Genomic DNA, 72,089 nt, shown 5'->3' with positions numbered 1-72,089 from the left:
ATAGTTCCTCTACCCTCATGAATGTTCATCTACTCTATGATTGTTAAATCCAACTATCGACACTTGAACTTCCACTTGACAAGACGTTACATTACAATGCACATGTGCGCATGTGAGACAAAATGGCTTGAGCAAGCCATGAAAGGCATCATTGACACTTGGTCCATTGTGGTGAGACCAAATCTTTGACATGCTTGTGATGGTGAAGGTGGTGAGATGATGCCAATATTGGTCATCCATGATGGTGTGCATGTGCTCCATGGTTACATCTTGTTGAAGAGAACTTTTTCCTCCATTGCATCCGGGTGCATTGGTATGGCTCCTCTATCCAATTCGTATGCTAGCATGCGCATCGTTTTCTTTGGTGTGGTTGAACCAACAACACAATGATGCATATTGTCTATGCTAATCTTCAAGTGTGTGTTGGTCGTCATACACATCAGCTGTCAACTGCATGTTCAGCTCCAGTCAGACTTTCTTCTTGTCTTTGCCTTGGTGAGTGTGCCAAATGGGTTAGATCACATGCATGCATACGGTGACATTCATGCTGTTGAATTCCCTTCATGTGATCAACAACACTGCTCACCATGTTTGCTCTGTGCCAGTTGCTGGGATGGATCTATGACTTGTACAGGCATAGTTTCATCCTTGAGTGCATGTTTCACTCGCTGATGTACCTGTTCCTATTGAAACTCATTCTCTCGTCTATGCAGCTCCTGTTCTTCCTTGAGATGATGCTTCCGCACGTGCAAATCCTTCTCGATTCCTTTCTCTACCCTCGTGCGACTTTCTTGTCGCGTCATCACCTCATAGCCTCAATCTCCAAAGAAACTTTCGTCATGAGTGGATCTGCTTTGGACTTGCAGCTTTGCTTCGCCTCTACGCTATCAAAAACCTTCCTCTTGCATCCATTAAGTGCAAGTGTGTTGCCTTCTACTACTGCTGATGGTACTGCTCACTATGATGTTGCTGCCCTTGATGTCCTTGTCTATGAACAACTTTATTTCTTCACGAGTGGGAAAGTTCATAGACACTTGATCGATTGTATCCCCAAGTTTCTTCGAACAGTGTCTTCGACTCTGCTTTCCTGGAAACCATTGTACCCATGCTACTGAGAGGCAGATGAACACCTACAATACCTGGAGACATGGCAACACTCATGGAAATTTGTTTTTCGAAAACCAAAATGAACTTGAGAACTAACTTGCAACATAATTGTGTGATTGATAATGAAGGTTGTGCAATTTCCATTGAGAGGTTGAGAAAGTAACTGCCAAAACTGCGCAAGGCATATTCCGGGCTGTCAGGAGGCTGACTGACTACTGGAACTGCGCAATGCATAGTATAACCTAGCCTTCTGAGGACTAAAACTGCTCAATGTACAATTTCAGTCAGCAGTGACATGAAACCAGCAAACTATATTATGCAGTTTATGCGGCCAGCAGGACACCGCCTCCAAGAATTGCACAACGCAAGCCTGGAGTTCAGTGCCTAGCTAGACTTGCGTAACTTCTGGAGGGAAGGTAGAGCCTTCACTTTTGGAAATGAACAGTGCTAGCCAAGCAAGGCATGGTCCAGGCCAAGGCAGCCCAGTCCAGCTGATGGCTGACTGAAAACATGAGAATTCGAAATGCATGGTGAGATTAGTGCAAACGAGAGTGAATGATCATTCATGCAAACAAAAAGTGCAGGATTCGGAAAACCGGAAAGCATGCATGTGTGTGAAGTGAGTTGCTACAACGACGACCCTCCATGCAAAACAATGTCATGCATGCAACAACAGAGAGATGCAAACGAAAACTGAAATGGTGCTAGTACAAGCTAGTATGCATGCAAACGACAGCAAGTGCTCACTGAAATCAAGGAGACAACTTTGATACGAAGAGAAACACAAAAAGTGCCAAAAACATGACACAAGTCATGAGTAGCAAGCTTACCCCAAGACAACTGAGTTGAATGTGTTGATGACTCCTAGATGTAATGTGGGATGCTAGAGCTGCAAGGTCGATGTGAGGAATGAGCTATGTAGCATCCAGTTGATGAGTCTTGATAAGGTTAGATCTAAGACTTTTGTGATCCATAATGTAGAGAACAGTCTTTCAGATTAATCACATTGTAAGGATTGGGTCGACGTTTCGAACCAATTAATGTGGTTCATCCTCAGGACAAGGTGAGAAACCAAATGATATGAGAGAATAAATAGTAGGGATGCATCATGGTTCAGGGTAAGCCGTTCAAAACTAATCGTTGGTAAAATAAAATTATTTAGGAATATGTGATGAAAAGATGTTTATTAAGTTAGAAAATAATTGTTATGTAATAATTAATTATTTAATAAATTGTTTATCAATTTAAATAATAATATAATCTAAGAATAACTAATTTACATGATATTATTAGTTAGGGTTGATTTATTCAAGGTGAGTTAGGTAGAAGACTAGCCATTATCATTAATAAATTAGTTAATAATAATCTTAAAAACAATTAATATCTTTATCAATTAAAATAATAATATTATCTAACAATAATTTATTTATATAATATTAATAGTTAGGGTTGACCTATTCAATGCGAATAAGGTGGAAAACCAATTGTTATAATAAATTAGTTAATAAAATAATAAGATCAAGGTTGTGACGCACATGCCACAAATCTAGGAAAAGCGACACTTGGCAGGAGGTTTCTCAGATGATCCTTGCATGTAACCTCCAGCTGCTAAAAATAGATCCTTGAATCAAGGGATGCCTTTGCATGTTGCTTTCGGAGGAGCAACCCATGCATGCAAATCAGCTTTTCTCGATCCCGGAGGGAACCGATCAACTCAACTGCACATGCAACAGTCTACTCAGCTAGGAGGAAAAAATGTGCATTTCTGGGAGGGAGCTGGGCTAGCTTCCCAGAGGGATTGCACAATTTCTGGGTAGAGAAGCTGGCTGTTTCCCAGGATTGTGCAATTTTTGGGCTGAGGAGTCCTGCTGGGAGGAATTACACAATTTTTCCAGTGAACAGTGACAAGCATATTTGCGCAATTTTGGAGTCCAGTAGGCTGCCAGACAGAATTGTGCAATTTCTGGAGGGAAGGCTGGTTTCCCTCCAGAATTGCGCAATTTCTTAAGGGAGCTGCTCAGCTTGTAGCTGGACCAAGTCCGGTGAAATAGCCTGTGAGGGAGATGCAACAAGATTTGATGGACAGATCGTCATTCTGCAAGAAAATCACTAAAGCTTGTGTACTTGAAAAGACAAGACATGTTGCTATGAAAGGTTGGTAGGAAGGCTCCAAAACTAAGTTAAGGAAAAATTTTGGAGGGTGTTTGTAGCCGCTACAACACTTGGCAACAAACTGGTAGAACTCCAGCTCTCTAAATGGACCTTGTTTGTGAAAAGAAAGTCTAACACCTCCGGGAGTATTGTTCAATTCTCAATTTGTCTTGGTTTCCACATTGCTTGATTGTAAGATGTATCATCTGCCAAGCCCTTGGTCGGTTGACACACATTCCAAGCCAAGCCAACACATTTTTTTCGATTGGGGTTGAGGATTATATGATGCACAAGCAGTATAGTCGTCAAAGTCTTAGTTTCATCTCTAGTGTTTCTCTACTGCCAGCAGGCCTGGACAGTACCCCGGTGGAGTCACGTATGAACACAAGCATGGCTCCGCTACCAGTGAGCCTGGTCAGTACCCTGGTGGTGATACTTGCATCACCTCTCTACCCAAGAAGCCTTCCTCTTCTTTCGCCTTATTCATTTTTCACTTTTTTCAAACCTTTTTCAGTTTTTCATTTTTCATCTTCATAACTGTGCATAACACTTATTCATTTCAGAGGCAGAAGAGGGATCCTAACTTATTGAGAGCAGAAGAGGTTGTTCCTTCAGAGAAGTAGTTTATGTATACCTCTGACATGTTTTTTAAGGTTTTCCCCCTCACCTTATTCTACTTGATAGAGCTAACAAGGATTAACCCAAAAATAACTGACTAGAGTAGGTGATACTAGTTAGCGCGCAAGAGTTGTGTTTTCACCAAGATTCACTTTGAATAGTACATATTTTCCATCGACGTATCATGGACTGAAGACAACAAGTTCTTATATAAAAGAGCAAACAATATATAACCAAATGTTGATAGTTGTACAAGTCCTCTTGTACTTTACCCAGCTTGTTTCAAGAGTCGCACACGTTCCATGCGAGACTAACCTACAGACAATAACAAGCAAACAAACCAACAAGAAAAGAAAGAAGCATAAGCAAATGCGGAAGAAAAGTGAGTAAGAAAACAAGAAAGTAAGCAAATAAACACACAAAGAAAGAAGCAAACATGCATGCAAGAAAACAACTCAAAAGCAAACACTACTCCTACTCGTAAGCTAATATTGCATGGGTCATCTCACGTGAAGTGATACTTCCAATGGATCTATCGGTGCATTGGTTGACCCATGTTTGTGAAGGCACGGTCTGCGAACATCGTAGTTGCACAAACCAACAAGCATGAAAGATATAACGATGAAGACGGACACACTCCGAGCATACAAGCAACCATCAAACAAAGCTGAGTGAAAGCACATGACATGCACTCTGTGGAGTTACCATTGTGTTGTGCTACACTGTGTGCAAATGTCGAGTGTGTGCATTCTCTTGACTATGACATGCACGCAAATGTGAGAAAGGTAGACCACTTACATTGTGCATGTGTGCTTGCTTTGTAATATTCCTTCAATGCATGAGCGATGGGATCGTGTAGTTTGAGTGGAGTAAGCGAAAAATGGGTGTTTGGTTGATCTTCATTGCAAAGTAGAGAATGATGAGGAGCCTTGAGTGTTTCAATAATTTCCTCATCAGAAGTAAAACCAACCTCAGGATAGCGAGGGCCTGACATAACCATCAACTTGGGCTGAAGTGCCTCAACATTCTGCGGGGTTTCGACTTCATTGGTAGATGGATCATCGTATACCAATGTCTTAGACATATTAACAATGATTGAATCAAAACCGTGATCAAATGAGGAAGTGGAGAGATCACGATAACCAAGATCAGAAAATTCAGGATGTTTGTCGGCATCCTCATGATTTGATGAATCGTGCAGAAGGGTAGATGAGAAGCAAAGTTGTTTACCCTCTGTGTTTTCTGAAATGACAGATCACATATTGTACGGATTTTCAGAGGAAGATGTGTCCTCTCCGCATTGTAATGAAAAATTGACATCCAACGTGTCTTGTGAATAATTGGAAGTAGAAACATCTAGAAATGAGTTTTCGCAGAGGAAATCAGTAGTGGCAGAATCACAACGGATTGTTGATGTTAGGATAAAGTGGATGAGGTGTGGCTGGAATGGAATCATCCTTCACTATGGGTTCTTCTTTAGATTCTTGCACACACTCATCATGAATGATGGCGTAGGTTGGTTGCATAACACCAACTCTGTTGACAACTTGATCCTTGTTCACAGAAGGTGAGGAGTTCGGAATGGAAGAACACAAGAAAATACAATCTGGAGGATCAATAGAACGTGGGGATGGAGGTTGAGGGAACGAGTCCAAGTGACAACCAACATGCTTGCAAGCCAAATATGTGCAAATATCAATAGAGGGTGGGGTGGGAGGATGTAACAATTCAACGGATGTGTGTGCATGATCTCCCACATCACTCTGCGGTGGTGGAGCTATTTGATGAGGTGAAGGCGGAGAGTCACTTGTGACAGCAACTATGCTTGCCTTGATTGTGGAACTCCATCACCGAAGTGTGACAGGGGTTTGGATATGCGAAGAAGATACTCAAATCTTCCATAAATAAATTCCAAATTAATTTCGTCTTCAGGAAATCTGTATGCAAGATTACAAAAGCATGTGTAAAACTGATCAACGGATTCATCGGGTGCTTTTCGTAATTTCAAAATTTCTTGATCGAGTGCTTTATGGTTAAAGTGATTGAAAGCATGGTCTATCTCTACAACCAGATGAGTAAGAGAATGAGTAGATTTTTCAGGCATCGTGGCACACCAATCCATTGGTTGCCCTCGAAGTGTGTAGACGAACAACGCGCATGTCATGTATTCTTCAAAGATTCCATGTCTTTCGCATGAGCCTACAATGCTGACCGCATGCCTAACCAAGGCTATGTGGCCTCCACCATCATATGTTTTATGAGACAAGTTATCCGAGAGCTTTTCCAAGATAATGAAGTCGTTTCCATAAGACATACACTCTGGAAGAGAAACTCTGTAGTTAGTCATGATAGATATGTAGAGATTCAAAATAGATGCGAGGACTCAGCTTGTCATCTAGCCCTCCTTCTAGCACCAAAATGTTGACGGTGCTGAACTCGCCAACATGTAAGGGGATCTTCCTGATAATAAATCCCAATTAGACCCCAAACCGTTTGGTGTAGGAGTCCCAGCAGTGGGTCGTACAGTAATGCCTTGACCATGATTTCGCACAAAGGCAAGTAATATGTCTCTGTTGGTAGCAAGGGTGTGATAGCCGCAGTAAGCCAAGGAAGGTGTATGAGAGGTTCTAACACACGGGGGTTGAGATGAGTGCGCCCCTTGGAAACCTATGATAGTGCAGAGTTAATAAGGGAACACATGAGCAAAGATGCATCACAACATGGAAGGCAAGTTACCTAGAAATCCAAAGTGATGGTTAAACCAACAACGCGTTTCAGAAAGATTCATACATACATACACAGAAAAGTCCATACATGCATGCATGAGCAATCAAATGCATATATCATTTAGAATAAACTAGATAACATAGAATACAATACAACATATGCATGAAACGTGTTGGCTCTGTTATATTAAGAAGTGTAAGTTCCAGTCATACAATACATCCATGTCTAACCACTAGTTCCGATAGCGGAACATTACAGCCACAAGCACCTGCTCCTCCAAAGAGATATACAAGCTCTACGCAGTGGAGAATCCAAAGCTCGTTACAGTATTGTCCAAGCTCTCTCCAAGATAGTCTTATCAGAAGCTTGGCTGACCAAAAGCCTTTACAATGAGTTGTGAGGTTCTATTTATAACAAAGGGTGGGATGACCCTTGGCATTCCCCTTTGTGATAGTTCGTCTACCCTCATGACTCTTCATCTAATCTATGACTGTTACATCCAACTATCGATACCTGGAGGCATGGCCACACTCATGGAAAGAAATCTATCAGTGAAAAACCAAAATGAACTTGAGAACTAACTTGCAACATACCTATGTGACTGATCATGAAGGTTATGCAATTTCTGTCAGGAGGTCAGTAGACTGACTGCCAAAACTATGCAAGGCACAATTCGGGGTGTCAGGAGGCTGACTTACTATTGGAACTACATAATGCATAGTCCAGCCTAGCCTGCTGAGGAGTGAAACTGCGCAATGCGCAATTTCAATCAGCAGTGACATGCAACCAGCAAACTGCATTGCGCAGTTTCTAAGGCCAACAGGACACTGCCTCCAAGAATTGTGTAATGCAAGCCTGGAGGTCAGTGCCTAGATAGACCTGCGCAATTTATGGAGGGAAGGCAGAGCCTTCGCTTCCGGAAATTCACAATGCTAGCCGGGCAAGGCACGGTCCAAGCCAAGGTAACCCAGTCCGATCGATGGGTGACTAAAAACATGAGAAGTCTAAATGCATGGTGAGATGATTGCAAATGAGAGTGAATGATCATTCATGCAAAAAACAAGTGCAGGATTCGGAAAATGGGAAAGCATGCAAGTGTGTGAAGTGAGTTGCTGCAACGATGACCCACCATGCAAAACAGTGTCATGCATGCGACAATAGAGAGATGCAAACGAAAACTGAAACGGTGCTAGTACAAGCTAGTATGCATGAAAACGACAACAAGCGCTCACTAAAATCAAGCAGACAACATTCATAAGAAGAAAAACATGAAAAGCACCAGAAACGCAGTGCAAGTCATGAGCAGCGGGCTTACCCCAAGACAGTTGAGTTGAATGTGCTGACGAAACTTATTTGCAATGTGGGATGCCAGAACTGCAAGGTCAATGTGAGGAATGAGCTCTGCAATGTCCAGTTGATGAGTCTTGATATGATCGAGGTTGTGATGTGCATGCCACAAATCTAAGAAAAGCGACACTTGGCGGGAGGTTTATGAGATGATCCTTGCATGTAACCTCCAGTTGCTAAAAATAGATCCATGAATCAAGGGATTCCTTTGCATGATGCCTTGGGAGGAGAAACCCATGCATGAAAATTAGTTTTTCTCAGTCCTGGAGGGAACCGGTCAACTCAACTGCACATGCAACAGTCTGCTCAACTAGGACAAAAAAATGTGCATTTCTGGGACGGAGCTGGGCTAGATTCCCAGAGGGATTACAGAATTTCTGGGTAGAGAAGCCGACTGTTTCCTAGGATTGCGCAATTTTTGGGCTGACGAGTCCTGCTGAGAGGAATTACGCAATTTTTCCAGTGAACAGTGACAGGAAGGTTTGTGCAATTATGGAGCCCAACAGGCTATTAGACAGAATTGCGCAATTTCTGGAGGGAAGGCTGGTTTCCCTCCAAAATTGTGCAATTTCTTGAGGGAGCTACTCAGCCTGCATCTGGATAAAGTCCAGTGAAATAGCCTGTGAGGGGGATGCAACAAGCTTTGATGGACAGGCTATCATTCTGCAAGAAAACCACTGAAGCTTGTGTACTTGAAAAGACAAGACATGCTGCTGTGAAAGGTTGGTAGGGAGGCTCCAAAACGAAGTTAAGGAAAAATTTTGGAGGGTGGTTGTAGCCGCTACAACATATCCAAAGATGATAAACACCCATCAAGCTCTAGATTAATCATATCAAGCACAACACTTAATCCACAACTTATGAGATACAAAATTAAGTCTATACAAAACAAATTTTTTTTTCACTAGTGTTGATGGAGGTCTCTATAGGTGTTAAATTAATAAACATGAATCTTCAAAAGACCATATCCATTTATTAAAGCCGTGCTAGTAGAAGAAAAACAAATAAATAAAAAGTATCTATTTATGGAGCAAACAGATCTGTCCTTAGAACTAGATCGATCCAAAGAGAAAGATACTTTGTCGAGCCTCCATTTTGAGGTAGTTTTGTACACCATTTTACCCTATGATCACTCATGTTTTACCTAATTCCTATCATTATCATCATTATTTGGCACATTTTTGGGTTGATGACTTAATTATGAGCATGAAAGGGTAATTTGCTGATTATTTAATATATGTCCTTTGATTTCAATGATTTAGGAGGATTTACGTTAGATTGTTACTAATAATGGTCCAGTTGTGCCTAAGTACTAAGGAGATGTATGTGTCACTTTTTGGTACAAATATTGCCATGTGGGCCCTAAACAAGTGGATTATCGATGGGATTTGATAAAAAATGCACCTTATTAAGACTCTTAGTTAGTTCATAACTAATATTGGCGGAGTTGATCTTCTAATTCTCCTATCACATGTCCACAGTTCTCCATGTTTTGATCATGGCGCAACTAGATCTATCTTCTTCCATGATTGTTATGATCTATGCTTGTTATGTATCATAACCACATTGACTAATTTTAGCCTATTATTTAACTGTAAATAACTATAAAAACCTAGCCAACGTTATCGCTTAAAGGAGCGATTCCAACTAAAAGCTCTAATATTGTAATAAAGCTCTGAATTGTTATTGAAAGTCACTGCAATTTGACCTCCCTCTTTATGATGTGATACTGAGAATTATTTTAATACAATACTATTCTAGGTTTTATTATGTGTTGTCTTTCATTTGTGTAAGTTGATGACTTAGGTTGTGTCAACACAATGAGTTGGCTGGGAGGGCCCACAAATCCAACCTATTGTCATTTCTTTTGTCTAATAATGTTCTAATGCTGGTGTAGAGTTGAAGTGCTTGATCAATGACTTATAGGCATGGAATGATTTTTTATGCTATAGATACAAGTGTGTGTTGTAGAGATATATAATTTCAATCCATCTTGATATGGTTTTGATGTGTTAAGAGCATGGGTATATTTCAGTTGCAATGCAACTTTTCTACTATTTATTGTGCATATGATCCCAATATTTGCATAAGGAATAGCCTAAGACTCTTTTCAATCTCATATTTCACAGTGTAAATACTATTTTTTCTTTTAGACAGAGCTATTTACAAATTGTATGTTTTTACAAAGTTTTTAGAACACAATCTAGACCTTATGGTTGATTTTGAGACACATAGACCGATCTCCACTAGATCCAAGTTTGTGCTTTCGTTTGGAGACAAAAAGGATTCGATTTGTGTTAGATTTGCATCCCTAAAGACAGTATTGTGAAAGCTTTTGTAAAGATTTCATCATCATACTGTCACAAGGGATCTCTAGGGAATTGGAAACGTGATGTTTTCTTTGGAAATCATAATTTATAAATGATATTTATTTATTCATGGGTATAATGTCTGTGGCATTATTTTTATTTATCATTTGAATCAACGTCATTAAGGTGTTTTTATCCTTGAATTGGTAGTTTGATATCTATAACCACAAGGATTGAATCTATAAAATGTTATACAATAGAATGAAACTATCAAACTGGTACTAAAATTTTTGTTGCCAGAAGAGATTATCTTTATATTCTTTCTCTCTTTGTGACAGTAAATGATTGACACGTTTATCTTGAGATCGATCCTTTTAATACAAGGTTTGAGTTTGTAATCGTAACATACACATTTATTTTATCTTTGTCGATAATAGTCTCATACTTGATCTAGAAACCTTATCTCTCCTTTGGATACTCTATTTTGTTTCATGTATTATCACACTGATCAAAATTGGCATTGATTCCAACATTCCATTGCACTGTGGAGAGGTTTAGGAGTATTGATGTCAAAGGAGCATTTACTTTCTCTTTATTTTGACTGATTTGTGACCTTGTATTTTTTATCATACTAGTCATATAGAGCATAATAGCATAAAATAACTATTATGAACAAGATAATTGAGAATACATAAAAATTGAAATTTAAAAGGTATGAACATCAAAGAAACACATATAAACAAGATGTACTAGCATATGCAAGTTGAACAACAAATGAAATGGAGTGCACAGGCTAGGTTGCGGGGCCCCTTCACGCCCTAACAAGCACACCAATAGACTACCAGTAGTTGGAAATCAAAGGATATGAATATATAATGTGACAAAAATTGAAGCAATCAAACCTGAAGTCTAATTTCACAGAATATTTCATCAATGTCATTCAATCACAAACTTAGTTTACCAAGCACCATTTTCTTGATTTTATAAGAAAAAATAAAACTAAAAACCTAAAAATCCTTCTTGTTGATTACTAAGGGCTATCTTGGGACCAAAAATAGATTAAATCAACCTTGTGCAAAGCTCAGATCATGGAGAGAATCAATAAAAATTAGATCTGAGCGAAAATAGCAAAAGTTCCTTGCATTTTTACTGCTAGACTAAGTGTATTGATTGCGCATTGGTTGGGCATATCGAGGTCGATTTTGGTTGAGAGCATAGGTGTTTGTTCATCTAGGGTCACTGGGAAACAAAATCCATGTCTCAGATTTAACCCAGGTAGACCTTCTTATAGGAGAACGAATGATTAATTACGAGAGGTATTGTTGATGTAATTGCATTTTACAATATCATTATTTCATAAATTTCTAAAAATTACCAACAAAATGCCTTAAGGAATGTATTGATTAGGAAAAGTATGGAAAAAAGGTATCATAAGCATCTTGAAATGGATTTCCTAAGGCTAAATGGAGTAATAAACCATAGAAATATTAAGTCATAATGAAGGATTGATAGTTGCCCCCATTTTTCTACAAATCCAAACATTATTTGATGATTATTGGTGTGCTTTGAGGCAGGAGCATCCAGCTAGGGTGAACAAAGAAGAAGTCTTTGTCTCACGGGTTGACAGGTTGATAGGTTATTGTTTCTGAGTTTTTAAAATTTTCTTAGTTAATAGCATTTAGGACATAGTAGTAAGTTTTGTTTTATTTTCACTATGATGTTTTTTCTAAATTTACGGTTTTAAGTTAATTTCAGAATTTAGACAAATGGAAATAAACAGTTGCCATGAGTAACTACATGTAACTGTTGATAGTTTTAGAAACTATTCAACAAATCATACAAAGAGAAAAAAATGAAACATTGTAAGATTGATTTCCATCATAGCAGAAGAAGAATAGAATTACACAATTTTTCTCTGAAAGAATTTGTATCCATTTGCAGCAAGAAGTTACATTTATTCCCGATTAAAACATATTGAGTGTGTTCCTAAACAATAATATAGCACTGGAAGATTAATTTCTTATAGACATCGAAATCCCAGAACTAGCAGGGTGACAGAGGACTTATGAAAGTATAAAGGACGGATTAACCAGTAATAAAGTCGAATGAATAGAGCAACTAATTAATACAGTTTCCAAAGCATACAAGGAGTCGGCCGCATTACATCTAAATGACAACAAAGAGATAATTTGCAAGAAAAACAACACAATAACGAAAAGTCCATATAGTTCTAGGTACCATATAACTCAAACATTCTCATTTTCCTTTCACAAAGTCTGTATATCATTTATATTCAAAATATCGAGAAATTTATAGTCCCTATCAAAATACAAAACTGTAATGGAAGAATCCAAATCATGAAACCTGGGTTCAAAACCCCCAATCTACAACCAAACTGAGTGAGCGACTGTGTATCGAAACTTTACAACCGGAGAGACCGGGGTTTGAAACCCATGATTGTTAAACCGACAAACAAATAGAGATTGTACACAAACATTCAACTACGTGGAGGCCCGAGGGCATTTCTACATAATGCCAATGATGGAGGAAACGACACAAGGTAATTGACAGAGAGGCCAAGGCCCTCGACTAAAGACTAGAAACCAGACAACAGACAAATTTTATGGAAAGACCCTACCCAGTCTAGCAAGCCACAATAGGAACAAAGGCCTGCAACTGAAGCACCGACATCCCCCTGCAATCACAATATAGAGGAGTAAAAAAACTGGAAGGATAAGACCCTAATCGAAAAGAAGGAATAGAGCAAGGGTTTGCCGGTTCATACTTACTAGAGGAGGAGACAAATCGCAGAAGACCTCAATAGGCCACGAACCACCTAGGACCCCCTGCTCAGAAGGAGCAAGATCTTTTAGCAAAGATAGTAAATAAAAGCACGGAGCTGAATCAAGGAGAGAAGGCCTAACTTGCCAAATTGACGAGCTATGGACGAGGATCGGGTCACCATGTGGCCGCAACCTGAGACAGTTGAAAAAAAAACAATTAACCAGAGAAATGACCGTATAGAGAACTGAAGATTCAAAACAGTAAACACACTCAGAGAAACCTTAATCAACACCAGCAGAAACAATGCCCTTGAGAGGGTAATCAACACCATTTGTGGAATAGAGGAAACCCTCCACATGAGCCAATGAAATAGCAACCACAGCGTCGAGGTTCGAAATCAACGGGAGAACTTGCAAGAAGGTAATCGCAAACAAAGTTGCCATACTACCAGGTAGAGTAGAGCCCGTGGCCAAGTGCAGATAGAGCACCATTAAACCACTATCAGAACCAAAAATGAACAAAGTAACAACCCTCATAGTAACATCAAACAAATTTTGCAAATGCCAAATGAAACGAGGGTTTAGGGTGTAAGAGCAACAGGCAGGTGAACGAAGTTCAAGGCTGGGACAAGTGTCCCCCTCACACCAACCACCTGTACCATTTAATTAATTACACAATCAAACGAATCAACCACCAAATATCCAAAGCATTTGTGAATGTAATTATCGGGTTAATCAATATATTAATTATTGACAGATTACGAGGGTTACGAGGGCTGGACCCATCATTTTAGGTATCAGATCGGGATTGAATTTTTTTTTTTACATAAATGGTAGTTGGAAGGTGAGGTCGTGGGAGAGCTATTTGAAGAATAGCAGATGAAGGATTGAGATAGGAGATTAGTATCCTAAATGCCCGTTTGGCGGCAGTAGAAGCATGAAGGAGAAGTGGATGAAGGAGATGACAGTGAGGGGGAAGCTGCAGCGACAATAGATGGATCAAATGAGGAAGGACCTGAAATCAGGTTATTGAAGTCAGTTTTGTTGGCTAACAGTAAGCCAAAGCCAGAGATTTCGAACTATGATGGAAGTTTGTCAGCAGAAATACTATTGGACTGGCTCAGTGAGCTAAATAAGTATTTTGAGTACGAGGAGATCAGCGAAGATAAAAGAGTTAAATTCACTGCCACCAAGTTGAAAGGGAACGCAACCTTATGGTGGGATAGTGTACAAGCAGAGAGGAAGAGGTTGAACAAGCAACCTATCAAGAAATGGACCAGGATGGAAGCCAAGCTGAAGGGTAAGTTTTTGCCCAAAGATTATCAGATTGCTATGTACAGGCAGGTACAGAATTTGAAGCAGAAGGGAATGACCATAAAGGAGTACACTGAAGAATTCTATCGGGTGAACCTGAGAGCAGGTTACGTGGAGGACACCCTAGAAAAACAACGAGATTTTTAAATGGCTTAAGGCTGGAGATATTGGACGAGATAAGTATTCTTTCACCCAGAACCATAGATGAAGCCTATCAGAGTGCCTTGAAGGCAGAGGAGAAGATTAATAGGAAACAGAATGCCAGAAGAGGACGAGGATCTGGCAGAGGGAAAGGACAATCCTTTGGTAGAGGTAGAACTACCGACCAAAGCGAAGAAGGCAGCAGTTCGAAGACTTCAGGAACAACAGAGAAGGATAGTAGCACTAGGGGAGGAAGGCCATACCAGCGCGGGAGAGGTAGTGGGAGAGGCAGAGGAGCTGCCATCTAGTGTTACATGTGCCACAAGTGGGGGCACAAGTCCTATGAGTGTTCTGAAGGTGAATAGGCTGGAGCAAGAGGATCATATGTTGCTCAAATAGGGGAAGCAGAGGCACTACCCCAGGAGGTAGAGAATGTGCCGGAGACAGGGGAGGCCTTATTTTTTAATAAGGTACTGCTGAAACTAGCATAGGAGACAGCTAACCAAACCCAAAGAAAGGCATTATTCCGGACTATTTGTAAGTCACACGGAAAATGCTGCAAGCTGATTATCGACAATGGAAGCACTGATAATCTAGTTGCCATAGAGATAGTGGAGAAGTTGGGTTTGAAAAAGCTGAAGCATCAACTGTTAGTTGATGAACAGTGTGAGGTTGAGTTTCATATTGGCAAATATAGGGACAAGGTTATTTGTGATATTATGCCTATGGACGTGTGTCATATACTGCTAGGAAGACCATGGCAGTATGACAGAAAGGTAGTTCATGATGGAAAGAAAAACTATTATAATTTTGTTAAGGATGGGATTAAGCACACGCTTGTACCCATCAAGGAAGAAGAGACCACAGGAGCTAGTGGAGTCAAAGTATTGCTGGTGGGAGAAAAGGAATTTTTAAAACAGATCAAAGATAGCGAGATAAAATATGTTGTTGTAAGGGGGCCGAAAACAGTGTTGTTACACATTGAAATTGCAGATTTTCCTGAAGAAATTCAGGATATGTTGCAGGAGTTCAGCGACATTGTGGTGGATGATTTGCCGGATAAGCTGCCTCCTAAGAGAAGTATCAATCATCACATAGATTTTATACCTGGAGCTAGTTTGCCAAATAAGGTTGCGTACCAAATGAGTCCTAAGGACAACGAAGAGATCAGAAAACAGGTACAGGAATTGCTGGACAAGGGGTTGATAAGGGAGATCTTAAGTCCCTGCGCAGTTCCGACAGTCTTAGTTCCCAAGAAAGGAGGAGAGTGGCGAATGTGAAAAGATTCGAGGGCCATCAATAAGATTACCATCATGTACAGATTCCCATTGCCACGAATGGATGACATGATGGACTGCTTAAGTGGAGCAGCATATTTTTCGAAAATCGATCTGAAGAGTGGATACCACCAGATCAGAATCAGAGAAGGGGATGAATGGAAAATAGCTTTCAAAACCAATGAAGGTTTGTATGAGTGGCTGGTGATGCCCTTCATCTTGAAAGAGTTCATTGGGAAGTTCGTGATTGTATATATTGATGATATATTGATTTTCAATAAGACCAAAGAAGAACATTTTTGACACGTTAGGTGTGTGCTAGAGAAATTACAACAAAAAAAGTTGTTGATAAATTTGAAAAAATGTTCTTTTTTTCAGAGGGAATTAGTTTATTTGGGTTTTTTGATTTCAGAAAATGAGCTGAAAATGGACCCAAAGAAAGTTGCAGCTATGATCAGCTGGCCATCCCCCAAGAGTCTGTTTGAGGTTCATAGTTTTCATGGGTTAGCAATTTTCTATCGTAAGTTTATAAAGAATTTTAGTGGGATCTGCACACCTATGTTGGACACTATTAAAAAGGCAAGTCAACCTTTCCGTTGGATTGAAGCAGCAGAGAAGAGCTTCCAGATATTGAAGAAGAAGATCACTGAAAGGCCAATCTTGAGATTGTCTGATTTTAATAAGCTTTTCCAAGTTCTTTGTGATGCCAGTGGTACAGCCATTGGGGCCGTACTCAGCCAGGAAGAAAAACAAGTAGCTTACTTCAGTGAAAAATTGAAAGAAAGCAGGCAGAAATACTCGTCTTATGACAAGGAGTTCTATGATGTCATCCAAGCATTGAAGCATTGGAGACACTATTTGTTGGGTAACGAGTTTGTTTTGTTTTTTGATAATTCTGCATTGCAGTATGTTATGCAGCAACATAAGCTAAACCACAAGCATGCAAAGTGGGTTGAGTACTTACAGAGTTTCACGTTTGTATTGAAGCATATTAGTGGACAGGCCAACAAGGTAGCAGATGCATTGAGCAGGAGAGTTTTGCTCTCACAGGAGAGCATGATATAAGTGCTAGGTTTTGAACACCTAAAATACTTGTATCAGACAAATGCGGATTTCAAGGAGGTTTATGAGCCTGCCAAAACCCTTTGTTGAGTAATAATAGTCCATCGCAGGACTATAACTTACAAGAGAAGCTGCTATTTAAAGGAGGACAACTATGTATTCCCGACTGTTCGATGAGGGAGAACATCATCCGAGAGAAGCATAGAGGAGGTCTAGCCTGACATTTCGGCATTGATAAGACCTTATATCAGCTCAGTCTCTTTTATTACTGGCCGAAGATGTGAAGGGATGTGCAGCGATATGTAACCAGATGTAAAGTGTGTCAGTTGGCGAAAGGACACAGTCAAAATACGGGACTCTACACACCACTGCCTATTCCACATAGACCATGGGACTGAGTCAGCTTGGACTTTGTCTTGGGTCTGCCAAGAACACAATGAGTTTATGGCTCCGTTATGGTGGTAGTGGATCGATTCTCAAAAATGGCACATTTCATTACTTGTAGGAAAACCAGTGATGCCACTCACGTAGCACACTCGTTTTTCACGGAGATTGTCAGACTGCACTGCCTACCTAAGTCCATTGTTTCCGACAGGGATGTGAAATTCACAGGACATTTCTAGCGCAACCTATGGAAGAAGCTGGACACACAGTTGAACTTCAGCTCCGCTTATCACCCACAGACCGATGGGCAGATGGAGGTGGTGAACAGGAGCTTGGGAAACCTGCTACGGAGCTTAATTGGAGAAAATTCACGGATGTGGGATCATGTACTTGCCCAAGCGGAATTTTCTTACAACGATTGACTGAATCGAAGCACGGGATACAATCCTTTTCAGATCTTGTATGGCATGCATCCTTGAGGAGTGCACAAGTTACGAGATATAGGACAGTTAGAGAGAAGGAGTGTTGACGGGGAAGGTTTTGCCAAAGCAATGAATGACCTACATGAGAAGGTAAAGTTGAAGTTGCAGGACAACAGTTACAGGTATAAACAGTAGGGAGATCTGAAACAGTGAGAGGTACAATTTAATGTGGGGGATGAATTCCTCGCACATTTACGCAGATAAAGGTTCCCTAAAGTCCTAAAGATGACAGTCTGACACGGCTAGATCGGGACACCCAGACAGAAAGTAGTTCTTGGATGAGGCAAATGCCTTCGGCTCAGCCCTTGAGATCAAAAGAATCCTCGATACACAGGTGGTCAAGAGAACTCGCAGAAAAGAGTACCTATAGTACCTAGTCAAGTGGAAGAACCATCCCATTGAGGACAGTTCATGGCTTGACACAGGACAGATACAGCGTGCAGGGTATTCTGTCGAGGAGCTCATGGACTGAAGCCATGAAATTTTGTTACCCCAGGAGCTTGATGCAGGAGCATCCAGCTAGGGGTGAACAAAGAAGAAGTCTTTGTCTCACAGGTTGACAGGTTACTGTTTCTGATTTTTTAAAATTTTCTTAGTTAATAGCATTTAGGACGTAGTAGTAAGTTCTATTTTATTTTCATTATGATGTCTTTTCTAAATTTATGGTTTTAAGTTAATTTTATAATTTAGACAAATGGAAATAAACAGTTGCCATGAGTCATGTAACTGTTGACAATTTTAGAATCTGTTCAACAAATCATACAAAAAGAAAAAAATGAAACATTGTAAGATTGATTTTCATCATAGCAGAAGAAGAATAGAATTACACAATTGTTCTCTGAAAGAATCTATATCCATTTGCAACAAGAAGTTACATTTATTCCTGATTAAAACATATTAACTGTGTTCCTAAACAGTAATATAGCACTAGTAGATTAATTTCTTACAGACATCGAAAATCCCAGAACCAGCAGGGCGACAGAGGCCTTGTGAAAGTATAAAGGATGGATTAACCAGTAAAAAAGTCGAATAAATAGAGCAACTAATTAATACAGTTTCCAAAGCATACAAGGAGTCAGCCGCATTACAGTTGAATAACAGCAGAGAGATAATTTGCAAGAAAAACAACACAGTCACGAAAAGTCCATATAGTTCTAGGTACTATATAACTCAAACATTCTCATTTTCCTTTCACAAAGTCTGTATATCATTTATATCAAAATATCGAGAAATTTATAGTCCCTATCAAAATAAAAAATTGTAACAGAAGAATCCGAATAATGAAAATTAGGTTCAAAACCCCCAATCTACAACCAAACCGAGTGAGTAACTGTGTATCGAAACTTTACAACTGGAGGGACCAGGGTTCGAAACCCTTGACTGTTAAATCGACAAACAAACAGAGACTGTACACAAAAATTCAACTACGTGGAGGCCCGAGGGCATTTCTACATAATGCCAATGATGGAGGAAACGACACAAGGTAATTAACAGAGAGGCCGAGGCCCTCAACTAAAGACTGGAAACCAGACAACAAACAAATTTTATGGAAAGACCCTACCTGGTCTAGCAAGCCGCAACAGGAACAGAGGCCCACAACTGAAGCGCCGACATCCACCTGCAATCACAGTATAGAGGAGTAAAAAAATTGGAAGGATAAGACCCTAATCGAAAAGAAGGAAAAAAGCAAGGGTTTGTTGGCTCATAGTTACCAAAGGAGGAGTCGAATTGCAGATGACCTCGACAGGCCACGAATCACCTAGGACCCCTTGCTCAGAAGGAGAAAAATCTTTTAGCAAAGATAGTAAATAAAAACAAGGAACTGAATCAAGGAGAGAAGGCCTACCTTACCAAATTGACGAGTTGTGGACGAGGAGTGGGTCACCTTGTGGCCACAATCTGAGACAACAGAAAAACAACCAGTTAAATAGAGAAACGACTGTAAAGAGAACTGAAGATTCAAAACAGTAAACACACTCAGAGAAACCTGAATCAACACCAGCAGAAACAGTGCCCTCGAGAGGGTAATCAACACCATTTGTGGGACGGAGGAAACCCTCCACAGGAGCCAACGAAATAGCAACCATAGCACCGAGGTTCGAAATCGATGGGAGAACCAGCAAGAAGGCAATCACAAACAGAGTTGCCATACTACCAGGCAAAGCAGAGCCCATGGCCGAGCGCAGACAGAATGCCATTAAACCAATATCAGCACCACATACGAACAATGTAACAACAAAAAAATGTCGCAAATGCCAAATGAAATGAGGGTTTAGGGCGTAAGAGCAACAAGCGAGTGAATGAAGTTCGAGGCTGGGACAAGTGTCCCCCTCACACCAACCACCTGTACCATTTAATTAATTACACAATCAAACGAATCAACCACCAAATATCCAAAGCATTTGTGAATGTAATTATCGGGTTAATCAATATATTAATTATTGATAGATTACGAGGGTTACGAGGGCTGGACCCATCATGCTTTCCTTTTCCTTATTAGATAGGTTAAACCATTTACATGTCTTTTTATCAAAGCTTAGTTTTGTGCTTTTGAGTGCTCATGTGTTTTCATGTTCATTAGTGAACTTGGATTGGGTGAGTGTTTTAGATCACATTTGTTTAATGTACCTGGATGTTTTAAGTGACCATTTGAGAGAGTTTTAGGTTTCTTTTACTATTTTGGAAAGGGAAATATTTCTTTCCCTACCTTGCATAACAGTCATTGAACCAAAAAAATTGCATCTATCATATTGCTTGCACTGTTTGGATTCTGCCCGAGTCATTTTGAACACCATTGAAGATTTGATTCATACCTTTTGAGCAATAATAGCCTAAAACTAATTGATAATAACATATATCTAAATATATTTCATTTATATCAAACGAACATAGATTAGGTTGTAGGGCCTTAGAATAAGAATGGAGAGTCAACTCCTCAAAGACACAAAACTAGAATTAGAGATCATTAGAAGTGAAAATGCCCACTTTCACATAGATTTCTTGCTAAAAAACTCCTCTAACATAAGATTCAACCATGAGGTCACATTGGGAGCATGTGGAGAAATATTTGCTCTCCATTTTTTTTTCTGGTGTTCAATGGATTATATGCATCTGGCGATCCATTAGGGGCACTCAGTTCACTTTGAGCAATTCCTCATAGAATTTTTGGGCTTATTTTCCCTACCGAATCATATGGTCCTAACCTACAACTATCCTGCTATTCATTTGAATTGTGAAGTGGTACTTTAGCTGTCATTCTTTAGGGAACCTATCTAAGTGACTATGGGTAGGAAGTGTTTGTGGTACCTTAGACATATGTTACATCACCATATGAGTGTTCCTCGGGGGTGATGCTTTGTGACACTTGAAAGAGAACCATATATTCTACTTTTTGCATAATATGTTACATCAATTTCAAATAAATATGTTTCCTATATTGTTTTTATTTTGTTTAGTTCTAATTTTTTACACAAAAATTAGACACATTACCACTCTTTTACTTTATTCTATAACTTTAGATATTTATGGCATATATTATCTTGTAAAATTTACTAGCTTATCAAACAAAAATGTGTGAATGTTTCAAAATCTAACTTCCTTTTCTTTGATTACCTTATTTTTCCCAACTATGTAAAGATTTTACAAACTATGTGAAGAAAATGAATTCCAAATATTTGAAATAGTAACATAATCATGTAATTTATTGTTCCTGATTGAAAATGTTTGATGCTATCCTATGCATGTGACAAGTTCATATTAAACAATGTTATTCAAAGCCTAATGAATGATTTGAGGATTTTACTACAATCACACAACATTATATAGACATGTAGCTATCAAAAAGGATTCTATTTTAAGCAAATGGTTATTTTCGACGTCGCAGATCTTAGAATGAAATGTCACACAAATGATGTTTTACATTCATGACTATATGTGTGGTTTTTTATGTTACTTGTCATTTTATATCATGTTCCACTTTGACTAATATTAATCTCATTTAAGGGCTCGTGTATATCCCTTAGATTTTCAAAAGGTTTCAATTAGATTTTCAAAAGGTTTCAATGGAGAGTAGTCATAAACATAATGAGTTGATGGAGGAAAAAATGTCCTTAAGAAGATTTTGATGTCTAAATGGGCCTCCTAAAGAAATTAATAAATAATAAAATAACGGTAAAATAATAAAGTAAGACTTGAATAAAAAGAAAGAAAGTAGTTTTTTTCTCGTTGTATTTTTTACTTATCTTCCTATAGTTACTCAAATTTCAAGTGTAGGAAGGCACTATATCTTGCATCCAATGAGTAATCACACTTAAAGAGTAAACCTATAAGGATATAAGTTGAAAAAATTATTAAAAAAATAGTTTTCTTCTTTTCTCTTTAAAAATATTTTCTCTTTCTTTCATTTTTTTTCTTTTTTATTCTTAATGACTATTTTCTCTAACTTGTAAGAATTCTCTCTCCTTTTTATTCTCTCTATTAAATGAAATTCTCTTCATCTAAATGTCCCGAGGATGAACCACATTAACTTGTTCTAAACATGTTGATTTAAATGATTTATTTGATAGATTTGAAAAACAAACTTCTAAATAACTCTATTTACCCCGCTCCATTTAAATAACTTAAATCCTTTAAATTATTTTAAAGTTGATTTTATCATTATATTTTCAATTTTAAATTTTTTTCTTCAAAATTCCTTGTATACTAGAAATAATTTTTTTTTTTTTTTTTTCTTAAAGAGTTTTGTCTATTTGTTGTAGTAATTTATAAACAAATGAGTCCAAACTTAGCCCAGACTGAAATTCAAATCATTATAAATTATTCATAAGATGATTATGCCTCAGAGTTAGAATACTATCATGAGGTGAATCTCTACTAATTTGACTGCACTATGTTATTTCCGGATCTGGTCAGGTTGATCCCAGATTTTGGTTTCACGTTTACAATTACAAGCAACATGTCACGTTAACAGCCACGAGCACTCGATCCCCTCAAACTGTTGCACCATGATGTTCTCAACCAGAAAACTCTGGTCAAACTGAAATGATAAGCCCAACTATGTATCTTATTTTGCCAATACAATCCATATTACTGATACCGAATATTTGACAATGCCTCCAGATTACTAATTTGCCCAATATTTGGCAATGAAACGGACATGTTATTTGACCCCGCCCATGTACATCTCATTGCCAAATATTTCGCGAATCATAAGCTCAGGATGCAATCGACCCACTTTCCTAGAATTCGAGGTTTACGGAGAAACTCGACTCTAAACGACCCACTTTCCTAGAATTCGAGGTTTACGGAGAAACTCGACTCTAAATAACTTAGAATGATTAAAAAGATTTGTATGCCTCAAACTTAGTCCAATTGCTCCGGTGATATTTCTGGATGTGAACAAGTTGACATTTCTCGACTCTAAATAACTCAGAATGATTAAAAAGATTTGTATGCCTCAAACTTAGTCCAATTGCTCCGATGATATTTCTAGATGTGAACACGAAATTCGATGTCATGTTTATGGTGGGAACGCGAGTATTATCGGTATGCAATGTGCATGTGTGGCTTTAGAAATCTTGGCCAAGTTGTTTTGGTTATTTAGTTATGGACAGTGCCATGGAGTGTCATACTGGCCGCCTAGCTTGACTCCAAATTGGACCATTTAATTATATTGTTAAAGACGCAAACATGCCAATGGGACAATTCCATCAAACACCTTACAAAAAGGGGGGATATTTTTGTTATAAAACAGCCCATGGATACGGATTGTTTGGTACAAAAATGTCTAAAGTTGTTGTCTGAATTTGAAAGAAAGAATCTAATGGCCTCATCCTGATTCTTCTTTATTATGTGTGTTTAGGGAGAAGTAAATAGATCGCCATGTATGCTGCGGTATCACTAGAGGCCTACAAGCACGCTGCTGCAACGAATCAAAATACCCATCAGGGAGGGGCTCTATTCCCCTCACCCGAAGGCCCTTTGCATATTTAGTTTTTCAACAAAACGAAGATGAAGGCGACGACGAGCAGGTTGCGTGCTGTTAGGGCTGCTGTAACGTTAACGAGTTGCGAGAATTGCCTTTCCCACAAAATAAATGCTTGACAACCATCTACACGAGGGGAATTGGAAAAGATTCCTGATACGGACTGGGATAGAGTGTATTTTATTCCGGTTCTAGGCCAACCCATCTCCAATCGGTACTATGTTGTTTGAGCTGAAAGCAAGTACAGAGGGTGAGCATTTATGCTATTTATCAGAATGGGTCGGAAGAATTACTTCATTTCAATGGAATCTGTAATTTTGGTGCAGTAACGGTTTTGGTGTAATGTTCCAAACTAGTCACTAGGATCCCCAGTCATTAGGGGATCTAAGATCCTCCAGTCACTAGGGGATCCTAGTGATCCCCTAGTGATTGGTTTGGGTCACTAGGGGATCTAAGATCTCCCAGTCACTAGAGGATCCTAGTGATCCCCTAGTGACTGGTTTGAAACGTTACACCAAAACCGTTACTGCACCAAAATTATGGATTTCGTTGAAATGAAGTAATTCTTCCGACCCTTTCTGATAAATAGCAAAAATGTGCAGTGATAAATAGCAAAAATGTGCGGTGATTCTTCCAACACCCCCTCAAACACAACTCGGGGGAATCGAACCTGGAACCTGGCTCTAATACCATGAAGAAGTTTTCCATTACACCAAAACCCGGTAAATGTTCCAAACTAATAACTAAGATCCCCAGAAGTACAGTGATTCTTCCGACACTGCCATAAAAAACTGCATAGTTAACTGTGAATAAAACAAAATCATTACTCTCGATGTTGATAAGGAAGCATCAAAATAAAGATGACCGTCATAAGCATTTGTCAATTTTTTTAATAATTTTGTTTTATATCATCCGATAACTGAAAAAGAATGAGAAGGTTGGCTGATAAGGATTTTGACCTGTGTACAGATTGGTGGAAACCTGCTCCACAGAAGAAGACATGACTAAGTGTTGTATCTGTAGATGTATCAAAGACTTGCGTCCTAGATCTCTGGAACCCAACAATCCATACCAACAGATCCAAGTAATTCGAAAGAAACATGGGTTTACTATAGAGTGCATCGTTTCTGATGGTTTTCCTCTGCTGTTTCTATGTAGGGATAGTTGGGATGTTAGAGCCGAAGATTTGCGTGGTAAACATGACAGACTTGCATTTGTTCGAGAGAATGCTTACTTGAGGGCACAATTACCCCCTTCCAATTTTTCATTTTCGGAAAAAAAGATCACCTATTGTTATAGTTGGTGAATGGTACTGCCCCTTTATCTTCATCGAGGAGGTGGGCAGCAGCTATGAGGATCCCAAAATTCAGCTGATGGAAACACCCTTCTACAAGATGCAGTTAGAGAAATTTTGGGAGGAGATTTACAGAACAGAAGTCAGTGCTCCCGACGAAGATATAGTTGTACAAAGAACAACCAGGGTGGAAGAACCATTACTATTCGGAACTGAGGCAGTTGAAGGGATTAGAGATGACAATGGGAGTGTTTGGATGAGAGGAACAATTCCGGAAAAGGGAAAATTGATGGGGGTGAGACTAAGCTGGCCCATTATTGCAAAAAATCAGGATAGATCAAGGTAGGCAAGGATTAGTGATGGAAATTTCTGGTAATTTCAAACATAAATTAACTGAACAGAGAAAATGCTATGTTTTTTCCACAGGATCTTTAACACAGGGAAGCTAATAAAATTTCTGAGAACAGAGATTTTTCACACCCATAATAAACTTGTATTAATTCATAAAAGGCCTGATACAAATTTCTTCCTCTTTCTCAGAAGGATTTACATAAGAACACTTCAATGCACAAAAAAAATTTCTCCGTCTCTCCAGAAAAAAATACTCTATCTCTGCTTTAAAACTTAACACTGCTGTGTGTGTAATTTTTCCTTTTTACTTTCACTGCTGTGTAAAAAAAACTTTTCTTTACTCACACACTGCTGCCTCTATTGCATTTCAATCACAAAAGAAAGCATTCCCATTTCATATGTTCAACAACAAAATTACATTACATAGATTTTTCTTCTACAGAAAAATGGCGCCCCAATGATGCATGTTCTAAAAAAAACAAGCCAGAGGATTCTTCTCACATATGCGTTGCAGCATATATTACATACATTCAACCTGTTATATGATTCCTTTTCATTAGCTGCGGCAAATTTTTCTTCTTCGCACTGTTGTGCGTTTTTACCCCTTGCATTACAAAAAAGTCAACACACCACAAAAACTATATCACATACGATACATATGCAATAAAACTGAATAACTTACCCATACCTCCGTAAACTTAAAAACTATTAAAATTAAAATTTTTACCAAACATTCTACGGACTACGTTAAATTACATTAATTGATTTACTAACAACGTCGGCGGTCAAACCAAAAACGTTCATGCAAGTTGAAGAAGATCCTGGTCCGTTTACTTGATCGGACGCAATTCGCAAGCTCAAGTCGCACAACTCAAACGAATTTTAATGTCCGAGGAATTGGTGGTTTCGGAGTTGTACTCTAGACGCGTGGCAGCAATGGATTGTGTCGGAGGCCCTCTCACGAAAACAACTTTTTGCGAATGGTGGTGCGGGGAAGATACCGGTGGTTTTGATGATGCACACGTGAAATTACAACTTCAACACTCCCCTTTAATTTCAACTGCTGGGTTATCAGTCATACCCAAACACTTCCTCAAAAATTCAAAGCTTTTCTGGTCCAATGGCTTTGTCAAAATGTCTGCAACCTGTTCCTGAGTCCTGCAATGTTGTAGAACAATTTCTCCATTGCTCACCAATTCTCTGATGTAATGAAACCTTGTGTCGATGTGTTTCGTTCTCTTATGAAACACCGAATTCTTGGATAATGCAATAGCTGAGCTATTGTCACAAAAAATCACTGTTGCTTTTGCCTGCTCTTGGCCTAAGCTCCTCAACATCCTTCTCATCCAAACGGCTTGACATGCTGCTGCTGTCGCTGCCACATATTCAGCCTCTGCTGTAGACAATGCTACAATGGACTGCTTCTTAGAAGCCCATGAAATGGCTCCTGAACCCATGTGAAAAACATAACCGGAAGTGCTTTTCCGATCATCTACACTTCCAGCCCAATCACTATCAGTGTATCCAACCAAATCTGAACATTCTGAAGTAGTATATAAAATGCCAAACATTTTAGTACCTTTGACATACCTCAGAATCATTTTTGCTGCCTGCCAATGTGCTCCCTTTGGCCTCTCCATGAATCTGGAAATTAAACTAACAGCAAACATTATGTCAGGCCTAGTTGCAGTCAAATACATTAGGCTGCCAACTATGCTCTTGTACAAACTAGGATCAAAGTCCTTGCTGCTGTCCTCTTTGCTGAGTTTTAATCCCATTACTGTGGGAGTGATTGTTGCCTTGCACTCTTGCATATTAAATCTGCCCAACACTTCATTTACATATTTTGCCTGTGAAATAAAAATTCCATTTTCATTTTGATCTACTTCTATTCCTAAGAAGTATCTCAGCAAACCCATGTCAGTCATTTCAAATTCCTCTTTCATGACTGTTTTGAACTGTTCAATGAGGTAGTCATCATTACCTGTAAAAATTACATCATCAACATATAACACAACAATTAGCAATTTTCCATCCTTTTCTTTGATGTAGACAGTGGGTTCTCCCTCACATTTGTCAAATCCATTCTCCAGTAGATAGGAATCTATCCTATTGTACCATGCTCTTGGCGCTTGCTTTAGCCCATAAAGACCTTTCTTCAATCGGCAGACTTTGTGCTCTTCACCTTTCTTCTCATAGCCTAGAGGTTGTTCAATGTAAACCTCTTCCTTTAACACTCCATTTAGGAATGCTGACTTCACGTCCATTTGGTAAACTTTCCACTTGTTTTGAGCTGCTATGGATAGCACTGCTCTCACAGTTTCCATTCTTGCAACCGGTGCGAAAGTTTCCTCCTAATCTCTCCCATACTGCTGCTTGTATCCCTTGACAACAAGTCTTTCCTTGCGCCTTTCTATCTTTCCTTCAGCATTGCACTTGGTCTTGTAGACCCATTTGACCCCTATGACCTCTTTACCTTTTGGTAGCTCTACCAAATCCCATGTCTTGTTTCTCTCTATGGCATTGATCTCCTCATCCATAGCTTCTATCCATTTCCTATCTTTAATTGCCTCTTCGAAATGAATAGGATCATCAACATGACAATACAAAGCAAACAAAGAATTCATTCCTTCATCATAAATATCACTTAAGTTTATGAATTTCTTACCTCTTTCATTCGGTGTGCAAGTGCTTGAAGATGCACTTGAATTTCTTCTTTGTGGTGTGCTTGGAGAAGAACTTTCATTTATCCTCAAGGGTGTTCCTTGATGTCCTTGTGTTGGCGCTGCTGTTTGGGGATGTATTTCAGCCACCTCCTCATCATCTTCATCATGAGACAAACAGTTTTTAACATTCACTGTTTTCTCTATGCTTCCATCCCAAGCTTCCTCCTCAATGAACTGAACATCTCTGCTGACAAAAAACTTCTTGGTGGATGGGATATACAACCTGTAGGCTTTGGATTCCTCACTGTATCCAATGAAAATACATTTCTCCCCTTTGCTGTCCAACTTCCTCCTTAGCTGATCTGGAATGTGTGCATAGGCCACACATCCAAAAACTTTCATGTGGGTGACTCCTTGCTTTCTCCCACTCCATGCTTCTTCTGGCACTTTGTTCATCACTGCTTTTGTTGGACACCTATTCAAAATGTAAACTGCACAATGTACAGCTTCAGTCCAATAATCATTTGGTAAATGCTTTGCCTTCAACATGCTCCTCGCCATATCCATGATGGTCCTGTTCTTCCTTTCAGCAACTCCATTTTGTTGCGGGGTGTACCTAGCTGTAAACTGCTTATGAATTCCATTTTCTCTACAAAACTGTAGGAATTCCTTGGAGATGTGCTCACCTCCTCTGTCTGTTCTCAAAACTTTGATGCGCAGCCCACTTTGATTTTCCACAAGTGCTTTGAAATTTCGAAATTTTTCAAACACTTCACTTTTGTTCTTTAGAAAATAAGCCCAAGTCTTTCTGGTGAAATCATCAATGAATGTTAGAAAATATTGGCTGCCTGCTAGTGATGGAGTTTGCATCGGTCCACATAAATCTGAGTGGACAATCTCTAAGGGTGCCTTTGCCCTTATGCTTTTCCCTGATGGAAAACTTTCTCTGTGTTGTTTTCCCAAGATACAACCTTCACAAAGGCTGTCCAGTTTCTCTATCAATGGTAATCCTCTTACCATTCCTTTTCTACTCAACAAGTTAAGACCTCCAAAGTTGAGATGCCCAAATCTCAAGTGCTACAACCAATTTTCATCATTTGGCACGCTTTGGAAAGCCTCTTGGGTAACTGCTGCAATTACTTCTTTGTTTTTCAAATCTGCCCTTATTCTAAGAGGGAACATCTTGTTCCTCGTCATCTTTACTTCAGCAATACATTGTTTGCTGGGTGCTCTATCTATGATGGTGCATACATCATTCTCAAAGAAAACATTGTACCCCTTATGGACAAGTTGTCCAATACTCAAGAGGTTACATCTCATTCCAGGGACATAGTAGACATCTGCTATGGTTTTCCTTTCACCCTTCTTTGTAAATATTTTGACTTCTCCTTTTCCCATAACAGAAATTTTGCTATCAGTCCCAAGTGTGACTTCTGATTTCACACTCTGATCTAAGTTTGAAAGCAGGGCTATGTTTCCTGTCATATGGTTGCTGCAACCTGAGTCTAAAAACCATATGTCTTCACTGTTTGTTTCAGCCATGTTACAAGCTAACAACACATTATCTTGACTGATGTTTTCTCTAGTGACATTTGCATTTGGTTTATTACTCATATCATGCTGCTTCTTCCTACATTCATTTGCATAATGCCCATATTTTTTACAGTAATAACATTGGACATTGGATTTTTCATACCTTTGTCCTTGAGCATGATGTTGTCCTCTTTGTTGACTGCTGCCCTGGCCTTGGTTCTGATTTAGATTGTTGCCTCTTCCTTGAGCATTTGCTGGACTGTTCCTTCCACCTCTGTTTTGGCTTCTGCCTCTTCCTCTCTTGTTTCCTCTGCCTTGACCTCTTCCTCTTCCAAAGGACATCTGGGTCTTGAAGGCTTGCTCTAGAGATGAGTTTTCATTTCTACTCAACCTCTGCTCATGTGTTATCAGTGATGCATGAAGTTCATCAACTGAAAAGTTTTTGAGATCCTTTGTCTCTTCTATGGTGGTGACAATCACATCAAACTTTGAGGGTAGGACCTTCAATATTTTCTCCACAATCCTCCTTTCTTTAAGAGTTTCTCCATGAGTCCTTATCTGTGTGACCAGACCAATCACATGTGTGAAGAATGAGTCAATATTGTCTGACTCCTTCATGTTCAGATTCTCAAAATCTTTCCTCAGCAATTGTAATTTTGCTGTCTTCACTTTCTCCATGCCTTGATAGGCTGTCTTGAGGGTTTGCCATGCTTCTTTGGATGTCTTAGCTGCTGCTATCCTTGGAAACACACTCTGGTCCACTGCTTGATATAAAAACACAAGGGCTTTTGAATCCTTCTTCCTATTGCTCTTCAATAGATCCTTCTCTCCCTGAGTTAATCTATTAAACTGATTTTCATCTGCTGGTTCTTCAAAACCATCCTCAACAAGTTCCCATAGATCTTGTGAGACAAATAGGGCTCTCATGGTTATAGCCCAGTAGTCATAGTTTTTCCCATTAAACAGTGGGAGCTGGGTATTAAACATGCCCATGCTAATGCTTGTGCTAGCCATTCCTTGCATTCTCAGCTATGCCTCTAAATCCTTGATTGTATATTTAAAAAAAACACTGACTGTTTCTTCAGCAGTGACTCAAAAAACTGGTCTGAGAAATACCTGGATCCTTTTGCCTGAGACTTCACTTTGCTAGAGAGGATTTACTGCTACAACAAAAGGAACCTTCCTTCAGCTTCTTTACACCTTCAAAGAGCCTGGATCTGCTCTGATACCATGATGGAAATTTTTGGTAATTTCAAACATAAATTAACTGAACAGAGAAAATGCTCTATTTTTGCCACAAGATCTTTATCACAGGGAAGCTAATAAAATTTCTGGAGATTTTTCACACCCATAATAAACTTGTATTAATTCATAAAAGGCCTAATACAAATTTCTTCCTCTTTCTCAGAGGGATTTACATAAGAACACTTCAATGCACAAAAAAATTTTCTCTGTCTCTCCAGAAAAGAATACTCTGTCTCTGCTTTAAAACTTAACACTGTTGTGTGTGTAATTTTTCCTTTTTACTTTCACTGCTGTGTAAAAAAAACTTTTCTTTACTCACACACTGCTGCCTCTATTGCATTTCAATCACAAAAGAAAGCATTCCCATTTCATATGTTCAACAACAAAATTACATTACATAGATTTTTCTTCTACAGAAAAATGGCGCCCCAATGATGCATGTTCTAAAAGAACAAGCCGGAGGATTCTTCTCACATATGCGTTGCAGCATATATTACATACATTCAACCTGTTATATGATTCCTTTTCATTAGCTGCGGCAAATTTTTCTTCTTCGCACTGCTGTGCGTTTTTACCCCTTGCATTACAAAAAAGTCAACACACCACAAAAACTATATCACATACGATACATATGCAATAAAACTGAATAACTTACCCATACCTCCGTAAACTTAAAAACTATTAAAATTAAAATTTTTACCAAACATTCTACGGACTACGTTAAATTAAACAACGTCGGCGGTCAAACCAAAAACGTTCATGCAAGTTGAAGAAGATCCTGGTCCGTTTACTTGATCGGACGCAATTCGCAAGCTCAAGTCACACAACTCAAACGAAGTTTAATGTCCGGGGAATTGGTGGTTTCGGAGTTGTACACTGGACGTGTGGCAGCAACGGATTGTGTCGGAGGCCCTCTCACGAAAACAACTTTTTGCGAATGGTGGTGCGGGGAAGATACTGGTGGTTTTGATGACGCGCACGTGAAATTACAACTTCAACAATTAGAAGCAACCGACAGAGATGTGAGAGTGGAGAAATTATTCAGTAACAATGGCACTGGAAGAAAGTTTGTGTGTTTTGTTGCAGCGGAAAAATATGTATTGAAAAGAATGGATGGAAGTGTTGCTCTGACATATTCATTTAGAAATTGCAACCAGATAGAAGGGAAATGGGAATAAAAATGCATCCAATCTGATAAGGAAATAATATGGTGGGTCAAAAGTACAATCTGCAGTGTTTTGACTGTTATATCTATATCTATCTATAGATAGATGTACTTACTAAGATAACCTATGATTTCATAATTCTTTTCATAGAGTGCACAATAGTTGTATTATAATACCAAGTATTATTTGGATCATGTGAATTATATTAGGATTATGAGTACACTTGAAAGATTCCTAAGTCAATGTATTTCCTATTTCTGGCCATTATTCAATGGGTTGCATTCTTTTGCCTTTTCATGTAAACAGGGGATTATGTTATTTATTTTCCTTAACATGTAAACAGGGGACTATGTTATTATATATTTAGTCCTGGAAACCTTATCTCTCCTTTGGATACTCTATTTTCTTTAATACTCTATTTTGTTTAAAGTATTATCACACTGATAAAAATTGGCGCTCACTCCAACATTCCATTTCACTGTGGAGAGGTTTAGGAGTATTGATGTCAAAGAAGAATTTACTTTCACTTGATTGATTTGTGACCTTGTATTTTTTATCATACTAGTCATACAGAGCAAGGTTCTTATGTTATAAGACTAGCATATTTACAACATTGTTAAATGATTAAGATTCTTGGGAACTTAAGGAGTTGTATTTATATTTCCATACATGTCATGTGTCTTTTGATCCTGCGTCTGATTGATGGTGATAGTGGATTGGAAGGTATTCAATCTACACCAGTACTAGACTTTAACAAGCTATTTCTTCTCTCAAGAGTATTTTGAAAGCAAGAATAGGGTTAAGAAGAGTATTTAGAAAGTAAGTATAGGGTTAAGAATAGGTCTCTCCTAGTTTTCATCTTTTAACTTCTGAGTGAGTTTGTTTTTGAGTAATTTATCAGCTGAGCTCCTTTATACCAAGAGTCAGATTTTAGATTCCCAGGTTTTGCATGTTTCAAAAGTTTTCTTATAGAACATAAAATGTTATGTCTTGAAGTGTATGAACCGAGTCATATCTCGAAGCATGTGAATGTTGCAAAATCTAACTTCCTTTTCTTCACATTACCTTATTTTTCCCAACCATGTAGGGATTTTACAAACTATGTAAAGGCAATGAATTCCAAATATTTGAATTAGTGACATAATCATGTAATTTATTGTTCCTAATTGAAAATGTTTGATGCCATCATATGCATGTGACAAGTTCATATTAAACAATGCTATTTAAAGCCTAATGAATTATTTGAGGACTTCACTAGAGTCACAACACATTATATAGACATGTCGCTATAAAAAAAATTCTCTTTTAAACAAAAGGCTATTTTGGACGTGGAAGATCTTAGAATGAAATGTCACACAAATGATGTATTACATTCATGACTATACGTGTGGTTTTCTAATGTTACTTGTCGTTTTGCATCAGGTTCCAATTTGACTAATATTAATCTCATTTAAGGGGTCGTGTATATCTCCTAGATTTCCGAAAGGTTTTAATGGAGAGAGTCATAAACCTAATGAGTTGAGGGAGAAAAAATGTTCATTAAGAAAATTTTGATGTCTAAATAGATCTTTTAAAGAAAATAATAAAATAATCATAAAATAATAAAGTAAGATTGGAAGAAAAAGAAAGAAAGTTGTTTTTCCTTGTTGTAATTTTGACTTATTTTCTTATAGTTACTCAAATTTTAACTGTAGGAAGGCACTATATCCTGCATCCAATGAGTAATCACACTTAAACTTGAGTAAACTCACAAGGATATAAATTGAAAATATGATTAAAAAAATAGTTTTCTTCTTCTCTTTAAAAATATTCTCTCTTTCTTTCATTTTTTCTTTTTTATTCCTAATGACTATTTTCTCTAACCTTTGACCTAATCTCTGAACTTGTAAGATTTTTCTCTCCTTTGTATTCTCTCTATTGGATGAAATTCTCTTCATGTAAACCTTCGAGGATGAACCACATTAACTTGTTCAGAAACATATTGATTTAAATGATTTATTTGATGAATCCAGAAAACAAATTTCTAAATAACTCTACTTACAACAACCTCCATTTAAATATCTTAAATCCTTTTAATTATTTTAAAATTAATTTTATCATTATATTTTAAATTATTATTATTTATTTTTATCTATTTCTCGCACAGGAAGTAGCAATTTATAAACAAATAAGAAACAACAACATGCTCCAAACTGAGGCTAGATTGAAATTCAAATCATTCTAAATGATACATAAGATGATTATGCCTCAGAGTTAGAATACTATCATGTGATTTCCGGATCTGGTCAGGTTGATCTCAGATTTTGGTTTCACGTTTACAATTACCAGCAACATGTCACTTGATGTAGAGTTCATTTTAACAGCCACGAGCATGATCTTGCTCGATCCCCGTAAACTGTTGGACCACTTTGATGTAGTCAACCAGAAAACTCTGGTCAAGCTGAAATGATAAGCCCAACTATGTATCTTACTCTGCCAATGGAATCGGGGCATCCTTTTCTAGATTGCTGATTCGCCGAATAATGAAACGGACATGGGCACGGTCTTGGTCAACTGTTGCAGTTCAGGCACGGTCTTCGTCAACTGTGACAGTTCAATAGTGGGTCACAACCATTTAGATATTTAGTTATGGACAGGGTCGTTGATTGTCATACTGGCCGCCTAGCTTGACTCCAAATTGGACCATTTAAATATATTGTTAAAGACGATGCCGGGTCAAGCATGCCAATGGGACATCAAATACGTTACAAAAATGGGGGATATTTTGTTATAAAACAACCCATAGATACAGATTGTGTGGTACAAAAATGTCTAAAGTTGTTGTCTGAATTTGAAAGAAAGAATATAACGGCCTCATCCTGATTCTTCTTTATTCTGTGTGTTTAGGGATAAGTAAATCGATCCCATGTATGCTACGGTATCATTAAAGGACTACAAGCAGGCTGCTGCAACGAATCGAAATACTCATCAGGGAGGGGTTCTATTCCCCCCACCCGAAGGCCCTTACTCTGCATATTTAGTTTTTCAACAAAACGAAGATGAAGGCGACTACGAGCAGGGTGCGTGCTGTTGGGGTTGCTGTTACGGTATCGAGTTGCGAGAATTCCCTTTCCCTCAAGATAAACGCTTGACAACCCTCTACACGACGGGCATTGGAAGAGATTCCCATACGCACAAGAATAGAGTGTATTTTATTCCGGTTCTAGGCCAACCCATCTCCTCCAATCGGTACTATGTTGTTCAAGCTGAAAGCAAGTACAAAGGTTGAGCATTTCTGCTATTTATCACAATCTGTTTTCGCCATAAAAAAGTGCATCGTTTTTCCAGTTATAGCTAACTGCGATTAAAACAAAATCATTTAGTGTCGATGTTGATAGAGAAGCATCAAAATAAAGATGACCGTCATAAGCATTTGTCAAATTTTTAAATAATTTTGGAAAAATAATGAGAAGGTTGGCTGCTAAGCATTTTGACCTGTGTACAGATTGGTGGAAACCTGCTCCACAGAAGAAGACATGACTAAGTTCTGTATTTGTAGATGTATCAAAGACTTGCGTCCTAGATCTCTGGAACCCAACAATCCATACCAACAGATCCAAGTAATTCAAAAGACACGTGGGTTCACTTCAAAGTGCATGGCTTCTGATGGTTTTCCTTCACAGTTTCTACGTAAGGATGGTAGGGCTGGTTGGTCACTTAGCGCCGAAGATTTGCGTGGTAAACATGACAGACTTGCATTTGTTCAAGGAGAGAATGCTTACTTGAGGGCACAATTACCCCCTTCCAATTTTTCATTTTCGGAAAAAAGATCACCTATTGTTATAGTTGGTGAATGGTATTGCCCCTTTATCTTCATCAAGGAGCTGGGCAGCAGCTATAAGGATCCCAAAATTCAGCTGATGGAAACACCTTTCTACAAGATGGAGCTAGAGAAATTTTGGGAGGAGATTTACAGAACAGAAGTCAGTGCTCCCGGTGAAGATATAGTTGTACAAAGAACAACAAGGGTGGAAGAACCATTACTATTCGGAACTCAGGCAGTTGAAGATATTATAGATGATGATGGGAGTGTTTGGATGAAAGGAATAATGCAGGAAAAGGGAAAATTGATGGGGGTGAGACTAAGCTGGCCTATTATTGCAAAAATCAGGACAGATCAAGGTAGACAAGGATTAGAAGCAACAAGCAGAGATGTGAGAGTGGAGAAAGTATTTAGTAAAAGTGGCACTGGAAGAAAGTTTGTGTGTTATGTTGTAGTGGAGAGATATGTATTGAAAAGAATGGATGGAAGTGTTGCTCTAACATATTCATTTAGAAATTGCAACCAGATAGAAGGGAAATGGGAATAAAAATGCATCCAATCTGATAAGGAAATAATATGGTGGCTCAAAAGTACAATCTACAGTGTTTTGTCTGTGATATCTATACCTATCCATAGATATATGTACTTACAAAGATAACCTATGATTTCATAATTCTTTTCATAGAGTGCACAGTAATTGTATTATAATACCAAGTATCTTTGATTTCATAATTCTTTTCATAGAGTGCACAGTAATTGTATTATAATACCAAGTATTATTTGGATCGTGTGAATTATATCAGGATTCTGAGTACAGTTGAAAGATTCCTAAGTCAATGTATTTCCTACTTCTGGCCAATATTCAATGGGCTGTATTCTTTTTCCTTTACATGTAAACAGGGGACTACGTTATTTATTTCCCTTTACATGTAAACAGAGGATATGTTATTATTTATATAATATAGTTGAGCATTCTTGATTTGCTAATTGCTTGGTCATCTATCTTGTTTTTTCTTAACTTCATAGACCCAGTCGTTGTTTTAATGACTGTTTTGTTTTACAATTTGTCTCCAACCAAAGTTTGGTATTTCCTTGCTTAGTCGGTTCATAGAAAATTAACATCCAAGAATCGAAGTTCAGAAAGATACAGGTGATAGTTAATAGTTTTTCTAGGCTACAAGAATAATCACTGAAAGAAAAATGGTACGAAGTTTTATGGAGTTGGATAATGGGCTTTCATATGTCATCACCTCCACAAGCACATGTTCCCATCTGCATCTGAAGCCTTTTCTTAGGGCCAGAAAGGAAAATACATCAGTGTTTTGGAATGTACAACTTGGTGGTTTTCATACTGTGTTGTTTCTTCGCTAAGTCTCATGCATTTCATGTTCTGATTCTAACAAGTGCAAACGTTATATTGCACAGTTATATCGTTGAGCATGCTCTTTATATGATACAGTTCAAAGGCCATCATCACAGATGAGATTGAGTCAAAAGTCATAAAATACAGAACAGAGATGTAGACAATTTGAAGTCAAAGACATAATTTCTTTTTTACAATGTGGGGTTTTTTTGTTAGATTTCGGTGGGAAATTGTAATATTTTATCGATGTTTTTTAATACATAAATAAATTCTAAAATTTTTAAATTATGCAAAATAGTTTAAACCAGTAAATCTAATAAATCTCTATTAAAGTTTAAAGATCCAAAATTGACGGAAAAGTATGAGCAAAACTTAATAAAGTTAGACCGCAGCATACGACAAGATTTTTCAAAAAGCAAAGAACCAAAACTAGAAGGCAAGATTTTTCAGAAGGCAAAAAAACACACTATTTTTCAAAAAAGCACTTGATATATGAGTGTTTCGGTTTATTCCATTCCAAATCTATCTCACTTGATTACCATATATTATTGTGTTTTTATAAAAAACAAGGAGAGTTGCGAAGCAACTAGTCCCTGCCCAAGAGCAGCAGCAGCATGATGGCAGGAGAAAACTCTGTTGTAGGGTAGGAGCAAAGTATGATGGCTGGAGCAAAGTCTATTGCAGGGCAGGAGCAAAGTGTTTTACAAAAACAAAAATCTGTTGCATACCCATGGTGAAATCTACAATGCAATTCTCTTGTAGACTTACTGTTAGGATATTCCGACACATAGGAAATAATTAAGTACAACTTGGTCTAGTATAGAGTTAGGTATAGAGTTAGGTAAAGTGTGTTTCTTTACTATGTACATTTTGTAACTTACAATCCGACGGTCACGATATGTAGTGATCTGACGGTTCATTCTCTCCTCGGTATTACCGACACTTGATCCGTGGCTTAACACCCGATTGGTCCATGATCTCTATTTAAAGAGCATGGAGGGTCATTTGTAGGTTAACCGTGCATGAGAGAAGCTTATGTAAATTTTCATTCTTTTATTAATAAATTGCCTGAAGTGGCCGCGTTGGCTCAGGCCGTGGACTGCTTCCCTCTTTGGGGGTTTTAACCACGTCAAAAGTACTGGTGTATTGATCTGTGATCTGTTTGTGAGCGGTGTCTTTTGGTGTTCTGTCTAAGGAACTTACCCTATAAATTCCTACATGGTATTAGAGCTATTTGAGGGCCGCGTCCGTTGGTGATCCAAATCTGAAGCCGGTAGAACTGCATCCGTCTACCGTTTCCTAGATTTACTGTTTTTGACTACTTTCAGGCTGAGAGGACCACTCTGTTGCGTTGGGAGCATCTGTTCCAGTGAGGAACCCCTTTTTTTTCACGCGAAAAGGTTTCCGGTAGCCCTAGCTGCGTCATTTTTAAGATCTGGAGGTATACAGTGTTTATTTGCAATTTACAGTTATTTTCTCTCTGTTTATTTCGGTTTTCGGTTTATTTAGCCTTTTTTATTACCGGATCTATACCTTTCATTTCTGCGTATGCTCTTTGCCCTGCGACTCTGTGCGATCTGGGCAAATCAGAAACAGAAAGGAAGGATTTTTCTCATGCGTATGCTCTTTTCCGTTGCGTCTTAGTGTGATCTCGGAAAATCAGAAACATTAAGGAAAATATTTAGTTTCCGGCTAAAGCTAACTTCGAGCCGCAAGGTTCGTTTTTTAAAATATTTAGTTTCCGGCTAAAACTAACTTCGAGCCGCAAGGTTCGTTTTTTTGTATGTCCATGTTGGATTTTGTGTTTTTTGTTTTGTAGGGAAAAAGAGCTTTCTCAAAGCAAGCACGCAACCCAAAGCATCAACCCCCCCCCCTCCCCTCTCTCTCTCAAACTTTTTGTATAGCTCACTTGGTGCAAAGCTGATTTATGAGAATAGAGGTCTTGGGTTCAAGTCTTCATTTTGTGGGGGCGGATTTTTCATTTCCGCACATTCCCGCACTTCTTCGGCGACTTCATCAAATTTTCTTTAAAAAGCCATAACTTCTTCATTCGGAATCCGTTTTCAAAACCTTTTTTTTTTAAACAACTTAATTTTTCAAAATCTTTCCATTGCAACACATATTTTCAGCATCTATAGCTTCAGTTTTTTAAAATGAAAAGTCCATGCCAAGTTATTCTTGACAGCACCAACTACTTCCAATGGTGGTCCTACATTGTGGATTTACTTAGAAGTAAAGGTCTTTACAAAATAGCCATAGGCCAAGAGACCAAACCGAAAGATGAAGACAAGGCAGCTAAATGGGAAAATAGACAAAACCAAGCACGTGGGTTGATAGGGATGTCTATTTCTCCAGATCTTAGATTCCATATTGCAGAACTTGATACTCCTGAAGAAGCAATGAAACAGATTACTAAAGTCTTTGGAATTAAAAATGAACTTAAAGCCCATCAACTTGAAAATGAATTGCTTACATTGGACCCCAATAATTTTTCTTGCATTGAAGATTTTTTGTTCCAAGTTCAAAACCCTTAGACTTCTCTTGAAAGGTGTTAAGGTTAAGAAAGAAGATAGTAGCTTTATCTACTCCATTCTTACTAAGTTGGGACCAGCCTATTCTGTGTTTGTTTCCACCTTCCATTCTACAAGAGAAGCTTTCATTTCTCAAGGACAAACCTACAAGTCCCCTTCCTTTGATTCCTTTTGTGATTCTTTAATAAGAGAACAAGAAAAACTCTTACACCTTGGTCTTCTTCATCTTGGAAACTCTTCTAAGAAAGCGTTAGCTGCCCAGCAGCAACCAAATCCAAAGAATCCTAAGAAGTTGTATCCTAAAAAGAATGGTCCTAAACCAAACAAGGGTCCTAAGCAATTTCAACCTCAATATGAAAAATCATTTCAACAAAATGATAAGACAAATAAAAATAAAGGGAAGAAGACTGATAGACATTGCAACTTTTGTAATCGAGATGACCACTTAGAATCCAAATGCTTTAAGAAGATGGAAGCCTTGGAAGCAGCAATGAAGAAGCATAACATCCATTTGGAGCACTCTTCAACTTCAACTTCATCTTCAGGAATGGCACTTTCTGCATGTGGTTGTCAAGCATCTCGGTCTGGCTATGCACTAAATGTATCTTCTTCTTCTCATTCTCATGAGTGACTCATTGATTCTGGAGCTTCTTATCACATGGCCAAAAACAAAGCCGTGTTTTCTTCTTTAAATGATTGTAACACCAAAAATATATATGTTGGTGATGATAGATCTCTTAGTGTTGTAGGGATTGGAACTGTTCATATCGACAATGGTCAGTTTAATGATGTATTATGTGTTCCAACCTTATCCTGCAACCTTCTATCTGTATATCAGATAACTCATTCAGGTGAAGGTAAAATCGTTGAATTTTCACCTCACGATGTTGTAATTAAGGACCTAAGAGATCCTAGACAGATTTTAGCTACTGGCATTGCTGATGATTCTACAAGGTTGTATAAGTTTCACAACTTTGGGTCATCAAATCTTCCCTCAGTATTTGTTGCTCGTAATGATGAAGTGAGCAAACTTTGGCATGAGCGATTTGGTCACTTAAACTATCGCTCTCTTCAGAATCTATGTAAAGAAAATATGGTGACAAGTCTTCCAATGGTATCTTGCAGAGATGGTGTTTGTTCCGGATGTGTACTCGAAAAACATCATTGGGACAGTTTTGAAAAATGTGCCTCTTGGCACGCCTCAGCCCCTTTACAGCTCGTGCATAGTGATTTATGTGGTCCACTTCCAGTTGCTTCATTCTCTGGCTACAAGTATTTCTTAACATTCATTGATGATTTCTCCAGACGCACTTGGGTATACTTCTTAAAACTCAAGAGTGAAGTATTTAACATGTTCTTGGCCTTTAAGGCCTTTGTTGTAAAACAATCTGGACATCAAATTCTTAAGCTAAGATCTAATAATGGCGAAGAATATGTTAAAAACACATTCATCAACTTTTGCACTGAGAATGGAATTCAAGCGCAACACACTGTTCCATGTACTCCACAACAAAATGGTGTAGCTGAAAGGAAGAATCGCACCTTAAAGGAAATGGCTAATTGTATGCTTCAATCTAAAGGACTTAGTCTTAATTATTGGGCAGAAGCAATTAACTGTGCAAATTACATAATAAATCGCACTCCTACTAAGGTTTTAAAGAATATCACTCCAGAAGAAGCATGGAGCTCAATCAAACCAGATGTAAGTCACTTTCGTGTTTTTGGAAGTGAAGCATGGGCCCATATTCCAGATGAGAAACATAAAGCTTTAGAACCTAAGAGTGAAAAATGTATTTTTGTTGGATATTCTGAAGATGTCAAAGGATATAGACTTATTCCACTTAAGTCCAAAAATGTTATCATTAGAAGAGATGTAAAGTTTGCTGAAAATATATCGGCCTGCGAGCCTAGTGCGGCGAATGTGCCACCTCTCCCTATCTCTTCTACTTTTGAAAATATTTCTTCTTCAGATGATGAAAGTGAGGATGAAACTCCTCCCCCACCTTCTCAGGATCCTCCTTCAGCTCCTCAGCTTCCAAAATGGGTCTGTGCTACTCGGGATGCAGCAGGTGATCTTGCCGGTGATCCTACAGATCAGCGACGTACACGTTCTCAATTCGAGAGAGCCTCTTCTTTATTGGCTCAAGCTTCAGTGAATTATGATCCTGACACCTTTGCAGAAGCTTCAGGCCATCCAGATTGGGAAGCAGCTATGAATGAAGAATATCATTCATTATTGGCAAATGATACATGGGATCTTGTTCCTCTACCAAAGGGACGAAAACTTGTTAGATGCAAATGGGTTTACAGAACCAAGTATGGACCAGATGGGAAAGTTGATAAACATAAAGCTCGTCTTGTTGCTAAGGGTTTTTCACAAGTTGAAGGCATTGACTATACTGAAACCTTCTCCCCTGTTGCCAAAATGAACTCTATCCGCCTTGTTCTTTCCCTTGCTGCCTCTTTCAAATGGGAAGTCCATCAGATGGATGTTAAATCTGCCTTCTTGCATGGGGACTTGCATGAAGAAATCTATATGGAACAACCTATTGACTTTGTACAAACAGACTCCAGCCTTGTATGTCGGCTTAAGAAATCCCTTTATGGTCTCAAGCAAGCTCCTCGAGCTTGGTATGCCAAAATGGATAACTTTCTTTTAGAAAATGGCTTTTCTAGGTGTCATTCTGAAGAAAGTGGGCAAGTCTCTTATCATTCTTGTTCTTTATGTTGATGATCTTATCCTAACTGGTAGTGATCCCAACCTTATAAACCATGTGAAGTCTAGCCTTAAAAGGAAGTTTGAAATGACAGACTTAGGACACTTACATTATTTTCTTGGTCTTCAAGTCTTGCAATCCAAGGAAGGTATTTCCCTTTCCCAATCCAAGTATGCTTGTGATATTCTACGCCATTTTCACATGGAAGACTGTAAGTCAGCCCCTTCTCCCTTTCAGTTTGGAGTCAAACTTTCAGTCACTTGTACTTCTCCTGAAGTTGATGCTACCTTATACCGTCAACTTGTAGGAAAACTTTTGTATCTAACCCATACTTGTCCTGACCTTTCCTTTGTCGTTGGCCTTGTTGCTCGGTTTATGCAAAACCCACATGAAAGTCATTGGAAAGCAACTAAAAGAATACTTCGTTATGTTCGAGGTATAGTTCAGTTTGGGATTCATTACAGTGCCGAAGCAGCTCCTCTATTGGTTGGTTTCACTGATTCCGATTGGGCTGGTGACCCTGATGATCGGAAGTCTACTGCAGGTTATGTGTTCACTCTTTGTTCAGGACCTATTACATGGGCTTGCAAGAAACAAGGTGCCATTTCTCTTTCTTCAGCAGAAGCAGAGTACCGTGGTGCCTTAGAAGCTAGTAAGGAAGCCTTTTGGCTTCGTCAGATCCTGTCAGAGTTTGGCTTTCAGAAGCAGCATCCGACTACACTTTGGTGTGATAATCAAAGTGCCATTCAGCTATGCAAAGATCCAGTCCAACATCAGCGCAGCAAACACATTGAACAGCACATGCACTTCATCAGAAAGCTCATTCACGACCATGTTCTTGAAGTGCAATATTGTTCAACAAATGATCAAGTTGCAGACATCTTTACAAAGGCTCTCACAGAGGCGAAGTTCACTAAACCTTGATTTATGGTTGGAGTTCAGGAAGTTGTCACTAAGGGGGGATAGGCTCTAGTGCCTCCTTCCTTCTCCTATTGTGTCATATTTGTAAATCCTTCAATCCTATCCCAAGTTGTTCTTAAGGGGGGATGTGAGGATATTCCGACACATAGGAAATAGTTAAGTACAACTTGATCTAGTATAGAGTTAGGTATAGAGTTAGGTAAAGTGTGTTTCTTTACTATGTACATTTTGTAACTTACAATCCAACGGTCACGATATGTAGTGATCCGACGATTCATTCTCTCCTCGGTATTACCGACATTTGATCCATGGCTTAACACCCGATTGGTCCATGATCTCTATTTAAAGAGCATGGAGGGTCATTTGTAGGTTAACCGTGCATGAGAGAAGCTTATGTAAATTTTCATTCTTTTATTAATAAATTGCCTGAAGTGGCCGCGTTGGCTCAGGCCGTGGACTGTTTCCCTCTTTGGGGGTTTTAACCACGTCAAAGGTACTAGTGTATTGATCTGTGATCTGTTTGTGAGCGGTGTCCTTTGGTGTTCTGTCTGAGGAACTTACCTTGTAAATTCCTACACTTACCTTAGTACAGGCACAGAAATGGCCAGGGCAGGAGCAAACTCTGTTGCAAGGCAGGAGCAAAGCATGATGGCCGGAGCAAAGTCTATTGCAGGGCAAGAGACTGAGCAAAGTCTATTGCAGGGTAGGAGCAAAGTCTCTTACAAAAACAAAAGTCTGTTGCATACCCATGTTGAAATCTACAATGCAATTCTCATGTAGACTTACCTTAGTACATGCACAGAAATGGCCAGCCAAACAAATGACAAATAATTCATAGTGCAGACCCTTAATCCTTATTTACAAGACTACATGCAAATCACATACATACTAACTGCAAGTTAATGACGAAACCACTGAGCAAATTCTCACTGTAAGTTGTAGCGATCGCAATGATGGCGTTGAGGCCCCCAACTGCTAACGTAACGACGCAGGCCCCCACGCCTCTGGATCGCGCATACCCATCAACACCGTAGCCGGGTTGGGTATTAATGGTTGAATTCAAACAAGATATAAAGGCACAAAATGCGTGTACAGGAAAACCATAAGAGTTTAGCAATTTGGGTATTAGTTGAATTCCAATAAGATATATAACTAAAAATTTGGTTGCTCGAATTCGTCAATCCAAACAATGTGTATCTGAACTGAAGGTGCTAGTGCCAGTGCCAGTGGGCAGAATGTTACAAAACAATGGTGTGACAGTCTTATGATAGACTGGACGACACCCTCTTTCGTGAAAAGTCACATGTTCTAAACCTAAAATATCTCAGCACAATTTCAGACCCAAATACAATTGCCCAACACTGATGCAATACCCAGTAATTTTGAGAAAACCTGCCGCTACAGAGCAAAATTGTACATGAAGATTAGTTGGATTTCACTTAATCTCAACTTTTGTGTTGTAGTCAAATGTGTGTACTCTAGCAGCGTTGTTAATATCAACTTCTGTGTTGGAGTCAAATGGGTGATCTCCAGAGGTGTTGTTAATCTCAGACCTTTGTGTTGGAGTCAAATGGGTGATCTCCATAGGTGTGGTGTGGTCTTATTAGTTTGTGATGTAGTCAAATGTGTGTACTCTAGCGGCGTTATTAATATCAACTTCTGTGATGGAGTCAAATGGGTGATCTCCAGAGGTGTTGTTAATCTCAAACCTTTGTGTTGGAGTCAAATGGGTGATCTCCAGAGGTGTGGCGTGGTCTTCTAATAAGGGTTGCCTTATGTGAATGTTGTTTTCTAATAAGGGTTGTCTTATGTGAATGTTGCAGTTTGAGTTGTCAGATCCATCATTTTCCAAGGTATCATCTTTTGATTTGCCCCACAACAGTGTGTAAAGTCCTGCAATTATCAAAATTGTTCCCAACAAAGTGCACAAGAATAAGGTTGTGAACAAAAGGCCAGATAAACCATATAAACTTCAAAAATTGATAAAGATGTGCTATATTGACCTTCCAAGGTGAAACTTCACGGGAAGGATGAAATGTTCCAAGATTGCAACCAATATTGTTGATGTTGGACCAAACATTGCAACAAACACTGGTCCCCTTACACTGATACAATACATTTGTAAAAACAGGGCAAAGCTGGAGCATAATATTCCCTGCAACCATGCCAAACACATCACTTTACAACCTTGAATATCAACTAGGTTCTAGAAGATGGAAATTATGTTTAAGCAAGACAATGGTTACACTCTCACAGAGTAGATAATGCTCAGAAGATCAATGTCCCATTTTATCCTCCAAGCAGAGGCCTTTCTCTCAACGGCTAAAGCCACCAAAATGGACAACACTGTTCCTTGGAATAACATGATTGCTGTTAATGACAGTTGAGCTCGATATTTCCTCACCACTGGAGCCTGTAATCAAAACAATATCCAATCTGCACATGATTTGTCATACTTTCACTCTACCCTGTTTTTTCAAAAAAATGTTTTAAAAAATACGCAATTGACTAAATTTTGCCCTAAAAGATTTCCTGGTGAATACCTGAAATGTAACCCATTAGACATAGCGGTAGTGACACCAGTAGCAGAAGGGTTGCAATGATGCCACCATGATGACGAGGTAGGGTTTTCCATCCCCTGAGTTGGATAGGGGGTAGAGTTGTTATAGTATCTAAAGTGATAGTTGGATGTTGGACCACTAACACACACAATGGTACCCACAATTTTCGTCGGGCCGTACTTGCTACTCATATCAACTTTCTCCATTCTGAACAAATTACCATATGCATAAAACAGTTAAAAAGAGATTGCAGTTAATGCTTTATGAATCTCTATTATTATTCTCTGCTATTGTGGGATGTATGAATCTCTATTATTATTCTCTGCTATTGTGGAATGTAATGTAATATTTAGAGTTTGCAAAAAGCCAAGTTTGAAGAGGCCATAACTCCATTTTTTTGGGAGAAACAGTCCATCCAAAACAGGGTGATATTAGTTTATATTCTAAGTGATGGAGGAGTATTCATAGTCCACATGGCCATTCTGAACAAACTTTGATTTTACAGTTAATTTGCTATGATTTTTATTCTATGTTGCCAAGAAACGTGGGTTCGGGGACGGGGATGGGGACGGCATTTTTGGAAACAGCGTGCGTGAGTTCGTTGGGTAATATAATAATAGTAAATTTTAATAAGTATATTTTATAATTTATAAATTTATAAATTATAATTAATAACATATATAAAATTTGAATTTGTATATTTTTTCAACTTTAAACAAGAAAACTTTAATCATTTAAACATGCGCATCATTGAACATTCAACATTCACATTGAAATTTCAAAATTTATCACCAAAATTTAAGTTGAAGAACCCTGTTCACATCGCCAGGGATGGAGCCACTTTCTCCAACTTTGAAACTCTTCCATGCAGTGAAGGCAGAGTTATAACTACCATTCCCATTCCTTTTTAACAATGTAAAATCTAACACGTGAGGTATCAAGCCAGTACCTATCTGCCATCTGGTTAAGTAAAATCCGCACAATGAATAATACCGCTCAGTAATTTCATTAAGGCCAACTTACTTGGTGCCATAGTTACACTTAACACGGGAGTTAACCAAACTCAAGGTCCATGCACCCAGTAAATTTATATGTTGATCCTTATGCAGGAATATTTATGTATCTTTATATTTCTCAGTTTTTGTCAATCACTTGCTTTTTATCTCCTCCATCTAGATAGGTATTTATATCATATCTATATTTATGTAACCCTTAGTCACTCATTCTGAGACCTATTCCTACCAACCTTTTAGATTAGGATGTTATATATCATGGTATTGATAACCAAGCACACTACATATGTCATATACATAGTTAGGGGCAGTAATACGCTCTTGAGGCTCCCATTCCACCACAGCAAGCTTGTAAAATGGTCTACTATCCTAAGTTCAGTAGTTTCAGCAATTTAAGAATGCTTATTCAACGAATGTCTGAGTTATAGATGTAGTATTAAGGTCATTGATCTTATTTTAACAGTGCTATGGTTCGATAAAACAATGAGGCACTAAAGGTACTCAAGAAGAGTATAGTTGGATTCATTTGAATGTGGTTTCTTGTAGCTAAAATGTGCATATATTTGTTTCTAGGGCAATCAAATCACTGAGCTATGCCCTGTCCGATGTTGCAAGTTATAAATCATTAAATTAAGAATATGTTATTCCTACAGGGAAGGGCCAACCTCATTAAATTAAACTAGATTTTCAAAATCCGATTTATTTGTGAATAACATGATAACTGGATTTTCAAAATCTGATTTATTTGTGAATAACATGATAACTGGATAATTGTTTTAGACTATACCACTGCTGTTGAAATAAACTCGCTGAGTAAGAAAATTGAAAACGTAAGAGCACCGTAAAGTAGTAAATACCACTACTGTTGAAGCTGCTCTGTCCACTGCCGCCGAAGCTGCCCATTGCCCACTGCTGCTGAAGCTGCCCACTGCCGCCGGAAATGGTAAACGGGAACGGCTCAAGCCTCAACCAAAATGAAATTACGTATCGTGCGTTCAAAGAGAGTTAAAGATTTAGGGTTTTTAAAGTGTTTTACATTTGTTAAAAGTTAAAACTTAATAATAAAATAATTTTAATTTTTTTTTTTTAAATTCAATGAAAAAAAAATTGAAAATTAAATTTTTAATATAGATTTTTTATGAAGAACCCAAAGAACCCGAGAAGCCATTAAAGGAAAAGAACCCAAATTTTTTTTGAAGAACTCGGTTCTTCATGTAAGAACCCGGTTCTTTTGGGTTCTTCTAAGAAGAACCCGTACCCGAATCCGGTACTTGGGTATGGGAACCCGGGACGGGTTCGAGAACCCAACCCCCGGGTGCGGGAACCCGTGCAACATAGTTTTTATTTTAATCTTTCCTCACTTCTCTTGAATAGATTAGCAGGTTCAGAGTATCCTTCAACATTATTTATATACCTCACGAGTCATAGCTCATCCCAAGTGCACACTATCAATGTAATTTGTATTTCTCTTAAATTGAGAAGTGTTAAAAATTAGATAGTCATTTTTGAAAGTTTATAAATTCAGTGTGAAAATAGATTCATATCATCTAATCATTTGGGTTTGTCCTAAAGCTAGAATACTACAGCTGACAGCATGGTATCTTTGGTTTAATGTTAACAGTAAAGCCCATAAATCTCAAGTGAAAAATCAGTTAGTCAGTCTAAGTACGGTTTGGCAAAAGGGACAGAAAGAGATCTCAGCTATGGAACTAGAAAAGAGAAAACTCACGGGCTTGTCTGCAAAAGGATACTCAACAAAGGCAACAGATCCTAGAGCCAGTGTTTCTAAGTATAACATTATAGTAGCTAGACTACCTCGTCAATCACAAAGCCTATGCAATACGGAGATGAGATCGACCGGCTTTTGGATAAGCACTTGCGACAAGCACGATAAAGGTGAAAGGAAGAGGACCTATAAGCACTCGCTTACCTGGAGGTCGAAGGCAGTTGTAAAGTGGTATTGGGCGGTATTTCTTCTCTTTGAAAGCCCTGTCCTCTTTCAAAATATAGTCATCATGTGCTTCCGCTGACTTTGATGCCTACTCCACTTCATCAATGTATGAGTGTGACGTTATGACAAAAAGACTTCTTGGTCCACTCGCTATAGCATGTGTTTTCGGTTTCCAGGAAAAGAAAAGAAAGCAAGATTGATTACGGGATACCCTGTTTGATAACAAAGAAAAATCTTGATCTATTTTATTCACTGTTTTAGGCTCCTGCTCGGAAACAACTCCAAAGATCCTCCTGCATTGGGGAAGGGATTTTACCCTCCATTTTGGGGCCCCGTAACCCATAAAATAGAGGACGGATTATCTATTCTTGGGCTCGATAGGCGGCATGCTACTTCCATCGCAGAAACTCCCAACCATTTCTTCTAAAGGTGTAGAATGCTACATCGAACATGTATTATATTTTAGACTAACTTATCAGAATCGATTTGGGTAATAGCACAACTAAAAACCAAAATACTAAGGCATGAGTTGGTTAGAGGCGTTTCAATAGAGGAAAGTATTTCTCTCATGAATTCGCTGGTAAACCCAGTGTTTTTCACTCTTTCAGCATCACTGAAAGTCTAGCAATTTCTCAGAAGGGCTAGCGAGAACAGATCACCTAGAAATAGAAGAACAGAGTCAATGCGTTTTGTAAAATTTCTATGGCAGTTGATCAATTTAAGGACCAGAACATATATTAATAACCTTGAATCAGTTCATATCAAGAAGGTAGATACTGGAGCACCGAGGTTCAATGTGAAAAGAAAAAAGAATAAAAAAATAAATTCTTTGAAGATGTCGTTTAAATGTTCAGAAGTATGGTTGCACCAGAGGCATCGGGGTTGTGCAAAGGTCTATAGTTAAGGTGATAGAAGTTAGTCAACCAAAAGACAGCCGCGAAAGAATTCGAGCATACAGCATTGAGGAGCCAAGGCAGTTCAACTAATCAATCAATTGGAGCGCACTGGTTTCGCCTATTTTCAAATATTTTGGACGGATGAGTAGCTGACCAGAAATTTGCGCAATTCACTGGAGTGCATGGTGGTTGAGGAAGTTGAACTGGAATCCATTTCTACCAACCTCCCTGAAAGGCAATCACATTGGGTGAACAGAAGGATGAAGAAGCCTGGCAAAGAAATTCCATTTCTACCAACCGCCCTGGAAGACACTCAAATTGGTTGGAAGAAGAAGGGGTCAAATAATTCAGGGCTTCACGAGGAATAATTGAGTGAATGAGAGGATCGAGACTAGCAGTTGGTAATAAAAAGAAATCCTTACTCTAACGATTATGTTTTTTTCCCTGAAATTTATGGAAATTTTGGTTATATTTTGAAAAAATTAGGCAAAGATTTTTGTAAATCTAAGTAAACATTGTCAAACTTCATAATTTTAGCTTGAGAAATCGTTGATGATGTTGAATACATTTCCACTATCAAAAACATAATTTAAACACTACTTCTACAAGATTTTTTGAAATTTTTTGCCAACCACTTTTGGTCGTCCGGACAATTCCTCCGCCTCCTTAAACGACTCCAAAAAGAAATAGTGAATAATTAGAAATTATATAAAAAATTATTAAATAAAATAATATGACAATTAGAATATATATATATATAAGTTCTTGCCGCTGGACTTCATGTGGCTGCATGAATACTAAATGTCACCTTACATCCGCTCTAAGATCTAAGCTCACGTAAACCATCTTGTAAACCATCTTTCAGACTCATTTAATCGACTCATCTAGTCGTGTCGTCCGAAGGTTGCACCATGATCAATCTGCCTCGTCGCTCGCTCGCCATTTTCTGTTATTATTACTGTCTATCCATTCATCCAAATTCCAATGGCACAATTCCCATCTGTTGATACATCTTCCTCTTCTTCCTATTCTGCGTCGATTTCTTATGGCCCGTTTTTATAAATCATAGGTGTTTATTACTTCTTGTGACAAGCATGTACTTCGAACTACAAGAATTGCAGACTCGTCAATTTATCAACTCAAGGGCCTTGATCGGCCAAACTCTTTAGATTTTTTTTGTTGCCATGCCTTCTTTCAGCCATGTCAACCACCAGAATTTGTAGGCCTTGTAGATGGGTTTCTAGACGCCTGCGACAGATTGCCTCTATCGTTGCAAGTGTTTGGGAGTCTACTCTGTCAAGAAGATGACAGATCCTACTGCGAAGAGCAACTAAATGGACTTCAAGCGCTACCTCTTGACATACAGGTGAGACTTAAAATAAGTAATAAAATGGTGACCCGTTTTCGCAATTGAGTTTTTATTATAAATGATTAAGTGAATAAACAGAAAATAGTACCTGAATCTACTTTTCTTACTGACTAATTCAATTCACTTTGTTTCATCCGACTGAACCTGGGTCCTTATACAACCTTTGTTTCATCCAACTGAACCTGGATCCTTATACTGCCTAAACTATCAGAGTTTGGATTGCGACAGTTCGATCCAAGTCATAGTCAGTGCTCTCCAAGTCGTGAAATAGATTTCCAAGTGGAGGCGTATTCAATTGAGGTGCGAAACCCCTTAGAGTTAGCCGAGCCGAGTTTATTTAGTTCATTTTGGTATTCGGCTGCCCAAGTAAGTGGGAATGAGCGAATCTATACCATTGGAAGTTTATACTATATGGAGGAAGTTTACACTGTATGGAGGTATGTCCTTCATAGTCATCCATGTGTCTGAGTGGATCAGAAGTATCATCGAACCGCAGAGACAAGTCATCCGAGCCTAAATTAGAGTATGTTGGCGAGACCTGAAGGTCCTGTTAGCTCTGCTATAGTTTTCAACGATTAAAGGTCATATTCGGGTCAGAAGTGGTTGGTTTGTGCCGAAAAGGCCTCGTAGCAGTTGTTTCCCCTTCTGCTCCTTCAAGTTTCCTCACACTCCTCTGTCTCTGTTTCTTTCATAAATCCCTTCAATCCCTCATTTTTGTCTATTTCCCATTTAATCTCTTATAGTCTGTGGCCTCTGCTTGATCCTTCTAAAACTCTGCAATCCCGTTTTTCTTTTGTCCCCCAAGCGCTAAACTGTACTCACCATATAACCTAATCATATGACTCTACGTTTATGTAAACATCCGCCCTAATCCCCACCATTGATCGTCCCGATTCAACGGTCTTTAGTCCTTTTCCTGCTCGTTAAATTTTCGTTCACTTTCTTTGCCGCCTGACCGTCCATCGTAGATCGGACAGTTGGCGCTTTCCCTGATCGCGCGATTAGCGCACCCGTTAACCCGCAGGGGCGGTGGTTTTGGGTTTCCGTGTGTCGCGTTTCTATTGGATCGCTGCCTGCGGTACGAATACCGCCGAGCCCCGATAGGCGGTGCAGGGAATACCACCCATCCTGTACGTTCTCCCGCGCGTTAATCATAGTGCATTTTCCGCGGATGATCACCGTCGGATCTTCTGCGTCCAGATCCGATGGTCCTCGTTGTCCTCGCCTGTGTACCTCCCGATGGATCTTCGCCGTTCATCCATGGATCCGATGGCCATAAATTGTTTTCCTACTGTGCCCGCCTCCGCCATACTGTCTTCACACCTTTAACCTGTTTTGTGTTCCCGAAGGAGGAAGAAGGTCAGCTACCAGAACTTTGTGCTATTAATACTTCAGCAACCACATTTAAATGACAGAATGGCCGAAGGACAAAAAGGACTGCCTCAAGCAGTTGAAGGCATTTATCAGGCATGGAATTTCATCCATAATTTACTCTAGTTGCCTAAGAAGGACTGCAGAACACCAGAAAAGATCAGATTTGTCCATTAAAGCAGCAGATCATGACAAAGGACCATTTCAGATAATTAATATGGTTGTTGGTCATTATGATCCTCCACGCATTTCCTAGCAGAGCAATTTTGTAAATAACCTCTATATATACCCAGAAACAGAATGTAATAGGTTGATGAGTGCTAGTGCGCTATAGGCTTCAACTTCTGGAGACTGTAAATACTGTGAGACCTACAGCGTCTGGTCTTCATTTCCAACTAATACAAGCTTCTTTTGTTGTCATTTGCTCACTTTTCACTTCTTCTATGTTCCAGGCTATGCCTACTTTGCATTTATTTCATGTGCTGTGAATGTTTAGCATCAGAGGGGCTGTCATCCCACCTCTGTGTTAGAATTTAGCTGTTCATTGAAATTGCTTGCAGGTTTCTGTTGTTTTAATGCATAGAGAGCTGTCATCATGTCTGTGTGTTAGATAATAGATTTACAAACCTCCTGACTGGTTGCAGCCGGCCATCACAGGGTCCTGTGCATCTGGCTTGAATGTGCAGCGTATCTTCTATTCATCCATCATTTTATCCAACAAAATTGTTGAGTTTGTAATGTTCCCGAGCATCACTGATATACAACCTAGGTGAGTTTCTTGGGGCGATAACAGGTCCAACAGAAAGCAGGTTTGAAGCGCCCCTGCCACATCTTCCCAATAGAGCAACTCAGTTCCCACCAGCATACCAGGGTCTTTGCCAAAATGAGGTCCAACTCTCGGATAATATGTTCTTTGTTCTTGTTTGTTTCTGGCATGGGGATAGAGGGCTCAGGTACAACTATTACAGGGTATGGCACCTAGATTAAAGCGGTGGCAAGTAGTGGCAAGTAGTGGCAAGGGTGGCAGGCGTACAAGATAGAAGCTTTCGGCAGAAAGACATGTAGAAAGCAGACGAACATGTAGAAAGTAGTGTCCACGTACTTGTAGAAAAGCGGTGAACATTATTTTTGAAGCTGTGAGTGATTTCAAACTAGGATCATGGATATAACATTTAATGTATTCAACTAATGCTCGCATTAATTTACTCTTTCTCAAGAATGTTTTCAACTAATGCAAGCATTAGTTTACTCTTTCTCGAGATGCGAAGAGAAATTTCCAACAAAAAGAATATAACCTATGGTTTTTAGCCTCTACCTTGGGAAGAGGCCAAATAAGACGATCAAAACTATTTGTATAAAAATGTTTGGATATTCACAATAATAACTCGTTATTGATATAGTAAGTAGCTTAAATAAATAGGAAATGTCATCATTGCGGTTACTATAGTCCCTGCCTTGCTTGCTACAGGTTAATAAGTAATAATGTTTAAATTTTATTATATGTATATGTAGATATTTTGTAACAATATTTTTAATTATGAAGATTTTTAATTTGTTAATACAATTTCGGTATAATATTATAAGTCAATATCATGACTTATTAATATCACATATTTAATAAAACTTATAATTCATGTTCTTATATCATTTTTTTATTAATCTGTCTAATTAAAAAGATAGAAATAATATAATCCCTTTTAAGGCAAATCTCAACCATTGATTTATGGATAACTATCTCTATTTTAAAATAAGACTTTTGCAGTTTTAATTTAATTATTAATAATTATTAAATATATAATAAGATTTAATTTTTATTATATATTTTAAAATATTTTTAGTATTATACACCAAAAAAAAAAATATATATATATATATATATATATATATATATATATTATTTTAATTAAATTCATTAATTAAAATAAAATCATATAAAGAAATGTTATATAAAAAATCAACATTTATACCTATATATTAAAATACAAAATAATTATTATGAAAAATAAAATTAATTTAACCATAAATCTTAGTAAAAAGTTCCATATTTTTTTCGCTGGTTAATAAAAATGAGAAGAATAATCATAAGCCAAGAACAAGATAACTATGTGAAGCAACGGAATTGCAATAAATTTGATACCATATCATTTTTGCTAGTTGATATAAAACAAGTAGATTAATTCTAAACCAAGAGCCGGATAACTAGCAATGAAATTGCAATAAATTTGATAGAAATTGTAGGATCAACGAGCACTAAATTATTAGAGATGGTCAATGCGTAAAAGCATATAATAATTAGTCCATGCTTTAAGGAATAAATTTTTTGATATTCTTTTGACTTCATATTTTATTGCATATATTTTTAAATTATATAAAATTTAAATTTTTATTATTTTTTTTATTAATTTAATGTTTTGTAATATGACATTATTGTGTAGGAATTATTTTAATTTTATTTTTTTAATTGATAATTTGTATTGGTAAAAAATCAAGATTATAGAGTTTTGTTAGTTTACATTTTAAAGATAATAATATTTTTAAAACTATTACTCTTAACACCAGTAAGTTTGCATTTTTCCATATAATATTGGTTACAAAATTCACAAAACATATCATTATGCCATAATCAACACATAGAATACTATAGATTAAATACATCATAAAGTCAAAAGTCTTTTTGATTTGGTGGAACCAAAACTTAGAGGACATAGAACTACAAAGCAAACTGACAAGAAATCTAATCATTATTTGAGGAAGAAAACATCGCTAGCGCCCTCATGCTTGACCCTGGTGGATCTAGTGGATCCCCACTATCAGATTCACATGCAATATGCCTCTCCACATGAGCAAAGCCAAAATCAATCCTGCCCAAGCAAAAGTGTTGATTTCTGAAAATCCCTTTTATGTCTTCAAGGGTGGCAAAGACGTTATACGCTCCACTTACTTGTCTTTCAGGACTAGTTCCAACAGAGTCTTCATTTGCTAATGCAAGGCCACAAAATGCAAATATAAACTCTTCCTGCCACTGGCATGACTAGGGTCAGGAACCTAAGTCGACATATCCTCCAATATTTCTGAATCAGAGTGGAATTGTCTCTCCACCCCATCTTAAGTCACCAATTTATGTATCTCCTTCCTTGTTTTCAATGGACTTGCATTGAAGTAAGTGCTAGATGAGTCATGACCGAAGATTCTCGCTCCTCTCTACCCCTGTGGACCACTTCTCCTCCCCCCACCTACAACATATTTATTGCCTCAATGGCATGATTGAGACCAGGAGGGAAAACTTGGAGAAATTGCTATAAGAACCTTTTCTTGCAAAAAACAAGAGATAAATCCAAACAAATCCACCACAGCACCAGAGCTCCAACCCATTAAATTGTCCCCAAAACTCGTAACATAGACCTCATACTCGAATGAAGCACTTGAGTGTTGAATAGAGGTCAAGACAGCCACTGCGAAGGACCCATTTCCCAACACCATTTAAAAAATAATGAGACTCACATATAAAAATGAACCCTAGACACATCAAACCCATTTCCCAACACCATTTAAAAAATAATGACTCACATATAAAAATGAACCCTAGACACATCAGACTCTCAGACACCCAAGAAAACCAACCCATACGAATCCTTCATCCCACTCTTTACATTTCACAAAATGACACTCACCATAATTAAGACAAACTATTGCCATTGGTCCAAACATTACCAATTCAAGGAAACCCTGAAACCAAGGTTCCAAGCATCCAAACAGAAACCATGACTCTAAGGAAAGTCCACTACTACCACCAACACCTTCACAGGCTAGTGAACTCCGTCTTCATAGACCCAAGCACAAACACAAAGCTCCTTTCACTGAACAGAAAGCATGCACAAGGAGGTTGAGGACCTACCCTTGCTTCCACTCAAACCACCACAAACAAATTCCTAAAGCTTCATTTAGGAAGGTATATACTGAGCATTTCCATCTTGGGTTTTGCATGTGATTACATGTAGGGGGCTAGTAATTCCCCCTTTCATTAATTCACATCACGTCCGAGGGTGGAGGGAACAACCTCCAAATCCCCCTGTTTAAATGACTTAATGCCCCCATCAGGGAGTTTCTTATTTTCCCTTTTAAAATTTGAATTTAGAAATAATTTAATAATTAAAATATTGTTATTCTTCTTATATAATTCCTTTTTTGAAAAATTCTTAATTTTCAGATTAGTTCTCTGATAAACACATAAAGGCAGATGTGATCTATAAATTGTTGTGGATATATCACTAGACAATTCATTACAATAGATCTAACAAAGAAATTTACTGAACTCTAAAATGTATACTATGAGGGTTAATGTTTCCTTAGATTAATGGAATTCTTAAGTTATTTTTTACTTCATATGCATGAAAAATATAAGTATGCAAAAAATAGAGAACATATAGAATAATCACTCAAAAAACCACAATAACACAAGGTATGATATGGAAATCCTTTCAGGAGAAAACCCTTAGGCTATTATACTCTCTCTTTCTTTGAATGGAAATGGATGCAAGTACAAAAGACTGAGACTTATGGTTCGTGGGCTACTACATCACTTAAAATAAGACCTGTGGTTCACTGACAGGTCTAGCCGGACATTTCAACATTGATAAGACCTTAGATCAGCTCAATCACTTTTATTACTGGTCGAAGATGTGAAGGGATGTGCAGCGATATGTAACCAGATGTAAAGTGTGTCAGTTGGCGAAAGGACACAGTTAGAATACGGGACTCTACACACCACTGCCTATTCCACATAGACCGTGGGACTCAGTCAGCTTGGACTTTGTCTTGGGTCTGCCAAGAACACAGCGAGGTTATGACTTCGTTATGTTGGTAGTGGACCGACTCTAAAAAATGGCACATTTCATTCCTTGTAGGAAAACCAGTGATGCCACTCATGTAGCACACTTGTTTTTCACGGAGATTGTCAGACTGCACGGCCTACCTAAGTCCATTGTTTCCGACAGGGATGTGAAATTCACAGGACATTTCTAGCGCACCCTATGGAAGAAGCTAGACACACAGTTGAACTTCAGCTCCTCTTATCACCCACAAACCAATGGGCAGACGGAGGTGGTGAACAGGAGCTTGGGAAACCTGCTACGGAGCTTAATTGGAGAAAATTCACGGATGTGGGATCGTGTACTTGCCCAAGCGGAATTTGCTTACAACAATTCACCGAATTGAAGCATGGGATACAGTATTTTTGAGATCTTGTTTGGCATGCATCCTCGTGGAGTGCACAAGTTACGAGATCTGGGACAACTAGAGAGAAGGAGTAAGATCTTGTTTGGCATGCATCCTCGTGGAGTGCACAAGTTACGAGATCTGGGACAACTAGAGAGAAGGAGTGTTGACAAGGAAGATTTTGCCAAAGCAATGAATGACCTACATGAGCAAGTAAAGTCGAAGTTGCAGGACATCTGTCAGAGGTATAAATAGCAGGCAGACCTGAAACGACAAGAGGTACAATTTAATGTGGGGGATGAAGTCCTCACACATTTACGCAGAGAAAGGTTGCCTAAAGTCCTGAAGACGACGGTTCGGCACGGCCAGATCGGGACACCCAGACAGAAAGTAGTTCTTAGATGAGGCAAATGCCTTCGACTCAGCCCCTTGAGATCAAGAGAATCCTCGATACATAGGTGGCCAGGCGAACTCGCAGAAAAGAGTACCTGCAGTACTTGGTCAAGTGGAAGAACTGTCCCATTGAGGACATTTCATCGCTTGACACAGGACAGATACAGCGTGTAGGGTATTTTGTCGAGGAGCTCATGGACTGGAGCCATGAAATTTTTTTACCTCGGGAGCTTGATGCAGGAGCATCAAGCTAGGGGTGAACAAAGAAGAAGTCTTTGTCTCACAGGTTGACAAGGTACTGTTTTTGAGTTTTTTAAATTTTCTTAGTTAATAGCATTTAGGACGTAGTAGTAAGTTCTATTTTATATTCATTATGATATTTTTTCTAAATTTACGGTTTTAAGTTAATTTCAGAATTTAGACAAACAGAAATAAACAGTTGCCATGAGTAACTACATGTAACTGTTGACAGTTTTAGAAACTGTTCAACAAATCATACAAAGAGAAAAAAATGAAACATTGTAAGATTGATTTCCATCATAGCAGAAGAAGAATAGAATTACACAATTATTCTCTGAAAGCATATGTATCCATTTGCAGCAAGAAGTTACATTTATTCCTGATTAAAACAAATTGAGTGTGTTCCTAAACAGTAATATAGCACTGGCAGATTAATTTCTTACAGACATCGAAAATCCCAGAACCAGCAGGGCGACAGAGGCCTTATGAAAGTATAAAGGACGGATTAACCAGTAATAAAGTCGAATGAATAGAGCAACTAATTAATATAGTTTCCAAAGCATACAAGGAGTCAGCCGCGTTACAGCTGAATGACAGCAGAGAGATAATTTGCAAGAAAAACAACACAGTCATGAAAAGTCCATATAGTTCCAGGTACCATATAACTCAAACATTCTCATTTTCCTTTCACAAAGTCTGTATATCATTTATATCAAAATATCGAGAAATTTATAGTCCATATCAAAATACAAAACTGTAACGAAAGAATTTGAATCATGAAACCTGGGTTCAAAACCCCCAATCTACAACCAAACTGAGTGAGGGACTGTGTATCGAAACTTTACAACCGGAGGGACTGGGGTTCGAAACCCTTGACTGTTAAACCGACAAACAAACAAATAATGTACACAAACATTCAACTACGTGGAGGCCCGAGGGCATTTCTACATAATGCCAATGACGGAGGAAACGACACAAGGTAATTGACAGAGAGGCCGAGGCCCTCGACTAAAGATTGGAAACCAGACAACAAACAAATTTTATGGAAAGACCCTACCCAGTCTAGCAAGCCGCAACAGGAACAGAGGCCTGCAACTGAAGCGCCGACATCCACCTGCAATCACAGTATAGAGGAGTAAAAAAACTGGAAGGATAAGACCCTAATCGAAAAGAAGGAACAAAGCAAGGGTTTGTTGGCTCATACTTACCAGAGGAGGAGCCGAATCGCAGAAGACCTCGACAGGCCATGAACCACCAAGGACCCCCTGCTCAGAAGGAGCAAGATCTTTTAGCAAAGATAGTAAATAAAAACAAGGAGTTGAATCAAGGAGAGAAGGCTTACCTTGCCAAATTGACGAGCTGTGGACGAGGACTAGGTCACCTTGTGGCCGCAACCTGCGATAGTAGAAAAACAACCAGTTAACCAGAGAAACAACCGTACAGAGAACTGAAGATTCAAAACAGTAAACACACTCAAAGAAACCCGAATCAGCACCAGCAGAAACAGCGCCCTCGAGAAGGTAATCAACTCCATTTGTGGAACGGAGGAAACCCTCCATGGGAGCCAACGAAATAGCGACCACAGTGCCGAGGTTCGAAATCGATGGGAGAACCAGCAAGCAGGCAATCACAAACAGAGTTGCCATACTACCAGGCAAAGTAGAGCCCATGGCTGAGCGCAGACAGAGTGCCATTAAACCACTATCAAAGCCACAGACAAAAAAAGTAACAACCCTCACAGTAATAGCAAACAAATGTCGCAAATGCCAAATGAAACGAGGGTTTAGGGCGTAAGAGCAACAGGCGGGTGAACGAAGTTCGAGGATGGGACAAGTGTCCCCCTCACACCAACCACCTGTACCATTTAATTAATTACACAATCAAACGAATCAACCACCAAATATCCAAAGCATTTGTGAATGTAATTATCGGGTTAATCAATATATTAATTACTGACAGATTACGAGGGTTACGAGCACTGGACCCATCATGCTTTCCTTTTCCTTATTAGATAGGTTAAACCATTTACATGTCTTTTTATCAAAGCTTAGTTTTATGCTTTTGAGTGCTCATGTGTTTTCATGTTCATTAGTGAACTTGGATTGGGTGAGTGTTTTAGATCACATTTGTTTAATGTACCTAGATGTTTTAAGTGACCATTTGAGAGAGTGTTAGGTTTCTTTTACTATTTGGGAAAGGGAAATATTTCTTTCCCTACCTTACATAACAGTCATTGAACCAAAAAATTTGCATCTATCATATTGCTTGCACTGTTTGGATTCTGCCCAAGTCATTTTGAACACCATTGAAGATTTGCTTCATACCTTTTGAGCAATAATAGCCTAAAACTAATTGATAATAACATATATCTAAATATATTTCATTTATATCAAACGAACATAGATTAGGTTGTAGGGCCTTAGAATAAGAATGGAGAGTCAACTCCTCAAAGACACAAAACTAGAATTAGAGATCATTAGAAGTGAAAATGCCCACTTTCACATAGATTTCTTGCTAAAAAACTCCTCTAACATAGGATTCAACCATGAGGTCGCATTGGGAGCATGTGGAGAAATATCTGCTCTCCATTTTTTTCTGGTGTTCAATGGATTATATGCATCTGGCGATCCATTAGGGGCACTCAGTTCACTTTGAGCAATTCCTCATAGAATTTTTGGGCTTATTTTCCCTACCGAATCGTATGGTCCTAACCTACAACTATCCTGCTATTCATTTGAATGTGAAGTGGTACTTTAGTTGTCATTCTTTAGGGAACCTATCTAAGTGACTATGGGTAGGAAGTGTTTGTGGTACCTTAGACATATGTTACATCACCATATCAGTGCTCCTAGGGGGTGTTGATTTGTGACACTTGAGAGAAAACCATATATTCTACTTTATGCATAATATGTTACATCAATTTCAAATAAATATGTTTCCTATATTGTTTTTATTTTGTTTAGTTCTAATTTTTTACACAAAAATTAGACACATTACCACTCTTTTACTTTATTCTATAACTTTAGATATTTATGGCATATATTATCTTGTAAAATTTACTAGCTTATCAAACAAAAATATGTAAATGTTTAAAAATCTAACTTCCTTTTCTTTTGATTACTTTATTTTTCCCAACTATGTAAAGATTTTACAAACTATGTGAAGAAAATGAATTCCAAATATTTGAAATAGTAATAATCATGTAATTTATTGTTCCTGATTGAAAATGTTTGATGCTATCCTATCCATGTGACAAGTTCATATTTAACAATGCTATTATACTCCTAATGAATGATTTGAGGATTTTACTACAGTCACACAACATTATATAGACATGTAGCTATCAAAAAGGATTCTCTTTTAAGCAAAAGGTTATTTTCGACGTGGCAGATCTTAGAATGAAATGTACCACAAATGATGTTTTACATTCATGACTATATGTGTGGTTTTTTATGTTACTTGTCATTTTACATCATGTTCCACTTTGACTAATATTAATCTCATTTAAGGGCTCGTGTATATCCCTTAGATTTTCAAAATGTTTCAATAGAGAGTAGTCATAAACATAATGAGTTGATGGAGAAAAAAATGTTCTTAAGAAGATTTTGATGTCTAAATGGGCCTCCTATAGAAATTAATAAATAATAAAATAATGGTAAAATAATAAAGTAAGACTTGAAGAAAAAGAAAGAAAGTAGTTTTTTCTCGTTGTATTTTTTACTTATCTTCCTATAGTTACTCAAATTTTAAGTGTAGGAAGGTACTATATCTTGCATCCAATGAATAATCACACTTGAAGGCACTATATCTTGCATCCAATGAGTAATCACACTTAAACTTGAGTAAAAATATAAGTTGAAAAAATGATTAAAAATATAGTTTTCTTCTTTTCTCTTTAAAAATATTTTCTTTTTCTTTCATTTTTTTCTTTTTTATTCCTGATGACTATTTTCTCTAACCTTTGACATAATCTCTGAACTTGTAAGAATTCTCTCTCCTTTTTATTCTCTCTATTAAATGAAATTCTCTTCATCTAAATGTCTCGAGGATGAACCACATTAACTTGTTCTAAACATGTTGATTTAAATGATTTATTTGATGGATTTGAAAAACAAACTTCTAAATAACTCTACTTACCTGGCTCCATTTAAATAACTTAAATCCTTTAATTATTTTAAAATTGATTTTATCATTATATTTTCAATTTTATTTTATTTTTTTCAAAATTCCTTATATACCAGAAATAAAGAGTTTTTTTTCCTATTTCTCTAAAGAGTTTTGTCTATTTCTTGTAGTAATTTATAAACAAATGAGAAACAACATGCTCCAAACTTAGCCCAGATTGAAATTCAAATCATTATAAATTATTCATAAGATGATTATGCCTCAGAGTTAGAATACTATCATGTGGTGAATCTCTACTAATTTGACTGCACTATGTTATTTCCGGATCTGGTCAGGTTGATCCCAGATTTTGGTTTCACGTTTACAATTACAAGCAACATGTCACGTTAACAGCCACGAGCATGATCTTGCTCGATCCCCTCAAACTGTTGCACCATGATGTTCTCAACCAGAAAACTCTGGTCAAACTGAAATGATAAGCCCAACTATGTATCTTATTTTGCCAATACAATCCAGATTACTGATTCACCGAATATTTTACAATCTCTCCAGATTACTGATTCGCCAAATATTTGGCAATGAGATGGACAGGTTATTTGACCGCACCTATGTTCATCTGATTGTCAAATATTCTGTGAATTATAAGTTCAAGATGTAATTTAGCCATGTCCATTTGATTGTAAAATATTCTGGGAATCATAAGCTCAAAATACAATCTAGCCATGTCTATCTGATTGCCAAATATTCTACGAATCATACGCTCATGATGCAATCGAGCCACTTTCCTGGAATTCCAGGTTTACCCAGTAACTCGACTCTAAAGAACTTAGAATGATTAAAAAGATTTGTATGCCTCAAACTTAGTCCAATTGCTCCGATGATATTTCTGGATATGAACAAGTTGACATGAAATTCGATGTCATGTTTATGGTGGGAACACGAGTATTATCGGTATGCAATGTGCATGTGTGGCATTAGAAATCTTGGCCAAGTTGTTTTGGTTATTTAGTTATGGACAGTGCCGTGGAGTGTCATACTGGCAGCCTAGCTTGACCCCAAATTGGACCATTTAATTATATTGTTAAAGACGCAAACATGCCAATGGGACAATTCCATCAAACACCTTACAAAAACGGGGGATATTTTGTTATAAAACAGCCCATGGATACGGATTGTTTGGTAGAAAAATGTCTAAAGCTGTTGTCTGAATTTGAAAGAAAGAATCTAAAGGCCTCATCCTGATTCTTCTTTATTCTGTGTGTTTAGGGAGAAGTAAATAGATCGCCATGTATGCTACGGTATCACTAGAGGTTTACAAGCAGGCTGCTGCAACGAATCAAAATACCCATCAGGGAGGGGCTCTATTCCCCTCACCCGGGGCTCTATTCCCCTCACCCGAAGGCCTTTACTCTGCATATTTGGTTTTTCAATAAAACGAAGATGAAGGCGACCACGAGCAGGGTGCGTGCTGTTGGGGCTGCTATAACGTTAATGAGTTGCGAGAATTGCCTTCCCTCAAAATAAATGCTTGATAACCATCTACACGATGGGCATTGGAAAAGATTCCTATACGGACTGGGATAGAGTGTATTTTATTCCGGTTCTAGGCCAACCCATCTCCTCCAATCGGTACTATGTTGTTCAAGCTGTTGGAACTACTACACACCTACATGCAGAGCATGGGACTGCATGCAAGATTCCTTTTGCATGTTGGAACTACAACACACCTACATGCAGACTCTTAGTTAGAGCATGGGATTGCATGCAAGATTCTTTTTACATGATTTACTCCTTGATTTGCTCCTTCTTTAACTCCGCAACTGACTAGTTATCTCCGGAACTTGTTGTAGGTGTTGAGTCTTCTCATTGATCACCACTATAGTGCATTACCTTGGTATCTTCACCCAGTGATGCTATATCATGAGCATTGTAACATATTTTCGAATACATCATTCTTTTCTTCTTTCGATTTTCTTTTAGTGTTTTTGCTCTGCAAAGCTGTGTGTTCAACCTTTACTAGCTAGATTCATCTGTGCAGGTTTTCTAACACATTTACATGGTATTAGAGCCCACAGGCTGCTAGATAAAAGGCGCACCAGTACTTTATTTTGCAAGTATTACAGCTTGGAGATCGAAGATTGACAGAAAAATGGAGTTTCCCAAAGCATCGATTCTAACATTGTACAACTATCATGAATGGAAAGACCAAATGGCTCAATACCTTCATCATAAGGGGTTGTACAGAATTACCATGGCTACAGAAGTGGAACCCACTACAGCCATAGAGAAATCCAAGTACATCAACCGTATGGATGAGGCCCACGGATCCATATGCATGTGCATCTCTTCAGAGTTGCAGTTTCATCTATCTGCCTGCAATACTCCCAATGAGATTTGGAAAAAGGTTGAAGATCTCTACGGGAAACAGGATGAGATGAAAGGACATCTGCTCGAAGTGGAGTTGCTATCATTGGATCCACGGAACTATGACAGAATTCAAGACTTCTTCACCAAATATAATGATCTATTGCTGCAACTCAAGGGTTGCGGAATTGACAAATCCAAGGAGGAGAGTCGCCAAGTTCTCTCTATTATGTCAAAGCTCGGACCGGAATACTCTGTCTTTGTGTCTACATTTCATTCAGTAAGGCTCGCAACAGGTAAATCCTACACTATGCCTTCTCTCAAATAATTTATGGAGTCCCTTATTTTTTAGCAAGATAAACTCATTAGCATGGGGAAAATCAAACCTCCAAAAGCACATGCACTTGCTGTGCATGATGGTAGCCACAATAAAAATCACAGATCTGATTCAAATCAGAAAAATCAGCAGCAAAAAGACAAAGGAAAAGCACATTCCCATCCAAAGAAGGAAGGGTACACCAAGCCCTTCAATGACTCCTCCGGCTCGAGAAATGAGAAAGGGAAGAAAGGAAACAGATGCATCTACTGTCAAAGAGGATTCCATCTAGAATCCTCTTGCATGAAAAAACAAATTGACCAAATGGCAGAAATCCTTCAGAAGCACAACCTTGGAGACCACATCCCTCAGGGCGCCAAGAAGAAAACTGAGAATCCGCCACACGGGAAAGGTAACAATTTTCATGCTTTAGTTGCAATTAATTCTTCTCCTGATGCATGGATTATAGATTCTGGTGCATCACATCATATGGTTGCTGCGAAGGAAGTCTATTCCTCTTTGGATGCATGCAAAGGACCTCCCATCCTCATGGGAGATGACTCACCTATTGAGGTCACCGGAAAAGGTAGAGTGGAACTTTTACACGGAAGCTTTGAAGATGTGCTTCATGTTCCAAAACTTTCAGTAAACCTGCTTTCAATTTATCAGATCACTCATTCCGGCACCGGAAAGAGAGTGGAATTCACTCCAGATGTAGTGAACATATATGATCTACATAGCAGCGCCAAAATTGCAACTGGTGAGGTAAACAATGGAGCTAGACTGTATACATTTTCTGAATTTATTGAATCTGAATCCTCCTTATTGCTTACACATGCTGATGATAGTAGTAGGCTTTGGCACGAGAGGTTTGGTCACTTAAATTACAGGTATATGCAGCAGCTAAGCAAGAATGAGATGGTGGAAGGCTTGCCAAATATCAGTTTCTCCAAAGGAGTTTGTGAAGGGTGTGTTCTTGGCAAACATCCCAGAGAAAAGTTTGACACCGGCAAGACTCACAGAGCATCCTCTCCTCTATATCTGATCCATAGTGATCTCATGGGGCCTTTTCCTCATCCTTTCATCAACAAAGGAAGGTATGTGCTTACATTTATTGATGATTTCTCACGGGATACTTTGGTGTATCTTCTCAGGAACAAATCTGAAGTTTTTGAGCACTTTGAAGATTTCAAAGCACTAGTTGAGACACAGTCAGAGAGAAAGATCAAAGCCCTCCGTACAGAAAATGGGGGGGAATATGTCAACACAGCACTTCGGAACCTTTGCCTTCAGTTCGGCATACAGTTGCAGTACACAGTTCCATACACTCCGCAGAAGAACGAAGTTGTTGAGAGAAAGAACGGATCTCTCAAAGAGATGGCTTCCTGCATGTTGCATGCCAAGTCACTGCCTCATAAGCTCTAGCCAGAAGCACTTAATTGTGCTAACTACATCCAGAACAGATCTCCTCATAGGTTTGTCAAGGATCAGACCCCCTTTGAGGCTTGGAGCGGCACTAAACCAGAGGTCACTCACCTTCGTGTTTTTGGCTCTCGAGCATGGGCCTGAATCCCCTCTGAAAAGAGGAAAGCTCTTGATCCACAGAGCATTGAGTGCATCTTTGTTGGATACCCTGATGGTGTGAAGGGATATTGACTCCTGATTCCCTCTACGGACAAGCTCATCATTGAGCGAAGTGTCAAATTTGAGGAAAGTCTCTTGCATGCTCCTCAAGCGCCACATGCGGACACTTTTTATCTACCTCATGTCCGAGATGATGACTCAGTGCACTCAGATGCAGATACAGATCATGCAGATGCCGAGGAAGAGCATGCAAATGCAAAGACAGAGTCTTCAGATACAAATCTAGTGCATGCAAATGATGATCCGCATCCAAGCCCAGATCGGGCTTTCAGCAGTGAATCATATTCCCCTGTCATAAATCAGAGAAAAAGGAGCTTACGTGAGATATATGCACAAGACCAACTAGCTGCTAGAAACGGTCTTGTGGGGGATAATTCTTATCTGCAAAGGACTAGCTCAGAGTTTATTGAGCCTCCTCTTGTCCTCACTTCCACTGAACCATCGCCCTCCTGGCATTGTCATTTGGTTCAGTCTTCTGATCCACAGTCTTATGCTGAGGCTGCTGGGCATCCATCTTGGGAGTCCACCATGGAGGAGGAGTATAACTCCCTCCTTGAGAACCAGACTTGGGATCTGGTCCCCCTTCCTTCAGGAAGGAAACTTGTCCGATGCAAATGGGTCTACAGGACCAAGAGTGCTGCAGATGGGCAAATCACCAGACAGAAAGCAAGGCTAGTAGCCAAAGGCTTCCAACAAGTGCATGGCATTGATTATGACGAGACCTTTGCTCCAGTAGCAAAGATGGATTCCATACGCCTTACACTTGCCATTGCGGTTGCCCAGCGGTGGGAAGTACATCAGATGGATGTGAAGAATGCCTTTCTTCACGGAGACCTATCTAAGGAGATCTACATGGAGTAGCCACATGGTTTCATTCAGGATTCATCTTTGGTCTGCAGACTGAAGAAATCTCTCTATGGCTTTAAGTAGGCCCCGAGAGCTTGGTACGCGAAGATGGATTCTTTTCTCTTATCACAAAACTTTGAAAGATGTAAGTCTGATCCGAATGTTTACATGCTTAGGACACATGATTCTCTTCTTATCTTAGTTTTGTATGTAGATGATCTCCTAATCACTGGCAGCTCGGCTTCAGCCATTGCTACAGTCAAGAGGGCCTTGCATGATAGGTTCTTGATGACAGACATGGGTCCATTACACTTCTTTCTTGGTCTTGAGATCAGCCAGAATGCCACAGGCATCAAACTCTCTCAGGCTAAGTATGCACGGGATCTCCTCGAGAGATTTCGCATGACTGACTGCAAGCTAGCACCGACTCCTTTTCTGTCTGTGGTCCGCCTTGAGGATGGAGGTGACACTCCATTAGTTGATAGCACTCTCTACCGACAGCTAGTGGGGAGCTTATTGTACCTCACCCACTCCAGACCAGATCTCTCATATGCAGTAGGGGCAGTTTCCAGATACATGCAGGAGCCGCATGAGCTACACTGGAATGCTGCCAAGCACATCCTCCGATATGTGCAGGGCACCATCACCTTCAGGATTCACTATGCAGCAGGCACTGCATTGAATCTCCTTGGCTTCACAAATTCTGATTGGGCGGGAGACAACATTGATCGCAAGTCCACCTCCGGATATTCACTCAGTCTAGGATCTTGCCCTATCTGTTGGTCGAGCAAGAAGCAGGCTGCTATTGTTGTCTCTTCAGCTGAGGCTGAGTACCGAGGAGTAGTCAACATAACCATTCAGGCTCTGTGGCTACAGCACTTCCTCACTGAGTTGGGCGTCCAGTTCCACTAGCTCATTGTCATCTGGTGTGACAACCAGAGCACTCTCAAATTTTGCAGGGATCCAGTACAGCGACAGCGGACAAAGCACATAGAGATCCATATGCACTACATCAGAGACTTAGTACATGATCGGGTCATTGATTTGTAGTTCTGTCCTTCAGCAGAACAGACTGCAGACATCTTCACCAAGACATTCACTGAGCAGAATTTTCGCTCTTTGCGCGATCGTCTTGGAGTGAAGGACACGATTGCTTAGCAACTATATTTTTCTTCCTTTTTTCTTTTGATTACATTGTATTTTGAGGGGGGGTTTTTCCCACGAGGTTTTCCCTCTTTCCTCAATTTTAGTACAAGTTGCACTGTATTTTGGGTGACCTTTGGCCTTAGTTTCCAGGGCCCATTTTCTATTTTTCCCCATAGTGGTGTTCAGGGGGGGTGTTGGAACTACTACACACCTACATGCAGACTCTTAGTTAGAGCATGGGACTGCATGCAAGATTCCTTTTGCATGTTGGAACTACTACACACCTACATGCAGACTCTTAGTTAGAGCATGGGATTGCATGCAAGATTCCTTTTGCATGATTTACTCCTTGATTTGCTCCTTCTTTAACTCCGCAACTGACTAGTTATCTCCGGCACTTGTTGTAGGTGTTGAGTCTTCTCATTGATCACCACTATAGTGCATTACCTTGGTATCTTCACCCAGTGATGCTATATCATGAGCATTGTAACATATTTTCGAATACATCATTCTTTTCTTCTTTCGATTTTCTTTTAGTGTTTTTGCTCTGCAAAGCTGTGTGTTCAACCTTTACTAGCTAGATTCATCTGTGCAGGTTTTCTAACACATTTACACAAGTTGAAAGCAAGTACAAAGGGTGAGCATTTCTGCTATTTATCAGAATGGGTGGGAAGAATCACCGTACCTTTATGGAATCTGTAATTTTCACCCTGAGGATCCTAGTTACTGGTTTAGAACGTTTACCAACATGAGTTTTGGTGCAATAACGATTTTGGTGTAACGTTCCAAACCAGTAACTAGGATCCCCAAGGTGGAAATTACAGATTCGATAAAGGTACGGTGATTCTTCCAACTCTTCCAACACCCCCCTCAGACACAACTCGGGGGAATCGAACCTGACTCTGATACCATGAAGAAGTTTTCCGTTACACCAAAACCCGCAGATGTTAGTAAATGTTCCAAACTAGTAACTAGGATCCCCAGAAGTGCGGTGATTCTTCCAACACTGCCATAAAAAACTGCATTGTTTTTCCAGTTATAACTAACTGCGATTAAAACAAAATCATTACTGTCGATGTTGATAAGGAAGCATCAAAATAAAGATGACCGTCATAAGCATTTGTCAGTTTTTTTAATAATTTTGTTTTACATCATTTGATAACTGAAAAAGAATGAGAAGGTTGGCTGTTAAGGATTTTGACCTGTGTACAGATTGGTGGAAGCTGTATCTGTAGATGTATCATAGACTTGCGTCCTAGATCTCTGGAACCCAACAATTCATACCAACAGATCCAAGTAATTCGAAAGAAACATGGGTTTACTTCAGATTGCATCGTTTCTGATGGTTTTCCTCCGTTGTTTCTACGTAGGGATAGTTGGGATGTTAGAGCCGAAGATTTGCGTGGTAAACATGACAGACTTGCATTTGTTCAAGGAGAGAATGCTTACTTGAGGGCACAATTACCCCCTTCCAATTTTTCATTTTCGGAAAAAAGATCACCTATTGTTATAGTTGGTGAATGGTACTACCCCTTTATCTTCATCAAGGAGGTGGGCAGCACCTATGAAGATCCCAAAATTCAGCTGATGGAAACACCCTTCTACAAGATGGAGCTAGAGAAATTTTGGGAGGAGATTTACAGAACAAAAGTCAGTGCTCCCGGCGAAGATATAGTTGTATAAAGAACAACCAGGGTGGAAGAACCATTACTATTCGGAACTAAGGCAGTTGAAGAGATTAGAGATGACCATGGGAGTGTTTGGATGAGAGGAATAATTCCGGAAAAGGGAAAATTGACGGGGTGAGACTAAGCTGGCCCATTATTGCAAAAATCAGGATAGATCAAGGTAGGCAAGGATTAGAAGCAACCGGCAGAGATGTGAGAGTGAGATGTGAGAGTGGAGAAATTATTCAGTAACAGTGGCACTGGAAGAAAGTTTATGTGTTTTGTTGCAGTGGAAAAATGTGTATTGAAAAGAATGGATGGAAGTGTTGCTCTGACATATTCATTTAGAAATAGCAACCAGATAGAAGGGAAATGGGAATAAAAATGCATCCAATCTGATAAGGAAATAATATGGTGGCTCAAAAGTACAATCTGCAGTGTTTTGACTGTTATATCTATATCTATCTATAGATAGATGTACTTACTAAGATAACCTATGATTTCATAATTCTTTTCATAGAGTGCACAATGGTTGTATTATAATACCAAGTATTATTTGGATCACGTGAATTATATTAGGATTCTGAGTACACTTGAAAGATTCCTAAGTCAATGTATTTACTATTTCTGGCCATTATTCAATGGGTTGCATTCTTTTGCCTTTACATGTAAAAAGGGGATTATGTTATTTATTTTCCTTAACATGTAAACAGGGGACTATGTTATTATATATTTAGTCTTGGAAACCTTATCTCTCCTTTGGATACTCTATTTTGTTTAAAGTATTATCACACTGATAAAAATTGGCGCTCACTCCAACATTCCATTTCACTGTGGAGAGGTTTAGGAGTATTGATGTCAAAGAAGAATTTACTTTCACTTGATTGATTTGTGACCTTGTATTTTTTATCATACTAGTCATACAGAGCAAGGTTCTTATGTTATAAGACTAGCATATTTACAACATTGTTAAATGATTAAGATTCTTGGGAACTAAAGGAGTCGTATTTATATTTCCATACATGTCATGTGTCTTTTGGTCCTGCATCTGATTGATGGCGATAGTGGATTGGACTCCCATTGGCATGCTTGACTCCAAATTGGACCATTTAAATATATTTCTAAAGATGGTGCCGGGTCAAGCATGCCAATGGGACATCAAATACCTTACAAAAATGGGGGATATTTTGTTATAGAACAGCCCATGGATACAGATTGTGTGGTACAAAAATGTCTAAAGCTGTTGTCTGAATTTGAAAGAAAGAATATAACGGCCTCATCCCGATTCTTCTTTAATCTGTGTGTTTAGGGATAAGTAAATCGATCCCATGTATGCTACGGTATCACTAAAGGAATACAAGCAGGCTGCTGCAACGAATCGAAATACCCATCAGGGAGGGGTTCTATTCCCCCACACCCGAAGGCCCTTACTCTGCATATTTAGTTTTTCGACAAAACGAAGATGAAGGCGACTACGAGCAGGGTGCGTGCTGTTGGGGTTGCTGTTACGGTATCGAGTTGCGAGAATTGCCTTTCCCTCAAGATAAATGCTTGACAACCCTCTACACGACGGGCATTGGAATATATTCCAATACGCACAAGAATAGAGTGTATTTTATTCCGGTTCTAGGCCAACCCATCTCCTCCAATCGGTACTATGTTGTTCAACCTGAAAGCAAGTACAAAGGGTGAGCATTTC

At 38.6% G+C, this 72,089-nt stretch overlaps 3 protein-coding genes and 1 long non-coding RNA gene across 5 annotated transcripts in view; 3 read left to right on the top strand and 1 right to left on the bottom strand.

The window, feature by feature from the left end:
* Positions 1–13,872: 13,872 nt before the first annotated feature.
* Positions 13,873–16,839, top strand: LOC149247840 (uncharacterized). Its single transcript, XM_089445954.1, has 6 exons — positions 13,873–13,886; positions 14,098–14,462; positions 15,248–15,675; positions 16,153–16,277; positions 16,485–16,527; positions 16,681–16,839. Exons 1-6 carry the CDS (start codon positions 13,873–13,875, stop codon positions 16,837–16,839), a joined length of 1,134 nt encoding a protein of 377 aa, XP_089302080.1.
* A 17,424-nt stretch (positions 16,840–34,263) lies between these two features.
* On the top strand, positions 34,264–36,674 carry LOC149247839 (uncharacterized). 2 transcript variants are annotated; one of them, XM_089458302.1, is made up of 2 exons: positions 34,264–35,203; positions 35,425–36,264. In XM_089458302.1, the coding sequence occupies exons 1-2, from the start codon at positions 34,846–34,848 to the stop codon at positions 35,457–35,459; spliced, it is 393 nt and encodes a 130-aa protein (XP_089314428.1). In that variant the 5' UTR covers positions 34,264–34,845; the 3' UTR covers positions 35,460–36,264. The 2 variants fall into 2 exon arrangements, with proteins under 2 accessions (XP_089314428.1, XP_089314427.1); XM_089458301.1 differs by having other exon boundaries at positions 34,284–35,203; positions 35,425–36,674.
* Positions 36,675–59,071: 22,397 nt separating this feature from the next.
* On the bottom strand, positions 59,072–60,021 carry LOC149247838 (uncharacterized). Its single transcript, XR_016265662.1, has 3 exons — positions 59,778–60,021; positions 59,625–59,677; positions 59,072–59,396 (listed from the first exon to the last, which is right to left on the bottom strand). It is a non-coding gene; the product is annotated as an uncharacterized LOC149247838 (long non-coding RNA).
* Positions 60,022–71,748: 11,727 nt separating this feature from the next.
* Positions 71,749–72,089, top strand: part of LOC149247837 (uncharacterized) — a 1,769-nt gene continuing 1,428 nt past the window's right edge. The window contains exon 1 of the mRNA XM_089455948.1: positions 71,749–72,078. The gene's annotated coding sequence lies outside the window, so the exon portion shown is untranslated. The remainder of the gene's footprint in view (positions 72,079–72,089) is intronic.

Source organism: Pinus tabuliformis, chromosome 7 (genome assembly GCF_031772625.1).
Source record: "Pinus tabuliformis cultivar Carrire ecotype Pingquan chromosome 7, CPIR1, whole genome shotgun sequence".
Lineage (NCBI taxonomy): Eukaryota > Viridiplantae > Streptophyta > Pinopsida > Pinales > Pinaceae > Pinus > Pinus tabuliformis.
Note: the sequence above shows the minus strand (reverse complement) of the source record. Positions and strands in the feature narration are given on the sequence as shown.

Coding starts and splice junctions, on each gene's coding strand:
- LOC149247840 (XM_089445954.1), top strand. Junction 15,676..16,152: donor ACGAAGAGATCAGAAAACAG/GTACAGGAATTG, acceptor TCTTTTTTTCAG/AGGGAATTAGTTTATTTGGG. Junction 16,278..16,484: donor GAGGTTCATAGTTTTCATGG/GTTAGCAATTTT, acceptor TTGTGATGCCAG/TGGTACAGCCATTGGGGCCG.
- LOC149247839 (XM_089458301.1), top strand. CDS start 35,456: ATGACTAAGTTCTGTATTTGTAGATGTATCAAAGACTTGCGTCCTAGA.